Source organism: Neovison vison, chromosome 12 (genome assembly GCF_020171115.1).
Source record: "Neovison vison isolate M4711 chromosome 12, ASM_NN_V1, whole genome shotgun sequence".
Taxonomy (NCBI): Eukaryota; Metazoa; Chordata; class Mammalia; order Carnivora; family Mustelidae; genus Neogale; species Neogale vison.
In genome coordinates, this window is record NC_058102.1 from 96,333,642 (window position 1) to 96,384,470 (window position 50,829).

Here is a 50,829-nt window from a genome sequence, read left to right on the forward strand (position 1 = left end):
TGCCTGCACGCAGGGATCAGGGCCTGTCTGGACCACTTGGACTGTTCATGTCCTCCAGCCTGCCCCCGCCTGCTCAGCGACCTCCCATGCTATGATAAGCAGTGACCACCGGGTGGCAGTGTGTTCTCGAGCCTGGGACCAGACAAGTTGTCCGGAGCCAAGGATCATGGGGGTGGGGAGGAGGTAAGTGGGAACCTCAGCCAGCTGCCCAGAAAGGTTGCAAGACCTGATCCCCTGGAGGACGTGACATAGCAGGGCTCCTCCGTGTGTGTGTGTGTGTGTGTGCGCGCGCGCGCGCGTGCACGCACGCGCGTGCACTGCAGCAAAAGGGCCAAGGACAATGTGAAATGGAGCCAAGTGTGGGATGGGGTGGGCCAGGGGAAATACAAAGGAAACCAGGGCAGCTAGCATAATACAAGCGAAGGACACAGAAGAGAGCTTTAGAGGTAAGGGGTGAGGGCTTTTTCGGAGCTTCAGAAAAACGACTACCAGGAGAAAGAGAGAGAGAGCAAGAGAAAGACCAAGGCAGAAAGAATCACGAAGAGGCCAGGAACAGAAAAGAGGAAGATAAGAGAGATTGGCTGGGGAAAGTAGGTCGGAAGGCTGAGGTGGGAGAAGGGAGCCCCCAGAGGCTGGGCAGAGACAAGAACCTTCCCTGGACAAGAAGGAGTCAGACTTGGGCTTGCTGCTGATGGGGAGTTTATTTGGACCTAGATGTGCAGATCTGTGGGCTTCCAGGTCAGAGTTTCTCTGGCTCCAGCTCCAACTCCGGTTCCAGCTCCGGCTCCGGCTCCAGCTCAGGCTCTGGCTCCAGCTCCAGTTCCAGCTCCGGCTCTTGCTCCAGCTCCCCTAGCTTGCTCTGAGCCTGAGGTGGGTGAGTCCCATGCTCCAAGGCAGAGAATCTTCTCTGAAGCCACTGTGGGAATCCGTGCAGGGCCGGTCGGGAGAAGGATGAGGGGAAAGAGAATAAGGAGGATGCCAAGTGTGTCTGTTCTTTCCCAGCCTCCTGCCCTTTCCTATCCCGTCCCAGGCCTTTTCTCAGTCCCTTCAAGCCTCCCCTGGGTCCTCCAGGCACAAGGAGTCCCTGGAGAGGCTTAGGAAGGGGGGGGGGTGCTCTGAAGGCAGGATGAGGAGTCCACCTTGATCATCTTCCCTGAGGAAGGGGTGCCACTCAGAAAACTGAAGAGAGGGGAGGCCAGTGGCTGGCGGGGCCTGAGGGGTGTCCCCAGCTCACCTGTCTTCTCCAAAGGTGAAAGCCAAAGGCTCCAGTCATCAAAAGCAGAGAGAGAATACCAAGGATGAGAAAGAGAGGGAGATGGCTTGTTTTGGGGGCACCTGGGGCCCTCCCAGAGCGCCGGGCACCTAGAGAAGAAGTACATTAGGCACAGGGTCAAAGGATATCTTGCCACCCCTCTTATGTTACAGAGGCAGACATCAAGGCCCAGAGTTTGGGGATTTATCCAGGATCATGAACTAATGAATGGCAGAAGGGGGTTGGGGCCTGAACAAGAGCTGGAGGTTAGAAAGAAAAGATCTGGAATGCGGGTGGGCAGGGAGGGGTCTGGAAAGTGGGATCAAGAGGACTGGCCTGGAGCAGGTGCCGCGGCATTGTGGGGTCTCAGACCTGGGCTAGCCGGCTCAGAGAGGTACACCGCTGTCCCGAGAAGCCTCTCCCCCTGGTACACCTGGCACTTCCAGGGTTGGGAAAGGAGTCTGGCTTCCTGTATCTCCAGCCAGGGTCCCGAGGAACCTCTCCAAGACTGCTTATCTGGGGGGCTCCATACAAAGCGCTCTCGTCCGGAAGCCGGGGTCACCTCACAAAGCAGTTTTCTCAGCTTGCCAGATAACCCGAAGGATTTGGGAGTCACTGAGAAAATCAGAGGGAAGAGATCTTTGGGGGCCCGACCCCCTTACTTGAAACCATAGACTCAACTTCCCAGTCCCTATCGCCTGGCTCTCACCTGGGCTCTGATTGGGTGAGGTTGAGGGGAGGAGATCGGGGGTCAGGGCCAAATTAATCTTATCAAGACAAAGCTCTGGGCAGATCACTCTGCAGTTCAAAAGCTGTCCAGGCTCTTTACTGCCTTCGGGGACTATTCAAACTCAAGCTGGCCCGGAAGGATCACATAACAAATACCATCTTGGATTCTCTTACACAACTTTCTACTCAAATGCTCAGAAACCTCAAGATCCGTCAGGTGTGTTGCCCCCCCCCCCCGCCGCGCACACACACCTTACACTTTTTTTTTTTTTTTTTTTTTGCTTTCATGACTGGGCTCACATCGGTGCCCCCTGAATGAACTGTGCCCTCTTTTCTGAATGTTCAGAGAACAGTGAACTGACCCGCACATCTACACACAGAGCATCTCAAAGCTGTAGAGTAAGAAGAGAGAGGGCAGGGAGGGGGACACCAGTGGTGAAGGGTCTTGAGCTGAGCATAGTGGTGGAGGCACCCGAGGGTTTGGTGACACAGAAACCAGACCTTAGGCCCCAAGGCTGGCACTTGCTGGCCGTGTGACTTAAGCAAAATCCCTTCTCTATAAAACACGGGCAACAATCTCTTCCGGTGAGCTGTGGTGCAGAGAAGCTGGACAAGTAACACAAAACAGCTGACCCTCAAGAAGACCTTGGATGGAGAAAATTGGGAGGATTTGTGGGCTGATTGGATGTGGAGGAAACAGGAGGCCAGTTTCAGGGGGAGTGGGATGCAGTTACTGAGAGAAAGGCTAAGTCAGCAAGAGGACACATGATGTGAGGAAAGGATGGGGCTTAGAGTGAGGCTAGGCTGTGGGTATGCCATATAAGCAGAGCTCTCCTGGAAAGTCAGCATTGGCCCTAAGGAGATGTAAGAGCTATTAGCATATTCACTGATTTGCTGAACCAATGTACCTTTTTTTTTTTTTTTAAAAAAAGATTTTATTTATTTGACAGAGTGGGACATAGCGAGAGAGGGAACACAAGCAGAGGGAGTAGGAGAGGGAGAAGCAGGGAGCCAAGCAGAGAGCCCGATGTCGGGCTCCATCCTAGGACCCTGGATCATGACCTGAGGCCCTCAGACACCCCTAATGTACATTACTGAGCACCTACTATGAGATGTTACGGTTCAGTGACCACAGGTGAACACAACATACAGCCCAGCTGTCGTGGCTCATAGTTACTAATCCATCAACACATACTTTCTAAGTTTTTGGGTTTTGTTGTGTTTTTTTTTTTTTTCCCTGTGTTTACGTTATACTCTCTTAAAAAAAAAAAAGAAAGAAAGAAAAAAAAAGCCCTTGCTCTGTAAATATTTGCTGACCAAGGGACTGATTTATTAACTCCTCCCAAATCCAAACCACTTCCTGCAACTTGAACCAAAGCACTGGTCCCCAAGTAGAGGAGGATTCTAGAGATCGAGTCCCCCTCTTTTGAACCATTCAAACTTTTGCCACCTCTCCTTCTAACTTCTCAGACCCTCCTCCCAATTCACAGCAGGGGAGTCCCTTAGAGGAGAGTGGAATGTTCACCTAGTGACTCAGGGGAGATTTTCAGTTTCAGTTCTTTATGTGGGGGCGAGAAAGGAGGAGGCCACCAGGGTTGCCTCTGCGACTTGTGCCCACTGGCCTAGCATCAGGAAGCGGATCTGCCCCGTCTTGGCCCAGCCAAGGCCTGGCCTTCCTGTCCCAGCTCTCCTGTGATGGGAGTTCCTTTCCCACTTGGGACTGACCTGTGATGACTGCCAGAGTGACCGTAGCACTGAGCTGCTGTCCCTGCAGATGGATGTGGCAGGTGTAGGCCCCCGCCTGGGCCTGGCTCACAGCCTCCAGTTGGAGGGTAAAGTTGCCATTGTCTCCAGCCACCAGGAGGTCAGGGCCTCCCCCTGGAGGGCTCCACTTGGCAGTGAGAGAAGACTGGGTCCCCACACCAGGGGGCAGGCGGCAGGGTAGGTCCACCCTGGAACCAGCTCCAGCGTATACGGTCAGAGGCCCTGAGGGCTCCAGACCTGGGAAAGAAGGAGAAGCTAAAGTTGAGGCAGAGAGGGGAGGTACAGAGAGGCTGGAGCAGGGAAGCAAGGCAGAAGAGCAAAGGAAGGGGTCTGGCTCTGAAGAGCCCAAGGGAGCAGAGTAATGTGGGGGTGAACTGAGGATGCTCAGAGGCCCCCACGTGGGCCAACAGGAGACCAAAGGCTGCCAGTGAGGCTGGATGGCCCAGGGAAAAGTCGGGAGTGGGGAAGACAGCTGAAATGTTGCAACGCGAAGTAAAAGTGAGGCCCAGAGCATTCACGGTGGGCGCTAGCTAGCTGCTGGAAACCTGGTCTGCGGACCCAGAAGTCAGGGTGAGGTGATGGCGGGCAGGGAGGGGTTGTGGCCAAGGGTGAAGGCAGCCCGAAGAAGTTACCCAGAACCGTGAGGTTGTGCGTGAGGGAGACATTGAAGCCATCTCTGTAGGTGAGGATGCAGCCCCATAGCCCAGAGTCTGAGGGGCTGACTTGGGGCAGGAAGAGGAAACTTCCAGCTAAGTGGTGATGGGGGGACTCCCGAACAGGGACTCTGCCCCGGAACCAGTGCACAGAGGCTGGCAGGTCAGGGCGGCTGAAGGAGCAGTTCAAAATGACCCAGTCGGAGATCCTGAGGGACCCTGGGGGGCTGGCAGTCACTGTTCAGGGATAAAGGAAGTTTGATTAGCCCTACCGCAAACACCTGTCTTCTCCTAGAAGACAAAAGGCAACCCTCCTCCCACCACCATCCTGCAAAGCCGCCTTCCCCGTCCCCCCACCCCACTTCAGTCCAGTGCCTGGTACCTGGAGATACTTAAAATGGATGCTCTGGGACCTCCTGCCGCCTTCCCCTCCCCCCTACACCCCTGCCCCCCCTTCCCTTTCTGCAGACTGCCTGAGGATCCCCACTAAGCCCACCCCCTGAGCTACAGATGTCTGAAATGAGTCACTCCAGCCCTGCACTCTACCCCCAACCCAGGGGTGCCTCCCCTCCTCCACCCGGCACTCCCAGTGTGGGTGGGGGAGGGGAGCTCCAGGGTGAGACAGTCTCTCCGTAGGGTCCTCTCCCCACATACGTGCTCCCCTGGGGGGACCCCCTTCCACTCTGCTCCTCACCCCCTCCCGCTCCCCTACTGGGGGCTCTCGGCCGGGGCCCCAGGCACCTCCTGGGAAGCACAGCCCCTACCCCCGGCCCTTCCTGCCTCCGGGGCGACGGGAACGGCGGCGCCCGGCCTCAGCCCCGCCAGCCCCACTCCCCACGGCCCGCCCCCACCTACTGGAGGCCTGGCCCACGCGCAGACGGAGGCTGCAAGCGAGGGAGCGGTCCCGGAGGTGCACCGCCGCGCGGTAGTCCCCGGCGTCGGCGCGTCGGGCCGGGCGCAGCCACAGCGAGAAGTCCCCGCGCTGGAGGCCGCGCTCTTCCAGCCGCACGCGGGGCTGCAGGGGGGGCCTCCCGCTGCGCAGGCCTCCGGGCGCCAGCATCAGCACCACGTAGCGGCGCGGCCCGGAGCCCCGGGCGGAGGGCGCGGCGGGGCGCAGGCTGGGCGCGGGAGCTGGAGGGCTGCTGGGCGGGAGAGAGGGACGGGGCTGAGAAATTCGAGGGCGAAGAAGCCTGCGCCACTTCGAGGAGGAGGAAAGCCACCCAAAAGGAGATCTCTTGCCCGCTAACCGTCCCCGTGCCCGTCTCCCCTCGGGTTGGGCCAGAGCCACCCACTCTCTGGAGAGGCAGGTGTGGAAGGGATGTAGGTGTGAGGGGAGCAGTCTTTCCCAGGAAAGGCAGCGGGGCGGGCGGGGTCGGGGGGGAGCTGAGCCACTGGCTTCAGAGAGACTGACGACTCAGAGGAGACCGATGGCTAGACTGGGCCTGGGGTTATGAGTAGGGATGCCAATGCTGTTGGATTTGGGGGATCCTGTTGCCTGAGTTAGGGATGCATACCTGTCTGGTAGATGGTGCCAAGTGACCCCTGCTGTTCGCAGAAGGCTGACATCCTGGGGAGGGATTGTGGGCCTGCAGGGGAGCTGAGCGGGAGCTCCCTCCTGGGCCCACACCACCACTGGGACCTCTGTCCTAGACCCTGGAGCCTCCACTGGGGAGGAAAAAAGAGGCCAAGGGGAGGGGCCATGAGCCAAAAGACTTAGGAGTAGAGAAGGAGCCTCAGTTACCTGAAGGAGACACAGGGCTGAGGAAGACGTTGGGTTTCTGTCCCTTCCCCACCCAATGGGAAGACTAAAGAGAGGCTTTGGGGGCAGAAGGACTGCCCCAAGCAAGGCATTAGAAGAATCCACCCAAGCTAAGGACCTTGGCATCTCTGAGGTCCAGACATCCCTGCTGACCACCCCCTCCCCACCGTGGGTCTGAAGGGCAGCCCTCCCAGAGGGTCAGCCCCATCTTACCTGGAGCCACCCACAGCAGTTGCAGAAGCAGCAGAACCAGGAGCTGAGCCTCCCACATCTCCCCTTGGGCCTGGGCCACGCTGAGCCCCCAAAGGGAAGAGGTCAGAAAGAAAGGAGGGACAGATGGACAAAAGAGAGTTCTGCAAAGATTTGGGGTGGAGGAAGGAAATCTAGAAGAGGGACAAGGACAGAGACCTAGAGATAGAGGGAAAAGCCAATGACTGGAGGCTGGAATCTAGAGGCAAGCTGGCCAGATCAGGCAGCAGGAGTTGGGGTGGGGGGAGGGGAGGTTCCCTGCAAATGGGCAGGGCAGTGGCAGAGAGTAGAGCGGAGACAGGTGGCTGTCTTGAGCTGGGAGGCAGTTCTGTTGCTCCAGGGCCCTTGCCCCTGTCCTTCTGCCTTCCCTCCACCTTCCCCACTTCCCCTCCCCGTCGCCCCCCCCACACACACCCCAAGGCTCACAGTTTCGCTTCGCAGTGGAAAGTCTGAGGGGGTTGATTCCCAGCAGCATTACCCTCCACTTCTGTGGTGGCGCTCCCCTTGTTTATTTCCTCAGTCCTGGGTGTCCCTGCCGAACCCTCCCCCTCCCCCACCCATCTGACTATTCTTCCTACCCTGGGCCTTCTGTGTTCTCTCCAAGCCATTTCTTCCTGGACTACCTGCTTGCCCAACTCTAAGCTGCTACTCCAGTCCCAACATTAACTTTCTTCTTGGCAAGCCCTTTTCTTGGTACTCCTCTTCTCCCTCATTCCCTTAACCTTCCAGGACTTTCACTCAGCCTCCCCACCCATCCCATGTCTCTTTGGGAATAAAGCAGACCTAAAAGATGGCAGGTGTGGGAAGGGGCACCCCAAGTCCCCGGGAAAGAAAATCTACATTATAATGAGCCTTCACTATATACTAGTAAAGATATGGGGTGGAGAGACTGGTATTGTATACTTTACAAAGAGTAACTCATGAAATGTATCCCCCATTGTACAGATGAAGAAACTGAGGCAGGCTCAAAGATTAATTGACCAAGGTCAGTTAGAGAGTATGAAACCAAAAGGTGTCTGTAGTCCAGATTCTGGGTGAGTTATGCGTGTCCTCTTGAAGAATGGTGGGGTCAATGTGTGTCACACCCACACACACTCCTCCAGTTCAAGACCCCTGTGTGCTCAGCAGCTTTTCCCGATCCATAGGTTTTAACTAACAAGGCAAGGGAGACAGGGAGAAATTCTCGAACAGAGACCAAACTCAAGAAAAACGGAGACAGAACTAGAGAAGGAAGTCTGACTGACAGAGGGGAACTCTTGCTCCCCACCCCACCCAGCCGGAGGAGCCTGGCCCAGAGAGCTGGATCGTGAGTGGGAAGACCTTGTACCACACCTGGGAACCACAGGAGGCCCTGGACTTCTCCCCTGCCCAACCGAGTGCTCACTTCCTCCCTGCCTGGTGGAGGACAGGTTTGATGCCAGACAACTCTCTCTCCAGGTCCAAGGAGGCTGAGACCCAGTCCTCTCATCCCTCTCCCACTTCAGGGGCGGGACTTCCTGTTTCTGAGGCTGCTTCTTTGCCTGGTTCAGCACAACAGAGCTGGTAGCTTTCCACTGGGCTCAGCAGTGTCTAGACCCGGTGTGGGCTAGCAGGGAAGTGTGTATGCTCTGCTGGGGAGGAGCATCCCCAAGAATCCAAAACCAAGAAAGAAGTTAGTTCTCAAAGAAGCTGCGGGCTCCGCATCCAACCCTGAACACTGATCTTGTCTTGAGTGGTTGCTGGTAGCAGGGCTTGGATGCTTTTTTATAGAAGGCAAGGGTCCTGATGGAATGTGCCATCTGCCACCCCCCTCCCTGTCCCGGGAAAGCAGGAGACAGGTTAAAAACAGAAGCGCGACCGTTTCTTTATTAAATTATACAAAAAGGGGAGGGGAGGGGAGGGGGGCAGCTGTGGGGCTTGGCCCCAACCCTGGCCCCACCCCGGCCTGGCGCTGTCTGAGAGAAGGGGATCTGAGGGAGACCCAGGGATCAGGCAGGGTAGGGATGGACAGGACATGAGGCTGGGATGCAGAGGTGAGGAAGGAGAGGCTACCGGAGGAGGGGTGGGGGAAGGGAGGAAGAGAGCAAGGACAGGAAGAAGAGCAATTGGGACCAGCTGGGGAGCTCAGATGGAGCAGGTCAAGAGGTGGAACAATGGCAGAGTGAGGATAGAAGGGGCAGTGTCTGGAGAGGCGGACATGAGAAAGGCTGGGGACAAAGAGGGTGGCAGCTCTGGTGCAGGGTCCAGAGCCAGGAGCCAGGTGGAGAGTGGCTGCACTCGTCTGTTCCCACCCCCACCTCCAGGCCCTGAGGGGCCTCCCACCCCCAGCCCATTGGCAGGGGGCTCAGGCCGACGCCCCATTTTCTGTCTTCTGCCGCTTGGGATCCGCTTCATCCTGTGGAAGGAGAGTTGGGGTAGCTGCAAAATGGGAGCGGGACCTCCCCCAGTCCCTGCCCTGCTCCAGCCCCACCCCACGCACCACAGGGATCCAGGTCCAAGTCCAAAGGGCTCCCAGCCCCTGCTGCATCCCTGACAGCCCCTCAGGCCCCACAACCCAGCCCAAACCTCCTCTTCAGCAGCTCTCTTCAGCGCGGGCCCTTCGTCGTCATCTTCTTCTTCTTCCTCATCTGAGGAGCCAGAAATGGGTCATTGGGGAAGGGCAGGAAGCTCCGGCACAGACCCCCTGTGGTTGCCCTCAGCCCTGCTTCAGGTCTTCAAACCCACCCTGACTCAGTTCCTTTGAGCCCAGCCTCCCCTGCCCCTCCCCACCTTCTTCTTCCCCTTCATCCTCCTCCTCTCCGTCCTCAGCAGTTTCTTCTTCTTCCTCCTCGGCTCCGTTCTCCTCCTCCTGTGAGGACAGAGAGAGGGGAGAGGGAGCAGCGTCAGGCTGCCGGGTGCCTCCACCACCACCAAGGGCAGGGGCGTCTGGAGGGGCCAAGGGTGGGGCAGAAAGGGTTGGGAGGGGCCATAGCCAAGGCAGGACCCAGGGTCCCTCAACCCCAGGGAAGTGGAGGGGAGCCCCAAGTCTCTTCCCCCAACCCCTCCGACCCCTCCGTCCCCTCCAACCCCTCGGCACCTCCACCACTTCTTTCTTTCGCTCTTTTCGGCTGGCTTTCTCCTCCACCTTCTCTTTCTTCTCCTTCAGGTCCTGCAAGAGAGAAAGAGGTCACCTTCCTCTACCACAAATGAGCTGCAGCCGGTCCCTCTCGCCCCGTTCTCCTGCTGCAGTGAGCTTAGAGGACTGGGAGAATGAAGAAGTTAGTTACAGTAGCTTAGAGGCAAAGCAGAGGTCCCAGGGTCCTCAAGGCCACAAGGGGGCTGGGACCAGACACCTGCCCCAAGACTCAAGGGAGGAGGGAGAGTGATGAAAACAGAGGAATGGATGGCCAACGTAACTGCTCTTCACTCCCATCAAGTTCTCCAAAATCTCACCGGTTGAAGAGTTCAGCTCAGCAAAGCAAATCCCCTCCATCTGCTCTCGGCCCTGAGGCCCCACCCCCTCTTGAGGGCCCTCCGCCTTCCTGGCCTGCCCGCTCCCGCTGCCTGCCCTGCTCTGCCTTTTGTCTAACTCTGGGGCCTTTTCCTGAGTCCTCTCTCCTGGGCATCCCTCCCAGCTTCCCCCTCAGCCTCCTTGAATGCCTTTGTTTCTCTGTCCATGTGTCCCCCTATTCCTCAGGCTCCTCCGTGGCCAAACACCACGGGAACAGGGAGAGCACCCCAGCAAGACGCACACCTACTTCAAACCAGTTTGAGTAGTTTCTTCCTCCCTACACCTGGCAGGTGGTGTGGGATGCTGTGCCCCTGACGCCGGCACTGGTGTGGTGAAGGGGTAGAAGTGACCATTTCCAGGGGTAATGTCGATAAAGGAAACGTGGAAGGGAGAGGGTACTGGACATGGTAGATGAAGAGAGACAAGGTCTGTGTCTGGGCTGGGCTGAGAGGAGACTGAAGATGGAGAAGATACCTGTCTGGGATACCCTCCCTCCTTCATCCCCCCAGGAGCCCAGCAGGCGCACATTTAATTATTATGCTGTGACAGATGGAGATGCTCCTGAGTCCCTTCTCTCTGGATACCACCCAGTGTCTTCCAGTTTAGATTCCAGTCCTCTTCCCCCCCAACCCTCCCCAACTGCCCATGACAGGCACTGATCAGCTGTGGGTGTCCCTCTGTGATCTGATCTGGTGTTGGCCTACAACTCTATGTATCTGATTCCCTGTGGATGGAAGTTTTCTGTGCGAGTAGATCACCCTGGAGGGTGTGTCCTTTCTGGACCAGGATCAGGGACAGCAGTAGGGGTTGGTGCAGAACGGCTGACCTGGAGGGACACTCAATTTCCTTCTCCCTCTAAGAGGAAAACAGGACACCAGACCCTCTCACTCCAGCTCGGTTTCTTCCTGCCACTTCCCCGTCCTCATTTATTTGCCCCATGGTTGACAGGGCATCTCTACCACCTGGTGGGCTTTCCCTCGCATCCTGCGTCTGTCCTGGGCCTGGAGAGGGGGCAGGGGGCTGGCTGGTTGGCTTCTCTCCAGGGGCCCCAGCACCGGGTCTGTCTATGTTCCCCTGGCCTGAGTTTCCCATCTGTGCTGCCTAGACAGAGGGAGGGAGGGAGAATTCTAGGAAGGGAGGGAGGGAGACTACGGGAGACCAAAGTCCAAGGGGCCGGGCCCTCTCCTCCCCTGTCCTGTCCTTCTGGTCACTGTCCTTCCATGATCCCTTTTCCAGGAGAGTATGTGACCTAGGTCTTGTGCTAAGCAGCTCTCTGGCCTCATTTACTCAACACAGGCACACACACTGACACAGGGTGACACCGATTCACACACGCAGCTACAAGAGGAGGGCCCATGAGATCCGGAGACACATGGCCTGGGTCTGGGCATTCTGGCACACACTCCTGAGACACACCAGAGCACAGGGGAGCCAATCGGCACTCACAAAGCAGCAACATGGCTCCAGCACATCCGCGTCTCCACATGCACACATGTAACTGACACGGGCAGTCCCACACACTCGCTGGATTTCAGACATACAAAGACACCTACTCAGCGGAGTCACATGCCACCGCACAGCCCACCGGAGGGCCCCACGGCACACCTTATCAGCTCTCACACATAGCCCCTCGCTGCCCCTGCCTTTAAACCCACTGGTGGCCCCCTTTCACTTCAAGGGCCTCTAGGAGCCCTCTGTGACCTCCTCAACAACCAACCCCATCCCCCCCAACCCCATACAAGTCGGGCTCCCAGCCCCCAAACGTTGGCCGAATTAATTTCCCAAAGCGACACTCAGCAGGTTCCCTAGGGAAATTAGAGGAAGGCTGGAAGCGAGGCAAGGGCAAAGGGATGGGGCCAGGAAAGGGAGCCGATGTGAACAAGGACGGCTGGAAGCAATGTCTTGCAACGCTGAGCTTCAGCTTTCTCGAAGGCTATTCCCGCCTCCCTTCATGATTTTTAGAAATCCAAGACTCTTTAAGTCTGTCTGTGTTGGGGGGGAGGGGGAGAGGCTGGAGGGGGCTATGGAGAGAAAAGAGAGCTGAAGGCCAGTAGGGGGAAGAAATGGATACAGACGGAAGAAAAGGAGAGGAGAAGACAGAGAGACTAGCCGTCCGCGGAGAGAAGCAAGAGGCAGTCGGGCCTCGAGGGGAGGGGCCCGAGAGCAGCAGCCTCCCGGGAGAGTCCTGTTTACTCTGGAGGATCTCAAACCGCTTAGGTGAGGTCAGACTGGAAGGAGAGACGGGGAAAGGGGGCGCGGAGAGAGGCGGCGGGGGAGGGGCACGGTAAAGTGAGCCGCGGCGCGCTCCGACGGGAAGCGGACGGGGTAGAGACGCGCGAGCCGGAGCCGGAGAGGGGTGGGGACGGCGGCGGGGGCCGGGCGCCGGCCGAGCGGCGAGGCCGGAGCGCCGGCGTGCAGCGCTCAGGAAGCTAGAGGGCGCTGGCGGGAGCCGCGCGAAGAGGGGTAGGCAGCGCCGGGCAGGGGAGCGGGGGGGGGGGGGGGAGGGCGGAGAGGGGTCCACCGGGACCCGGCGCCGGGGCAGCGTGGGGCCGTCGGGGGCGGCGTGGGGAACAAGACCGCGCGGAGCCCGGGGGTCGCGCGGGGTCCGGGCCGCCGCCGTCCCCGCCGTACCTTGGCGCTCAACTCGGCCGCTGCCTCCACGCTCTTCTCCGACATGGTGCCGGGGCCGGGGCCGGGGCTGGCGGGGAGCCGGGGTCCCGGGGCCGGGACGGAGGAGCCCTGGACGGCGGAGGGTGGCCGCGGCCGGAACCTGGCGCGGTGACGGCGGCGGCGGCGACAGCGGCAGCGGCGGCCGCTCAGCAAGCTGGGTCTCTGGAAGAGGCGGCAGAGGCGCGCGGGGTGGGGCGGGGGTGGGTCTGGAACGGAGACCCGCAGGGCTGCGGCCGTCCGGAGGGCGGGCGGAAGGGCGGTGCGGGCGGTGGCCGGCGCGCTCCGGCAGCTATCGCTCGGTCCTCGGCTCGCCGCCCCCGCACCAGCAGAGCTGCCGCCGACCAGCCGCTGCCGCCCCCGGGCAGGGAACCCGCTTATAAAGGCGGCGCTGCCCGACGGGAGGGGCTTCCCAGGGGTGGGGCTGGCGGGAGCTGGGAGGAGAGGAGAGGGGAGGGGGATGAAAGCGGAGGTTGGCGAGGTGGGGATAGGAGGATGAAAGCGAGGGGAGGGAGCGCGCGAGAGGCGGGAGGGAGGACAGGACCAGAAGGGGGAAATGGAGAGACTGACGGTCTCGGAGAAAGGAGTGGGGCGAGGAGGTGGGAAGGGGTGGGGTTCCTGCGGGGAGGGACCTCTCCGAATCCCGACCTACTGCCTGCGAAAGTGGAGTCTGTCTTTTGGGGGCGGACTAGAGGGATGGCCAGAATCCTTCTGACCCTCAAGATCAAAGCCTTGCGGTTAGACACTACCCCACTCTCCACCCAGTGGTAGCCCTGTAGACTACAGTATCCACTCCCGTGACTATGAGTCATAGGGTCGGGAGGCTCCAGGATGCTGACCACCGCTCTGGAAACAGGAGATGCCAAGTCTCATTACAGGCTGGCCTCGCAATAATCTCTCGCAATAATCGTCCCATAGGAGATCGGACTCGTTTCCCCCGTAAAGTGAAGTCTAGACCGGCCGGCAGTCAGCCTCGTGCTCCGCCCCCTACATTCACGCGGGGAACACCATAGAGTTCTCCCTCCCAAATGGCTATATAGCCCTCGTTGGGATCATAAAGATTTCCGGTGTTGAGGGGAAGCCCGGGTAACCCTCCTCTCTCCTCATTGGTCGCTCTTGGCTTCTAGTCTAGATTCGAGTTAAACAAAGAGGCGGGGTTTGGTGACGAGCTTCCGCCCGGTTGCGTAGCAGCGGTGGGCGGGGCAAGGGACCCAACTCACAGGACTGCGAGTGGTTGGAACCTACCCTATCCTTCCCCTTCCCCTCCCAGGATAGGCTGGGACCCGGCACCGGAGCTATCCTGTGGCCGCTGCGGCCTCAGCTCCAGTCGGGCCGGGGTGCGGAGAGTCCAGGCCGCTTCCAGGGCGGTGCGTACTGCGCCGGCGCGGGCTTCCACCTAAAAGAGGGTGTGGGGCGGGAGGGGGCTATGTCCCACGGGGGTTGGGGCGGGGGGGGTTTCAAGGTATTGGAGGTCAGGAGAAGGGATAGGAGTAAAGATGAAAAATGGAGGAAGAGAGCAGGAATAGGGAGGAGTCCGGAGGTGAGAAAGGGGCGCTGGAGGGTGGGTTGTTGGGAAGGTGCATTGGAGTAGGGGAGTCCTAAGTGCGGGAGGGGGTCTACGCTGACTGGAGGACAGGGAGGAGGGGACTGGGGTTACAACGTGGTGTTTAAATGGGCATGACGACGGGCAGGGAGGGGAGGGAGGGAACATTCTGGGGGCTAGCCTGGGCAGGGGCGGCGGAATCTGAACCCCCGCCCTCGAAGCGCCATAGCTTGGCTCCTCTCCCGTGCCTTGTCTTTGGCAGCCTTGTCTTCCTCCTCCATTCCTTTTCCCCCTCCCCCTCTCACCCCTCCTTGAAGGAATCTCACATTCCTTACATCCCTTCCCTGGCTTTGCAGAGCCAGGCCCTTTCGCAGGCTTCACACACCGAAAGCCTTCCCCAACCCAGAACTCTGCGGAATTGGGAATGGGGAGGAGGGGGCTGGAGAAGGAGCAGAAAGCTGAGAGGTCAGAGTGTTTTGCCCAAGTGGCTCACAGACATCTTCCCCATTCAGAAACTGAGTTCATTCTCCCTAATAGCATCCGTGGCTGTTGAAGGAGCCACACTGTTCATGGGGCCTGGGCTGTGATAGTGATAGTTTGGCCACTTCCTAAACAGGTGGTTTTAGAGTCTGTTAATAGGGCAAGAAGCTGGTAGTGTTGCTGGTTGTTAGTTTTCCCCCAGGTGGGAATGGGGTAGACTAGTGGTAGGGAATCTGAGTGATGTGATCGTGTTACTACTCTGTGTGTCCAGCTGACTGTGTCTGGGCCTGGTTCCCTGTAATTGAAAAGGAACAAGCCTCTTTCCAAGCATTTCCTCACTAGCCTTCAGTATTATAAATTTATTTTACATTTTTTACTACAATATCTTACCTGAAACATAGCTGTATTCAGTATGTTTTCACATTTATTATGTCTTTGATTTTCCAGAAAAACATATAAGGTAGATAAAGGCAGGTACCTTCCCTACTTGTCAGGTGAAGACATTGAAGCTATGGAAGAGATATATGGCTTGTTTAAAGTCCTACAGTTGGCAGGCCTGGGACCAAAACCCAAGTCTCCTGACTCCTGGTCCTCTTCTCAGTTGAAAAAATCCTGGTTTCTTCTGGCTAAGGGACATCCCAGCATGGGCAAGATTTTGAGTCTGGAGCTTGTCATTAGAAGACTGAGCATAACCAGTAACAGTGGTTCCTGGAAGCATTTCTTGAGGTACAGGTACCTGTGCCAGGTTGTTGGGAAATAGGGTGTGTCAAAATGCAAACAGCATTATACTCTGCTTTGTGATAATGGATGAGGGAGAAACAGCTTCCTCACTACCCCCAAAAGAGAAAGTGTGTCTGACATTGCACCTTTATCTCTCTGGTTCATTTAAAAATATTACACTAAACGTGTTGTGTCTGATGAGCATTGTAAACCAGTGAGCGTGTGTACTGGACTCAAGATGAAATGGTCTCAGTTTTATGTGTAAAAATTATCACCGTCCTATTGCTTTGTAACACAGCCCTTAATCTGTTGATAGCCATGTGATGGGGAGGAAAGGAGTTTGAATATTTACTTTTTTCCTGTGTAGTAGTGAGTAGATCTCACAGCACCCTTCATCTGAAGCCTTGTCCCCCTTTACTTCGTCCCATTCTTAGTCAGTCTAATCATACCTCTGATTCTCCCGGTTGTCCACTTGGGAGTAATTGCTGCTGCTGCTTTTTTAAAGGCTAATCCCCTCAGGAATATTTTCTGATTTGGGAAGTAGAATCACACCTGCAGAGATTCTTGAGTATCTTCTCTTTATGAAATACTATTTTCCAGTTGGAGGGGGGATTAGAATTATTTTTACATGACTTCAGTAATTTCTGTGAAAGCCTTTGGGAAACATGAAAGCATCGTACTGTGCATGTAAGCTGTCACTGATCTCTGCATCCTATAGCCACAGATATGGAAGCGTTGACATTACTCGTGGTTGTGTGCACTGAATAAGAGAATCTTTATCTGTCTCAAAGAGCTCTTCTTTATCTTTTTTCTTGTTCCTTCCTCTGCTTCTCTCAGCTATGTTTGACTCTCCTGGACTGTGTATGTGATTCCTTAGGCAGTGCTCTCCATCTTTAGAAGGCAGTCCTGTGTCCCCAGCCCTGCAACCTGTTGCTCTTAATGGAATCATCTCATCCTCCTCAGCCAACTGCCAGATCCAAATCTGCCTAGTTTCACTGCCAGGTGGAGGTAGTTCCCCTGACTCACCTTTTTCTTCCTTGTTCCTATTAATAGAGTGCTCCTGAATGTGACATCACATCCATCCCCTTGGCGATGGAGCTTGTTACTAGGAAGGAAGACTCAGTCGGACAATAGCCAACAAGATGGGTCACTGGGAGCGTCTCCTGAGTGGCACTGAGTGGAGGCCTCAGGGGGTTGGAGCCTTGTGAACAGGGAACCTACCCCCCAACACTTGGAAGGTAAAGAGCCTTGATTCAGAATCCCATTCCAGGCTTCAGGTCTCTTCTCAGCCTGTCTGGATTCCCTCTGCTTTTGAAAACCTGGTTCTTAAAGATTCTTCTGCATAAAGCTTTCTGTGATTAACCCACATCAGTGTGTTCTTTGCATATTTATGTCTGACAGTAACTATTAACTTTTACTTTTTGGTGAATTGTTCAGTCAATTTTATGTCTTTTTATGTGTTTTATATCTTGTATGTTCATTGGGCTCAAGCCTACACCTTTGTTTGAGGACAGTGATTGTGTTTTCTTTATCTTTTACATGTCTCTACTGGCAAAGTGACTGTGCGTAGATGATGAAGTTGAGGTTTGGGGCAACCACACAAATAGTCCTTGGAGTTGGTGACTAAGTAGGAGGTCCTTGCTGGCCTTCAGGCCTGGTAGGGCTCACTTCATGTGTTAAATAAATTCTTGAGGTATTGTGTGCCCTCTGGATTCTTTGAAAATTGAACCACCTAGGGCGCCTGGGTGGCTCAGTGGGTTAAGCCGCTGCCTTCGGCTCAGGTCATGATCTCAGGGTCCTGGGATTGAGGCCCGCATCGGGCTCTCTGCTCAGCAGGAAGCCTGCTTCTCCCCCTCTACCTGCCTCTCCCCCTCTACCTGCCTCTCCATCTACTTGTGATTTCTCTCTGTCAAATAAATAAATAAAATCTTAAAAAAAAAAAAAAAGAAAAGAAAATTGAACCACTTAAAACATACTAAGGGATTTAATTTCATTTGAAAAAATATTTATTTATCTATTTAATGAGAGAGAGCGCATGAGCCAGGGAGGAGGGGCAGAGGGGAAAAGAGAGAGAATCCTAAGCAGGCTCTGTGTTCAGCTCAGTATAGAGCCAGATGCGGGGCTCGATCCCCTGACCATGAGATCATGACCTGAGTTGAAACCAAGAGTCAAGACACTTAACCAACTGAGCCACCAACTGAGTGTCCCCTAAAGAATTTTAATTTTAAAATCCGCTGTGGTGGGGCACATGACCAGCTCAGTCGATGGACCATGCGACTCTTGATTTCAGAGGACTCTTGATCTTAGGGTCATGAGTTCAAGCCCCACATTGGGTGTAGAGCTCACTTTAGTCAATCAATCATTCAGTCCTCTATGGTAAATCCAGTATGGATCATAGCATTCTAGAATTAAACAATCTTTGGGGCAATGTAGCTCACCCCTTCATCTCATAAGTGAGGAAGCAGAATTCCTCAGAAGTAATTTCTCTAAGAGAAGGAGTAACTTCAGTCTAAGAACTCTACTGCTTAAATAAAGAGACCACTTTGTTTCTTTTAAGATTTTATTTATTTATTTAGCAGAGAGAGAGAGCGAGAATGTATGCACAAGCACAAGCAGGGAGAGCAGCAGAGGGAGAGGGAAAGAAGGCTCCTGGCTAAGCAGGGAGCCAAGGCAGGGCTTGATCCCAGGCACAGACCCGAGTTGAAGGCAGACGCTTAACCAACTGAGCAACCCACCCAGGTGTCCTAGGACCACTTCCTTTCACTTAAAAAGTCAAGAGAGTTGCCTAAAGAGAGCAAAGTCAGTTCGGTTAGTGGTAAAGCCAGGGCACCTTCCTTAACTTAATTATACCCTAATTTAGCCATTTCTGTTTTATATGTTGAATCTTAGAGCTCTGCAACTTGTAGAGTACCTCAGAATGCATGTAGTCCAAGATGCTTCATTTCTTGTGTGGTAAGGGAACTGGGGCTCAGCTCAGTTAGGTAACTTGCCCAAGGTCACAAATCTGGTCAGTAATAGAGCTGGAACTGGGTATCAAGTTTCTGGATTCCCAACTATGTTTTCTTATTTTCCATACCTATTCCTTCATTGGGAGATTTGTAATAAAATGTGAGACCCTTTAACCAGTTAATTTCTTCACTATGATGAAATTCCTAGAAGTCACCTGTTTCCTTACATTGGAGCAGGTTATAGTATTGAACCATGCATCAGGCTCCCTGCTCAGTGGGGAGTCTTGTCACCCAACCCCTGCCCACCCAACCCCTGCCCCCAGCTCATACTCTCTCACTCTATCTCTCTCAAATGAATAAATAAAATCTCGGGGCGCCTGGGTGGCTCAGTGGGTTAAAGCCTCTGCCTTGGGCTCAGGTCATGATCCCAGGCCCCGCATCAGGCTCTCTGCTGAGCAGAGAGCCTGCTTCCTCCTCTCTCTCTCTGTCCGGCTCTCTGCTTACTTGTTTATCAAATAAATAAATAAAATCTTAAAAAAACGAATAAATAAAATCTTAAAAATTAAAAAATTTTTTAAAAAAGATTTTATTTATTTATTTGACAGAGAGAGATCACAAGTAGGCATAGAGGCAGGCAGAGCGGGAGCAGGTTACCTGCTGAGCAGAGAGCCCAATGCGGGGCTCCATCCCAGGACCCTGAGATTATGACCTGAGCTGAAGGCAGAGGCTTAACCCACTGAGCCACCCAAGTGCCCCTAAAATTAAAAAATTTTTTTTAAAAAAGACAAGGTGGGGACGTCTGGGTGGCTCAGTTGGTTAAGCGGCTGCCTTCGGCTCAGGTCATGATCCCAGCGTCCTGGGATCGAGTCCCACATCGGGCTCGTTGCTTGGCAGGGAGCCTGCTTCTCCCTCTGCCTCTGCCTGCCACTCTGTCTGCCTGAGCTTACTCTCGCTTCTCTATGACAAATAAATAAATAAAATCTTTAAAAAAAAAAAAAAAGACAAGGTGCATGGTTTGCACATACGTACACAGGTTTTAAGAAACTGTGAATAAGGGAGGATAAATGTTCAGGTTCCTTTAGCAACAATCTGTTTTGAATTTCTGGCTCTCTTTAGGGGTAGACCAGAGAAAGCAACTTCAACAGCAAGTTAAAAGGGTATATATAAAGGGATCTGAGAAAGCCCTTGCATTTTATGGTAATAGTGACAAGGATTATATAGAGAGACCCCAGTGTGACAGTAAGGAAATAAAATAATGTAATTACCTTGTTGAATTCCGGGCCTATAGAAAAGAAGGCTGGAAATGCAGTCTTCAGGTTGGGTTTGGGATGTTCAAATCAGGGAGGCTGGCAGAACAGCCCGAAGGGACACCTCAGTGCTCCTTAGTTCAGGTGAAACCTTCGGAAGGCCTTTTCTTCTATTCTACAGCTCAAGGAGAATATCCAGGAAACTGTTTCCAGTGGTTATGGTCATTGCCTATGACTATTGAGGTCCCTAAAGTGTTAGTGGTTTTTTTTTTTTTTTTTAAGATTTTATTCATTTTTTTTGACAGACAGAGATCACAAGTAAGCAGAGAGGCAGGCAGAGAGAGAGAGAGAGAGAGAGAGAGAGAGGAGGAAGCAGGCTCCCGGCTGAGCAGAGAGCCCGATGTGGGGCTCGATCCCAGCACCCTGAGATCATGACCTGAGCCGAAAGCAGAGGCTTTAACCCACTGAGCCACCCAGGTGACCCATAAAGTGTTAGTTTTATTAAAGCTTCCACCCCCGGGGCAGTGAGCAGTTGAGTTCTTGTGATGCCTCCCCCCTTGGAATGATAACTTGCTCCTCTGAAGGCCCCATGGCAGTGTTGAGAGTCCCAGAGAATGGAAGGAATCATCAAGGAGCCTAGCCCATCAGGTTGACTCTCTGCCTGGGGGCAGGGCAAGGCAGGGCAGATAGCTGGCTTCCAAGGTTGTTTAAGACTTTTGTTTCCCATAGATGACAAATAGGGAATACCCTAATCAGATTATAAATCTAAATTTCCCCTTAATTCTTGAGACGGCACTCCTGAAAGAGTGCAATTGTGTAAGAGTAGATAAAACAGGAGGACCTCTACTGATAAAGGGGGTTTTGATTTAGAACAATGCCAGGGTGCCTGGCTGGCTCAGGTGGAAGAGCATGTGACTCTTGATTTCTGGGTTGTAAGTTTGATCCCCCTCACTGGGTGTAGCGATTACTACAAATAAAACTAGAAAGAACAATGCCTAGCATGTCTGTAGTTTTGTAAATGCTGACTTTATGGTGGGAACCTTCCAGCTCTTAACACTGACTAGTGGCTTCCCTCCCCCTCTGGCCATCCTTTTGCCGGGAGAGACAAATTCTCTGCTATTTATTTTGGGAAATGGGATCTCCTGAGACCCCATTAAGGTAAGTTTCAGAATCTGTATTCCTCCTTAAGAAAATACTGTTAGGGGCGCCTGGGTGGCTCAGTGGGTTAAAGCCTCTGCTTTCGGCTCAGGTCATGATCCCAGGGTTCTGGGATCGAGGCCCGCATCGGGCTCTCTGCTCTGCAGGGAGCCTGTTTCCTCCTCTCTCTCTGCCTGCCTCTCTGCTACTTGTGATCTCTGTCTGTCAAATAAATAAATAAAAATCTTTAAAAAAAAAAAAAAAAGAAAATACTGTTAGCTTTGGTATATTGAAAGTGCAGGGGCGCCTGTATGGCTCACTTGGTTGTGTCTGACTCTTGATTGCAGCTCATGTCTTGATCTTGGGGTCATGAATTCAAGCCCAATGATGGGCTCCATGGAGTCTACTGTAAAAGAAATGAATAAGGAGTGCAAATAAATAAATTAATTAATTAAAAAAGTAAAGTACAGGGGCGTCTCACAGGCTCAGTCTGTAGATGATCTTGGGGTCATCTGCCTGCCACTCCCCCTGCTTGTGCTCTCCCAAATAAATAAAAAATAAATAAAGTAAAGTAAAATAAAATAAAATGAAGGAAAGTGCAAGGCCTGCTTTTTTTTGTTTTTTTAAATATTTTATTTATTTATTTGGCAGACAGAGATCAGAAGTAGGCAGAGAGGCAGGCAGAGAGAGAGGAGGAGGCAGATTCCCTGCCGAGCAGAGCCTGATTCGATGCTGGGCTTGATCCCAGGACCCTGGGATTATGACCTGAGGTGAGGGCAGAGGCTTTAACCCACTGAGCCACCCAGGCGCCCCTCTAGGCCTGCTTTCTATATTGCCCCATAGCAACAAGGGAGAAAAGGGAAAAGTTATTTTAATTTTTGCCCTTTGCTCTAAGGATAACTGATTTTTTTTTTTTTTTTTTAAATTAAATCTTGCAGGGGCGCCTGGGTGGCTCAGTGGGTTAAAGCCTCTGCCTTCGGCTCGGGTCATGATCCCGGCGTCCTGGGATCGAGCCCCGCATTGGGCTCTCTGCTCAGCGGGGAGCCTGCTTCCCTTCCTCTCTCTCTCTGCCTGCTTCTCTGCCTACTTGTGATCCCTGACTGTCAAATAAATAAATAAAATTTAAAAAAAAAAATAAATCTTGCAGAAATAAATAACCTGATCAAAAGTAAAATCTTGGTGGGGCACCTCGCTGGCTCAGCTGGTAGAGCATGGAACTCTTAAACTCATGGTCATGAGTTCAAGCCCCATGCTGGGTGTGGAGCCTATTAAAAAATAAAATAAAATAAAATTTTAAAAAACCAAGTAAAATTTTAGCGTCTAGATTTTTAAAAAGTTTATTTATTTGCAATAGAGAGCACAAGGGAGAGAGAGACCACACCAGCAGGGGGTAGGGCAGAGGGAGAGGGAGAAGCAGGCTCCCTGGAAGCAGGTTCCGTGCTGAACAGGGAGTCTGGCACTGGGCTCCATCCCAGGATCCTGGGATCATGACCTGAGCCGAGGGCAGACGCTTAATGACTGAGCCACCCAGGCGTCCCTATTTATTTCTTTTAAAGATTTTCTTTTTTCTTTTTTTTAAAGATTTTATTTATTTAACAGAGACAAATTGAGAGAGGGAACACAAGCAGGGTGAGGGAAGATGGAGAAGCAGGCACCCTGCTGAGCAGGGAGCGGGACATGGGGCTTGATCCCAGGACCTGGAGATCATGACCTTAGCCAAAGGCAGTTGCTCAACCAAGTGAGCCACTCAGGCGCCCCTAAAGATTTTATTTTATTTTATTTTATTTTATTTTTATTTTTCTAAAGACTTTATTTATTTATTTGACAGATAGAGATCACAAGTAGGCAGAGAGGCAGGCAGACAGAGAGGAGGAAGCAGGCTCCCTACTGAGCAGAGAACCCGATGTGGGGCTCCATCCCAGGACCCCGGGATCATGACCTGAGCCAAAGGCAGAGGCTATAACCCACTGAGGCACCCAGGCTTCCCTAAAGATTTTATTTTTAAGTTATCTCTGAGCCAGGCACTCCTAATTTTTTTTAAGATTTTATTTAAAATTTTATTTATTTGAGAAAACAAGAGATTGAACAGAGGGAGGAACAGAGAGAGGGGACAAACAGATACTGCACTAAGTGCAGAACCTAATGTGGGGCTCAGCATCATGACCCAGAGATGACCTGAGCCATAATCAGGAGTTGGATGCCTAACCAACTGAGTCACCTAGGCACCCCCAGGCACCTGTAATTTTTATTATTTATTTATTTATTTATTTAATTTTTTTTTAAGATTTTATTTATTTATTTGACAGAGCGAGATCACAAGCAGGCATAGAGGCAGGCAGAGAGAGGGGAGGAAGCAGGCTCCCTGCTGAGCAGAGAGCCTGATGCGGGCCTCGATCCCAGGACCCTGAGATCATGACCTGAGCCTAAGGCAGCGGCTTAACCCACTGAGCCACCCAGGCGCCCTATTTTTTAAATTGTTCTTGTAAAACTGGGACCATACTATTCATACAACATGCCTTTTGCAGCTTGCATTTTTTTGAATTGAGAGGGGATTTAGCATGGTGGTTAAAAGCTTGGGCTCTGGACCCAGTCTGCCTGGGTTTGAATCAGTCTCCACCAGTTGTGAGCTGTATGATTTTAGGCAAGCTCTTTAACCTTTGTGCATCTGTTACTCATCTGTAAAATGTGGGTAATGACAGTCCCAACCTCAGAGAGTAACTAACAGAGTAGTAAAAATTAGATGAGTTAATATACAAGAAATGCTTAGAATAGTGCTTAGCGTAGAGAAATGCTGTATAAATGTTGACTTCATTATTATTATTTTTATTTCATTATTATTAGGTAATTAAAATATGATCATTATAGAAGAAGTAGGAAAAAAATAAGCAAAACTGAGTGAGGGGCGCTTGGGCAGCTCAATTGCTTAAGTGCCTGCCTTCGGCTCGGGTCATGATCCTGGGGTCCTGGGATCGAGCCCTGCATTGGGCTCCCTGCTTGATGGTGAGCCTGCTTCTCCTTCCCCCTCTGCCTGCCTCTCTGCCTGCTTGTGCTCTCTCTCTCTTTCTCTGTCAAATAAAGGAATAAAATATTTAAAAACGAAACAAAAAACACTGAGTGAATTAAAAGTACCAAAAGCAGGGGCGCCTGGGTGGCTCAGTGGGTTAAGGCCTCTGCCTTTGGCTCAGGTCATGATCCCAGGGTTCTGGGATCGAGCCCCACATAGGACTCTCTGCTCAGCAGGGAGCCTTCTCCCCCCCCCATCTCTACCTGCCTCTGCCTACTTGTGATCTCTCTCTCTGTGTCAAATAAATAAATAAAATATTAAAAAAAAAAAAAAAGTACCAAAAGCAGGGCACCTGGTGGCTCAGTCATTAAGTGTCTGCCTTCAGCTCAGGTCATGATCTGAGGCAGGGAGCCTGCTTCTCCCTCTGCTCCTCAACCTGCTTGTGTCCCCTCTCTCTGTCTAATAAATAAATTAAATAAATAAATAAAATCTTTTAAAATAAATTAATTAATTAAATAAAATCTTAAAAAAAAAAAGGTACCAAAAGCAGGAGCTCTTGGCAGGCTCATTTGGTGGAGCTTGCAAGTGTTTTTTTTTGTTTTGTTTTTTAAGATTTTTAATTGTTTATTCGACAGACAGAGATTGCAAACAGGCAGAGAGGCAGGCAGAGAGAGAGGAAGGGAAGCAGGCCCCCTGCTGAGCAGAGAGCCCAGTGCGGGGCTCAATCCCAGGACCCTGGGATCATGACCTGAGCTGAAGGCAGAGGCTTTAACCCACTGAGCCACCCAGGCGCCCCGGAAAGGTATCCATATTGGTCAGTCCGCATGTGGAGCTCTGGGTACCCTGTTTTAGAGGGACATAGACATTCTAGAATGCTATGAGAGAAATGAGTCTGGGCTAGATAAATATTTCTCATCTGTGCTCTTGCCACACCCTTGACCTTTCCCAGGAGTGTCTAAGCATGGAGTGACTGACTCTTGGGTGCTGTGGAGAAGATTCCTGCCCTGGGTGTTAAACCACATGGTCTCTCAAAGTCCATTCTAACTCTAAAGGCAAACATAAGACTTAACCCGGTCCATGGGAGACGATTCCCAGTATGACCAAATTCTGTCCTCTTTTATTACTGTACTTCAAAAGTAAGAACATTCTGTATTTTTTATTCTCAAGTAATTTCTAAATTTAAAAAGTATATGTTTTTTTTTTCATAATGTGGAAGACTGTTTAAAGTTGAATTATGACTTTTAAAAAAATGTATACCTACTAAAGTTTTTGGTAACTAAAAGTAGAAAAAAAAAATCCTTATCCTACACCCAAATAAAATCACTGGTAACATTTTGGTCATTCCTTCTGGTCTCTTTATGTATGGATTATTTATAAATATATGGTGTTCTTAAACAGCTCGGTATTCAATTTTGTGTCCTTCTATATTTACCTTTCATGATTCTGTTGCGTATTCCTCATAAGGAATGTATCCATTTAAAATAGATACATTATTCCATCAAATGGGCTCGCATTACCATAATCACTCAACTATACACTTTCTGGTCATGTAAGTGAATAAGGGATCATCTGATTTCTTTAAGGTTTACTGACATGATTTTGGAAAACCTATGTGGACTGTTTTTAGTACCATTCTTCTTTCCTGCTTCAGAGGTGTCCCTCTTCCTGTTGAACCTCATTCCAGGTCTCCTGCCTACCACTGCCTCAATGACAGGATTCTCTCCTGTCTTTGCCTTTCCCGCTTCACTAGCACTCTCCTCACTTTATATCAGCATCTTGGGGCCTTTCTCATTGGAAGGAAACGACCCCCTCACAACCCACTTCCTCAAGCTCTTGTCATCCTTAGGGTAGTACTCTTTCCCTTCCTTTGAAATCAAGCCTTGGGCAGAGTTCTCTGCATCCCTGCCTCTCTGTCTTCCGTCTTACTCCCTTGGGACCACCTCTGTGAGCCACTACAGCAGCTCCTCATGGCGCCTCCCAGCTGCAGGCAGCCATGCTCTGCCCTGGTATCCGGTCCCACATCCTGGCCATTTTTTTTTTTTTTTTTTTTAAATCAGACTTGACTGCAGCTTTTGACAGTTCCCTTCCCTCCTCCAAGCACTCCACTTCCTTGACTTTTTTATTGTGGTAAAAAAACACATAACGGGGCGCCTGGGTGGCTCAGTGGGTTAAAGCCTCTGCCTTCAGCTCAGGTCACGATTCCAGAGTCCTGGGAATCAAGCCCCGCATCGGGCTCTCTGCTCAGCGGCAAGCCTGTTTCCCCTCTCTCTCTCTCTGCCTGCCTCTCTGCCTACTTGTGATCTCTGTCAAATAAATAAAATCCTTTTTTTAAAAAAAGTAACATAAAATTAACCATCTTAACCATTTTTGAGTGTGTATTTCAGAATATTAAGTATGTTCACATGGTTGTGAAACATCTCCAGAACTTTTTTATCTTGCAGAATTGAAACTCTATAACCATTAAACAAAAAGTCCCCTTATTCCAACTTCCTTGACTTTTACGAGGCTCTTCTCTCCAGGATTTTCTGTCATCTAATCAATCTTTCTCAGGTTTTTGTTTTGTTTTGTTTTGTTTTTTTAAGACTCTACCCATTTATTTATCTGAGAGAGAGAGCAAGTGCCTGTGAGCAGAGGTGGGGGTGGGATGGGGGGAGTCGGAGAGACAAGCAGACTCCCTGCTGAGCAGAGTTGAAGCCAGCTTGATTCCAGGACCTGGAGATCACGACCTGAGCCCAAGTCAGGTGCTTAATCCACTGAGCCATTCAGGCCCCTCTCAGTCTTTTTTTTTTTTTTTTTTTTAATATTTTATTTATTTGCTTGACAGACAGAAATCACAAGCAGGCAGAGAGGCAGGCAGAGAGAGAGGAGGAAGCAGGCTCCCTGCTGAGCAGAGAGCCTGATGCCGATGCGGGGGCTTGATCCCAGGACCCTGGGATCATGACCTGAGCCGAAGGCAGAGGCTTTAACCCACTGAGCCACCCAGGTGCCCCCAACTCTCAGTCTTTTTTTGAGGTGTGGTGGGGGCAGGCTCTTTTTTTAGTTTTTTAAATATTATCATTAAAGTATTCTCAGGCGGGGCGCCTGGGTGACTCAGTGGGTTAAAGCCTCTGCCTTCAGCTCAGGTCATGATCCCAGGGTCCTGGGATCGAGTCCCACATTGGGCTCTCTGCTCAGCGGGGAGCCTGCTTCCCTTCCTCTCTCTTTCTGCCTGCCTCTCTGCCTACTTGTGATCTCTTTCTGTCAAATAAATAAATAAAATCTTAAAAAAAAAAAAAAGTATTCTCAGGCACCCTTGGTGGTGTCTAAATTGCGAAGGGCTTTCCAGAAGATTATATAGCTAGAAAAATAAATAGTAGGCACACTATTCAACCAACCCAGCTGTTCCTCCTCCAGGTATCTGTCCTAGGAGAGAGATTTGATCTTGTGTTCCAACAAAATCATGTTACCAGGATGTTAATTGCAACATGATTTGTTTCCAGGGGAAAAATGGCAACAAGGCAACTGAAGTCCTGGGGCGAATGGCAGAATATATTGTAATCAAGGTTTAGACTATAAATTGGGGGAAAAAAATTAAGATTTATTTATTTACTTTCAGAGCATGAGTGAGAGGAGCAGAGGAAGAGGTAGAGAGAATCTCAAGCAGACTCTGCTGGCTGCAGAGCCTGACATGGGTCTCCATTATAGGACCCTCAGATTAGGACATGAGTCCAAACCAAGAGTTGGACACTTAACTGACTGTGCTATGCAGGTGCCCCTAGAAATTGTTATCACTGGAACATAAAACTACATGAGAGCAGGGATTTTGTCTGTCTTGTCCATACAAGAATCTGTGTATGACAGAGAAGGCACATTGAAAGAACGAGTGTACACCCAGCAATGGATGGGGGAGAGGAAAGTGGGAAGAAAGGCTAATAATTATATTCTCTGAGTCGTTTATTTTTTATTTTTTGAAGATTTTATTTATTTATTTGACAGAGATCACAAGTAGGCAGAGAGGCAGGCAGAGAGAGAGGAAGGGAAGCAGGCTCCCTGATGAGCAGAGAGCCCAAAGCAGGGCTTAATCCAGGACCCTGGGACCCTGGGACCATGACCTGAGCCAGAGGCAGAGGCTTTAACCCACTGAGCCACCCAGGCGCCCCTCTCTGAGTCTTTTAAAATGGGAATGTAGTCCTATATTACTTGTGGAAAAAAGAAGGCTAAAAAACAAAGCAGAGTGGAGCACCTGGGTGGCTCAGTCGGTTAAATAGCTGCCTTCAACTCAGATCATGATCCCTGGAGTCCTGGAATCGAGTCTCTTGTGAAGCCCCTTGTCAGGTGCCTTGCTCAGCAGGAAGTCTGATTCTCCCTCTGCCCCTCTCCCTACTTGTGCTCTCTTGCTCTGTTTATCAAATAAATAAATAAAATCTTTTAAAAATATAAAAATAAATTGGGACGCCTGGGTGGCTCAGTTGGTTAAGCAGCTGCCTTCGGCTCAGGTCATGATCCCAGGGTCCTGGGATCGAGTCCCACATGCGGCTCCTTGCTCGGCGGGGAGCCTGCTTCTCCCTCTGCCTCTGCCTGCCTCTCTGTCTGCCTGTGCTCGCTCGCTCTCTCTCCCTCTGTCTCTGACAAATAAATAAATAAAATCTTTAAAAAAATAAAAGTAAAAATATAAAAATAAATTTTAAAAAATAAAGAATCAGTGCTGTCCAGCGTTCTGTATTCTTCAGACCCACTCTCATTTTCTTTCTTCTTTTTTTTTTTTTTTTTTAGATTTTATTTATTTGTTTGAGAGAGAGAGAAAAAACAAATGGAAGAGAAGGAGAGATGACATGGGTCTCTATCCCAGGACCCTGGGATCATGAACTGAGTCAAACGCAGACGTCCAACCCACTGAGCCATCTAGGCACTGCCCCTACCCTGAACACTCATTTTTCTGCTTTTATTCTGTGTAATTTCCCTGTGTGGCCTTTCAGAATTCCTAATGTCTGCTACCCCCTTCAGAATTTGTACTTGGTACCCTAAACTCTACATGTCCAAAATTAGTATAATTATCTTTCCTCCCTAATCCTGATCTTTTTCTTTTTTTTTTTTAAAGATTTTATTTATTTATTTGACAGAGAGAAAGATCACAAGTAGGCAGAGAGGCAGGCAGAGAGAGGGGGAAGCAGGCTCCCCACTAAGCAGAGAGCCGGACGTGGGACTCGATCCCAGGACCCTGAGATCATGACCTGAGCCGAAGGCAGCGACTTAACCCACTGAGCCACCCAGGCGCCCCTGATCTTTTTCTTGAAATTCTTATTGTGGTAAATAATTACTTCCTAAACCAATATAGATTGTTTCTCTTAAATGCCTTGGTTTGAAGCTTTATACTTTTTTTGATCTGAATTTTTATAACCTCCTAAAGAGGTCTCGTTTTCCTTTATCTTCCCTACCCCCTACTTTTTCTACACAGTTGCTAGAATTATCTGAATGAAACAGAAAACCGATCACATCAGTTTCTCTCTTTTTTAAATCATGTCAGTTTCTTAACCCTCAGGATTCAAAGAATCTCCTCAAAAGATTTCTTATTAATTTCAAAGGAGTGAAATAGTAACTCGACGGTAGAGAACCTTGCCAGCAACACTTAACCAGAGTTAGTTTTCCTGGGAAAGGTGCAAATCATCATGTTCTCCTGATACGTTAAGATTACAGTCTGACTTTTGTGGCATTTTTGCCCAAATTGAAACCTGAATTTAATCATGAGGAAACATCAGACAAACCCACACTGAAAGATCTTCTCATTATACTGGCTGTATTCTTAAAAAATTCAGGGTGGGGCACCTGGGTGGCTCACTGGGTGGAGCCTCTGCTTTTGACTCAGGTCGTGATCCCAGGGTCATGGGATTAAGCCCTGTGTTGGGCTCCACGGGTAGCCCGCTTCTCCCTCTTCCTCTGCCTGCTGCTCCCCCTGCTTGAGCACTCTCTCTGTCAAATAGATAAATCTTTAAAACATCAATTTTTTTAAAAAAATCAAGGTCATGAAAGACCCAAAAGTGTTAATAGTTTTTTCAGATTAAAAGAAATTTTTTAAAAAAGATTTTATTTATTTATTTGACAGAGAGATCACAAGCAGACAGAGAGGGAGAGAGGGAAGCAGGCTCCCTGCTGAGCAGAGAGCCCAATGTGGGACTCGATCCCAGGACCCCGAGATCATGACCTGAGCCGAGCCGAAGGCAGCGGCTTAACCCACTGAGCCACCCAGGCGCCCTCAGATTAAAAGAATTTAAAGGGGCACCTGGGTTAAGCCTCTCCCTCAGCTCAGGTCAAGATCTCAGGGGTCCTGAGATCCTGGCTACTTGTGACCTCTCTTTCAGTCAAATAAATAAATAAATAAATTTTTAAAAAGATTTTATTTATTTATTGGACAGAGATTACAAGTAGGCAGAGAGGCAGGCAGAGAGAGAGAGGGGGAAGTAGGCTCGAGCCAAGCAGAGAGCGCGATATGGGGGCTCGATCACAGGGCACTGGAATTGTGACCTGAGCTGAAGGCAGAGGCTTTAACCCACTGAGCCACCCAGGTGCCCCTAAATTTAAAAAAAAAAACAAAAAAAATAGGGGCGCCTGGGTGGCTCAGTGGGTTAAAGCCTCTGCCTTCAGCTCAGGTCATGATCTCAGGGTCCTAGGATGGAGCCCCTCATGGGCGGGGGGGGGGGGGAGGCTCTGCTCAGTGGGGAGCCTGGTTCCCCACTCTCTCTCTCTACTTGCCTCTCTGCCCACTTATGATCTCTGTCTGTCAAATAAATAAAATCTTTAAATAAATAAATAAATAAAGGGGCTCCTGGGTGGCTCAGTCAGTTGAGTGTCTGACTCTTGATTTCATCTCAGGTCATGATTTCTGGGTCAGGGTCATGAGATTGAGCCCTGCATAAGAGTCCATGCTCAGTGGGGAGTCCGGTTGATATTCTCTCCCTCTGCCCCTCTCCCCTGTTTTCCACATGTGCTCTCTCAAGTAAATAAAATCTTAAAATAAGTTGAAAGAAGCTTGGCAACTCAGTGCAATACATAGTCTTGAATGTTCTTTTGCTGAAAGAGATTATTGTGACAAGTGGCAAAATTGGAAGAGGTTTTGTAAATAACAGTATCCTGTCAATGTTAATATCCTGATTTCTCTAATTTTACTATCATATAAGAGAATTTTGTTGTTGTGGGTTTTTTTGTTTTTGTTTTTTTAAAGATCTTACTTATTTGACAGAGAGGGCAGAGGGAGAGAGCAAGCACAAGCAGGGGGAGCGGCAGGCAGAGGGAGAGAAGCAGGCTCCCCATTGAGCAAGGAGCTCAATGTGGGACTCAGTCCTAGGACTCTGAGATCATGACCCAAGGTGAAGGCAGACAGATGCTTAACCGACTGAGCCATCCAGGCACCCCAGAGAGTGTTCTTTTTAGGAAATACACAGTAAAAAAGTTCAGGGATAAAGGCGCCTGGGTGGCTCAGTGGGGGCGCAGGTCGTGATCCCAGGGTCATGGGATTAAGGGGGCGCCAGGGTGGCTCAGTGGGTTAGGCCTCTGCCTTCGGCTCAGGTCATGATCCCGGGGTCCTGGGATCGATCCCCTCATCGGGCTCTCTGCTCAGCGGGTAGCCTGTTTCCTTTCCTCTCTGCCTACTTGTGATCTCTGTCAAATAAATAAAATCTTTTTTTAAAAAAAAAAGGCATCCAGGATATAATTTACTCTCAAGCAGCTCAGAAAATTTTTTATCTATTCATGTATATCAAGAGGGATTATAAAAGATGCGGTAAAATGTTAACATTTACGGAATCTAGATGAAAGGTATATGGGTTCTTTTTACTATTTGTGGAACTTTTCAGAAAGTCTGAAATTGTCAAAATAAAAGTTGGGTGTTTTTTATGTATTTTTTTTTTTTAAAGATTGTGGTTTTTTGAGAGTGAGCAAGAATGAGGGAGAGCACAAGCAGGGCAGAGGGCTGGTGGGAGAGAGAGAAGCAGACTCTCCGCTGAGCAGAGAGCTCCACAAGGGACTCAATCCCAGGTCCCTGGGATCATGACCTGAGCCGAAGGCAGATGCTTAACCAACTGAGCCACCCAGGCACCAAAAAGAAAAGATTGAAACATATAAATATATGTCAACAAAGAAAATCCTTCAGGTACCTCCCATAGCTTTCAGGTTAATTCTAAGTCTGGTGAAATGTCCCAGGGCCTTCAGTGCTTGGCTCCTGCCCGCCTCTCTGTGCACTTCTTTCAGCATATCTCTGTACAAACCGTTAGCGATTTCTTGCTTCATGCTGTTTTATCTACCTAGAAGACCCATGCCCTGCTCCATGATGCTAGCTCATTTTTTAAACCAGTGGTTCTCAATCACGGGTGATTTAGTTCCCCAGAGGATATATGCCAATGTCTAGAGACATTTTGGGTGTCGTGATTCGAGGATTACTACCGGCTTCAAGAGGGTGGAGTCCAGGGATGCTGCTAAACATTGTTCAGTGCACAGGCCAGCCCCCTACAACAAGGAACTTTCTAGCCCAAATGCCTCTAGTGCTATAGTTGTGAACCCTTGTTCTAGACATATTTTGAGAGACATTTCTGGGAAGTCTTTCTGACCATCCCTAGTCTGATCTCCATCTCCCTCTTTTTTTTTTTTTTTTTTTTTTTAAAAATTCAATTTAGTTAACATATAGTGTAGAATTGGTTTCAGGAGTAGAATTTGGTGATGATCACTTACATATAACACCCAGTGCTCCTCATATCATGTGCCCTCCTTAATGCCATCACCCAGTTATCCCATCTCCTGCCCACCTCCCAGCAACCCTCAGCTTGTTTTCTGTAGTTAAGAGTCACGTATGGTTTGCCTTTCCCCTCTTTTTTATATCTTTATTTTTCCTTCCCTTCCCCTATGCTCATCTGCTTGGTTTCTTAAATTCCACATGTGAGTGAAATCATGAGATATTTGTCTTTCTCTGACTGACTTATTTTGCTTAGCATGATACACTCTAGTTTGATCCACATCATTGCAGATGGCAAATTTTCATTCTTTTCGATGGTAGAACTCCCTCTTTGTTCCTCTAGTATCTTGTGCTTTCTCCTCCTCTTCACTTACCTCACAGCGACTAGGTTTTATTAGGCTTATTGATGTATAGATAGTACTCAGTAAATGTCTATTAACTGAATACTATGTAGATTGTTTTACAGTATGGTTTTTGGCTAAACAGGTTTAAGATTAAAGAAAAACATTGCTCTTAATTTATTCTTCCCTGTCCGACTTCTGATATTAATATGCTATTTCTTTGCTATTGTAGAAGCCAGGATTCTTCTGGTTGTAAGGTAGAGAAACCCAATTCAAAGTAGCATAAACAAGAAGAGGATACTACGATGTTTCACAGAAACCAAAGACAGGAAGGCCTTGGGAACAAACTAGGTACTTGAAGCCTCGGGACTCTTTCCAGCTCTTATCTGAGCCTTTCTCACGGTTTCTGTTCCAAGCTTTTCTTTCCATCTGTAGATTTTTGTCTTTCTCAGTCCATATGACAACCAGAGAAAGACTAACTTAATTTTCTTAGAGTTCAGTTCAAATAAATTCTCAGGGATAGGCTCCATTGGCCCCACTTGGATAGGGTAACCCTTTGTCCAATCAGCTGTAGCTTGGGGGGGAGTGCTGCGTAGCACTAAGGCTCCACCAGAGCCAGACAGGTGAGAGAGGAGCGCAAGCCCTGGAGTGTGGCTGCAGGGGCACCAGTGCCATGGGGCCCACTGCAGCTCCTAGTAATTGCAGTACACAGAACAAAGACACCGTGGGCTACCCTTGTTCTCTTACCTCCATCCTCGTTCAGTTCAGTGAGGTGCGACAAGGAGACTCACAGGGACTTTGGTTCTGGGTTTTACATTTTATTGTGTTAGGTCTTCAGTATCACTATTTATGTACTCATCCTGATCCATCATTGTAGATTCAAGAGAATTACATCCTTTGCTTCCATTTTTTTCCCTATTATGTTGGTATTGGAACAGATCAGAGGTCTGAGGGGAGACACGTACATGGTAGGTACCCTCTCCCCACCCCATTTTATATGTGATATAGTCTGGCCAAGGTGGTAGACAGTGACAGTTTCAGAGGGGTTGTTTATAAGCTTTAGGCCCTAAAAAAGGAGGAACAAGTGTATAGAGAAATGGCAGTGATAGAGGTCAGTATAAATGAAGCAGTGTCATGGGGTGTCATTGTTCCTGTATAAAATGGATAGAGGGATTTCTTGTACCCGTTAGCCTTGTTAGCCGTTACTGAATTTTTTTTGTTTTGTTGGATTTGGCTTGGGGTTTTTTTTGTTCGGTTGTTTTTTGTTTTTTAAGTAATTTCACACCCACTGTGGGGCTCATACTCAACAACCCAGAGATCAGCAGTCGCATACTCTACCAACTGAACTGGCCAGGCATCCCCAGCATTTTTCTCAGTTGAAAGAGATAAAAACCTAGCTCAAACTAGCCTACACAGAATAGGGAATTTGTTGGCTCATGTAACTGTGTTCAAAAGGTGATTGTGGCTTCAGGCATGGAGGAATGCAGGACCTCAAATGATATCTGAATTCTCTCAGTTCTCCTTGCTTGCTTGCTTGCTTGCTTTTCTTAAGATTTTATTTTTATTTGACAGAGAGAGGGAGAGGACAAGCAGGAGAAGTGGGAGAGGGAGAAGCAGGCTCCCCACTGAGCAGGGAGCCCCACGTGGGGCCCAATCCAAGGACACTGGGATCATGACCTGAGCTGAAGACAGACACTTAACTGACTGAACCTCCCAGGCGCCGCTCAGCTCTGCTTTCTTCGTTATTGCCTTCATTCTATAAACAGACCCTCCTCATTAATGGCATAAATGATCTCTGACCACTCTGGGTTATACATTCTACCAGCTATGCAATCCTTGGGGAAAGACACCCTTGAGAGCTCCATAGAAGTGCCAGGCATCACTCTCATTGTCCTGGGTTGGGTCCACAAGGAGGCAGGCTGTGATTCCTAAATGAAAACCGGTTCTATTTACAGAAAATGGGATGTTAGGTGAAATAGGAGATTATATGCTCTTACTGCTGGAAGCTCCTACTGAAAGCAGCATATGAATGCACCAAACATTTTAGTGACATGTAAGAACTCTGCTTGGTGCTACATTGGACGTAGAACCTAAGTTTCGGCTCTTAAGGAATTTTTATTTTTAGTTACTTGTTTGTTTGTTTTTAAGTTTTAATTTTATTCATTTTAAGTAATCTCTACACCCAACGTGGGAATCAGACTCATGACCCTGAGAGCAAGAGTCACGTGCTCTGAGGCAGCCAGGCACCCCTGCTCTTAAGGAATTTTTAATCAAGTAGTAGAAATTAAACATGCATATAAATAGTGATTACTATTGTATGTTGAGTGTCTGCTATGGGCCAGTAGGCACTTTGCTAAATGTGTTTGTTTTGTTAAGATTTATTTATATATTTTAGAGAGAGCATGTGCTACTGGGGGTTGGGGCAAAGGGAAAGAAGGAAGAAGAGAAGCAGATTTCCTCCTGAGCTTAGAGGCCACCGCAAGGCTTGATCTCATGACCCGAGACAATGACCTGAACTGAAATCATGAGTTGGGCCCTCACATGACTGAGCCAGCCAAGTGGCCCTAAATGTTTTATATACATCATCTCTTTGTGGATAACTCTATGAAAGTCACTTCTGTTATTATTTATACCCATTTTATCTATTTAAAAAAATAAATAGACTTAGGGAGTTCATATAGCCTGCCCAAGGTCACATGCCTAGTGAATAGCAGCTGATTAATCCAGTCACTTGACTCAATCCAGTGCTGTACTTCAGCTTGCACTGACCTCGTGAGGTCTTTCTGCATCCCGTTCTTTTTGCCCTTTTAAGTCAGACACTGTGATTCTAAATTGCCGAGAACCCTCTTACTTATTTCGTCTTTTCTAGGACATCACAACTGATGGCTGGTCTGTGGTGTGGCTGTCCTTGTATTAGGTGCTCATCCTCAATCCAGCTAGCCCACCAGTTGGAAATCCACAGTAGGGTTTCAGTCACTGTTCAGTGACTTCTTTGGGTTTAACCCTTAGAAAGCCTGAAGAAGAGGCACGGCAGCCTCCCTGCTCTTTGAATCCTTGCTGTCCTGAACCTCCCTTCTTTATCTTCATCACCACCACCTAACTTGAGACTATCTCTGTCTCTCTCCTGCCTACACGTTCTTCCTGTTTCCAGTCTCACCCGTGTTGACAGAGTGAAGAGTACTTTCATTGCATCATTCCTTTGAAGTCTTTCAGTGGTTTCCCATAGCCTTCAGGATAAAGCCCAAACTCCTGACGTAAGACTTCTCGTGGCGTGACCCTTGCTTGCCTCTCTAGCCTTGTATCTAGACACTCCCTCCTTTGGATCCTTCAGATCAGCCATTTTCTGAATGCTGTTTTCTGAACCACTCAGAGTTCCCTGAATCCATCATATGTCCTCTTGCTTCTGGGCTTTGGAATGTGCAATTTCATGTTCTTACAGCCTTAATGCTAATGCCCTTACCTGCCCCCATCCCCAACACCTAGCTTCTCTTGCTTGTCCTTTGATGACACCTGCTCCCATAAAACTTCCCAAAATCACCCTCTCCTTCCAGCCTGGGTTAGGTATCCACGTTTTTTGCCCTCATAATGCCCTGTCAAGGCATTTGTCATTTCATATTTTAAATGTATGCTTATTTATTATCTTCTCCCATTAGATTAAGTTTCTTGAGTCAGATATCACCCCCCCAAATGACTGGCACATAGTAGGTGCTCAGTAAATAATTGTTGAACAAATGAATGGATCTTGACAGTAAGTGCAAATTGGCACACGTTTCTGGCTTTCTTTTGAACTGGCTTCCCCCCCCCTTGTTCCTTCCAGGTCCTGGGTTTCAGTGATGAGACATGGGGTATGATGTAACCCGTTTCCAGGGGGATGTTGACGAAGACCTTATCTGTCCTATTTGCAGTGGGGTCTTGGAGGAGCCAGTCCAGGTGAGTTGGTCTGATGGCAGTTTTGGTGGGGGCCATAGACAGTGGCGCTAATAGAAAATATAGGCGATGGGACCAATGGGGAAAGCACTGTGTTCTGGCTTCCCTCCCCCGACCCCCTTGACAGCCACACAGACAGAGACCAGAGGTTTGGTACAGAGGAGCAGTGACGGCTATGAAAGGAACAGGACCTTCCAGAGCCTGTCTAGAGGCGGATGCCACAGAAGTCCAGTGCTCCAGATTTTTCCGAGGCCGGGCTGAGATTTTTCCACTTGTACATTGGTCAGAAATTTTTTTCTGACAGTAGCTCAGGAACTTCCTTTCCTCTGACGGGGCTCTGACTAGGTTCCATCTTCCTCTCTATGAGTGAACTTCTGGATTTTCCCAATAAGTTCTCTCTCAAGATAATGTCATGTTTCACTTAATCAGCCGGTTTGCCTGCAGGCCTTTTCAGCCTACTTAAACTAACAGGGAGTGGGAACTGTATGTATTGTCCTATTTTCTTCCTGGGATTTATTAGAAAAACCAATTTTTGATGCAGCCTTGTATTCTGCATTTTTTTTTTTAAAGATTTTATTTATTTATTTGACAGACAGAGATCACAAGTAGGCAGAGAGAGAGAGAGAGAGAGAGAGGGAAGCAGGCTCCCCGCCGAGCAGAGAGCCCGATGCAGGACTCGATCCCAGGACCCTGAGATCATGACCCGAGCCGAAGGCAGTGGCTTAACGCACTGAGCCACCCAGGCACCCAGTACTCTGCATTTTGATATGAAAGCTGCCCCCTTCACTAGGTCATTTCTCTACAAGCCTTGCCAGACCAGAGTCTGTCTTCCTGGGGCAAGTATGAGGAGAAACTCCTGATTAACAGGCAAGTATAATGAGGGAGATGAATCCTTAGCAGTAGTATTCATGGATGTCATCCTGCATGGTTCTTATTGGCCGCCCTCTGTAAATACCAATTAATCCTCTGCCACTCCTGGCTAGCTAGACCTAATCCCATTCTCCAAACCAGGACACTAGGCAGTGAGGTCTCATGGCCCTTCCCCCACTCACTGCTTATACAGCTCCCAGGGGCTCCACTTGATCCTTTGGGTTTATTCTTACTCCAGTTTTCAACCACCCAAAGGAGCGCAGATGCCCAAGTTGACTGAAAATCAGACTGCATTCCAGCGGCCGCAAGCCCTGGACCTATTCACTGCCTAGGTCTTTGCAGCCTACTGCCATTAGAAGCAGATTGGTTGGATATGTAGCAAGCTCTCCTGGTGGTGTCAAGAGGTCATGGGCTGTGTCAGTTTCTTCCCTCCCCTGGCACTGTCAGTTGAGGTGCGTCACGTGGGGAGAAGTCAGTGTTGGTTCGTGACATTCTAAGTCAAGAGCCACACCCACTCCCCCACCCCTTCCTTCTGAGGAGCAGGTCAGGTAGACCTCAGGATGCCGGGTCAGCAGCCACATACCAAGGGTAGAAGGCACGTGCTAGGAATGCTGATTTCCCTACATCTTTTTTTTTTTAAGTAATTTCTACCACCAATATGGGGCTGAAACTCACAACCCTGAGATCAAGAGTTGTACTCTCCTCTGAGCCAGGCAGTTCCCCCACCCCCAACATATTTATTTAATTTTTGAATAGGCAGTAAATTCAAACGGTTCAGAAATCAAAACAGTATAAAAAGGCATACACTCCCCGTCCTTGTCCCAGCCCATGTAATCCCTACTACCCTGACAGTTAACTCTTTGTATTAGTTTATTTGTCCAACTTTTCTTACACAGAACATAGCACATTCTGTATATTTTTGTAGGTGTGGCAGGATTCGATGGGCTGGTCATGAGGGACGTGACAGTTGGGATGAGATCTGAATAATAAGGGGACATTCATGCTGAAATTTAGAGGAAGAGCATTTCAGGCAACAAAAGTGAAGATCCTGGGGCAGGAGTGATCTGGATGTAAACAAAGCATAGAAAGGAGGCCAGAATGGCCTGAACACAGTGCTGGGAGCGTGGTGTGAGGTGAGAAAAGGTCAGAGGCACAGGGCCAGATCCAGCAGAATTTTATAGGTCCTGAGTGGGAGTTTGGATTTATTTTAAGCACAATGAGAAACCATTGTAAAGTTTTAAGCAGGAGAGTGATAAGATCTAGTTTTCATTTTGAGGTGATCACTCTGACTGATGAAGGTAGCCTGAATTACAAAGCGGTGAGGTAGAAGTAGGGAGGCCAACCAGAAGACATACTTAATAATGAAGGTGAGAGATGATAGCTTAGTGGCAGGACAGATGGGGGAAAGTGGACAAATTTAGGGGTTTTTTTTTGAGATAGGGTCTGTAAAGATTTTGAAAAGACTCAGATATGTCTTTGAAAAATAAAAATCTACTGACAGTTGGATTAGTGACATTGAGAATGAGTTCTCCACCCCCCCCAAGATGTTATTTTGACAGAGGGGGAGAGAGAGAGCACACAAGGCAAGGGGTGGGGGCAGCAGGCAGAAGGAGAGGGAGAAGCAGGTTCCCCGCTAAGTGGAGAGTCCTATATGGGCCTTGATCCCAGGACCTGGGGATCATGACCTGAGCCAAAAGCAGACACTTTTTTTTTTTTTTTAACAATTTTATTTATTTATTTGACAGACAGAGATCACAAGTAGGCAGAGAGGCAGGCAGAGAGGAGGAAGCAGGCTCCCCACTGAGCAGAGAGCCCGATGCAGGGCTCGATCCCAGGATCCTGGGAACATGACCTGAGCTAAAGGCAGAGGCTCCAACCCATTGAGCCACCCAGGTGCCCCCAAAAGCAGACACTTAACTGACTGAGCCACCCAGGTGCCCTGAGAATGACTTCTTCCAAGGTCTTTCTACGTTTCCAGTCTTTGGTGTCTGTGAGCATCTTGAAGGCAAAACCTGTCTTTTGTATCTTAAGCACCTAGCAGAGTATTTGGGACATGGCATGCCATTTATTCATCAACTACTAAGTGCCTGCTGTGTTTGTCCCATGCAGATGGTGTCTCCACAGAAGCCTGGGAATCCTCTAACTTTGAGGGATTAATTTCAGAGTTTATCTGAGTTATCAAGAAAGTAAGCTGAAATACAATCTTTATGAGACTGAAAAGAATGTAATTCTGTGAGAAAATGACCCTATTTTGGAGGCTAGGCCTTCCCATTAGGATTCAGGGCAATGCCTCAGATCAACCCTCACAAGATAGGAACTTGGGCCCCTACAGAGAGGACTCGTAACCTCTCACCAGGAGTTCCAGTCTTTTGTTTTGTTTTGCTTTGCTTTCTTACATTGTATTTCTGCACTAAATCTCGTCCCTGTGTCCTCTCCACACATCCTTCCAGACCCATATCAAATTATGTCCTCTACCATAAATACCTGCCCTGACTGACCTAGCCTAGAAAGATCTCATCCTCCTCTGGACTTTGGCAGTTACTGTGTATGCAATCCAGTCGGCAATTAATAATCAACTGCCTCATGTCATCTTTCCTATTGTCCTGGAATATTATTTATACCTCTTATTGTTATATAACTTTGTACTTGTTTGTCTTATGTCACAATCCATTTGGAATCCGGAGCACAGGAAATCTGTCTGAAGCCTGTCCCTACACAGTGCCTTGACTACTATGGCGCATCTGTACTTTGCTGTGACCCCCAGGGACCCATGATCCTGGCAGCTGCTCAGGAGCTTGAGTGGCTTTGTGGACTTATCATACTCAGGCTCTTAGCTCCGGGTAATTCTCTTGTGCCCCTTTTGCCCTGCTCTTCCTTCTAGGCACCTCATTGTGAGCATGCCTTCTGCAATGCCTGCATCACCCAGTGGTTCTCTCAGCAGCAGACGTGTCCGGTGGACCGTAGCGTTGTGACGGTCGCCCACCTGCGCCCAGTACCTCGGATCATGCGGAACATGTTGTCAAAGCTGCAGATCGCCTGCGACAACGCTGTGTTTGGCTGTAGTGCTGTTGTCCGGCTTGACAACCTCATGTCTCACCTCAGTGACTGTGAGCACAACCCCAAACGGCCTGTGACCTGTGAGCAGGGCTGCGGGTGAGATTACTTCCCTTCCTCTGCCCCACACAGTTAAGGGCCTTCCGGTTTATGACCTCCCCCCACCCTGCCACCAACCACACTCCCCATCCCCACTCCGCCGTCTCCAGATCCCCTGCCCACCAGCTCAGGAGGTCTCCTCTGAATGTACACAATGAGTGTCCTTGGCTTCCCTGGCTCCCTGCCCCAAGATCTCACTTCCATGATGCTTTTCCAACTATGATCTTTGCGCTCTTGCTTTAATAAAGGGAAGGAGGCAACAATTCCCAGTCGGTGTGCTAATAATAAGGACTGATTTCTTTTATTCTTCCCTGTCAGCCCGGTACCCCCTTTCTCTTTTTCAGATTGACTGCTCTAATTTCTAGGCTTCTTGTATTTCCTCTTGCCCTGTTTTTGTTTTTGTTTTCCCTTTCTTTGGGGTGTGAAGTATTTGATTAAATGCTGCTAGCTGGGGCCGTGAATCTAGGGCTTCTCAGGAGGAATGAGTGTACAGGCAGAATCTGTAGGAAGATAGGAGAGCCATGTGGTAGATAAAACACTGCCTTAGAAAGGGAAAGAGGCCCAGAAGAAGTAGAGAGCAAAGGAGTACGGGGTGGGGATGGGGAGCAGAGCTGGGGAAAAGGAAGCGAAGGGAATGAGAGGGAGGCCTGCATATTCGAAATCTGGTCTAGGAGAAAGCCCTCTCATCAATTTCCTGCCTTTGTCTACATGTCCCATTGAATGCTCCCGTTCTGCTTTTCTCTGGGTGGCAGGCTGGAGATGCCCAAAGATGAGCTGCCAAATCACAACTGCATTAAGCACCTGCGCTCCGTGGTGCAGCAGCAGCAGACGCGCATCGCAGAGCTGGAGAAGACCTCAGCCGAGCACAAACACCAGCTGGCCGAGCAGGTGGGCATGAGCCTGTCCCTAATATGCAGATAAGTGCGTAAAACAGATATGTAACAGATATGTATGTGTTTGTGCGCGCACACACACGTATGCCATGCACATGTGTGGGTAACTGGGGGTGAGGAGCGCCCCTGTGAGCATGCAGGTCTGCACAGGTGTGTGTGCATCCAGGGAAGGGGATACTCTGCCTGTGGCCTGGGAGGGAATCAGCCTGGAGCTCTTCTCCCTTTCCTTCATCCCATCAGTGTCATTCATTCACCTAACATTTATTACATGCCTCCTCTAAGAAGGCACCCTGCTAAGCACTAGGGATAGAGCAGTGAATGAGACCGTCACATCTCCATCTTCATGAAGTTTCCAGGTCTTGGTGTTCTTCAGATCCCTCAGTCACCCTCCTTCTAAGACAGACTTCTGTCTTTCATTTGTTGTCTGCGCTAACCATCATCTCTGACTCTTCTTCGCTCCCACAGAAGCGAGATATCCAGCTGCTAAAGGCATACATGCGAGCTATCCGCAGCGTCAACCCCAACCTGCAGAACTTGGAGGAGACAATTGAATACAATGAGATCCTAGAGTGAGTGTCACTCAGGATGCGGAGTCACTTGCTCCATGTCCTTGCACCGAGCCCTGAATGAAGGAGGAGCAGGGGAGTGGCAGAAGTAGGGTAATAAGAGGGCTGGGTGGGGCCACCGCTTTTCAGACATTGGGATGAAGGACAGGAACAGAGAAGAGGATAACTTTCAGCCCACTAGAGAATCTCTCATATTTTTGGATGGATGGAAGGGAGAGCTTACCCAAGGATGCAATCCATCCAGATTTTAGTGAGTACCTGCAGGTACCAAGCCCTGCATTAAAGGCTGTGGAGGGCTGGGAGGGCCACGAAGAAAGAGATAGTGTCCCTGTCATCAGGTAGCTTACAATCCAAAGAGAGCGAATGCAAATCTAGGAGAGTGATCCAAAGCGCAGCATACACAAAGTCTAAAATCCCTTGCAGTGCTGGAGTCCTGTAAATTCTAGGTGTGAATCAATAAATGTCGTGCAAATAGTGCCAAGTGGGGCACAGGGATTGGGGCTTCAATCAGTACCCATTTGTTGAACACTTAGTTTGTGCCAGGCGCCATAGGTGCTAAGTATTGGGATTTTTAAGAAAAATGACAAACTCTTCAGTTGTAGAGTTTAATCTGGTGAGTGAGTGACAAGTAGTGACTCACATGGGACCAACCAGGGGAAGATGTAGAGTTTCTGAACCAGTGATGGAAAAAGGAAAATGGAAGATCAGGGTTAGGCCAAGTGCAGAGCAGGTGGTCCTTCCTATTAGGAGAGAAAGCCTAGTGCAGAGAAGGGGGATGAGCTGGCGTGACCGTCTCCCGCCCTGTCCACACAGGTGGGTGAACTCCCTGCAGCCGGCAAGAGTGACCCGCTGGGGAGGGATGATCTCGACCCCAGATGCTGTACTCCAGGCTGTAATCAAGCGCTCCCTGGTGGAGAGTGGCTGTCCCGCCTCTATCGTCAATGAGCTGATTGAAAATGCCCACGAACGGAGCTGGCCGCAGGGTCTGGCCACCCTAGAGACAAGACAGATGAACCGGCGCTACTATGAGAACTATGTGGCCAAGCGCATCCCTGGCAAGCAGGCTGTCGTCGTGATGGCCTGTGAGAACCAGCACATGGGTGACGACATGGTGCAGGAGCCGGGCCTTGTCATGATCTTTGCTCATGGCGTGGAAGAGATATAGGAGATCTCCACGGACTAGCAGGAAGAGATGGAGACCAGAAGACCCATCACTCCAGCAGCCGGCCCCTGAGTCCTCCCTCCTATCCACAGTATAGTGGCCTACGTGTGGGCCGCACCGTTTCCCTGTTCTTCTGGCACTGAAGGGCCCAGGGCATTCTGCTCAGCCTTTCAGGTGGGAAACCTAGATTCCTTCCTTTTGCTTAATTTCTTCCCCTAAGATGTCTGTAAATTTTTAGTCAGTTTGGGAAAAGTCCCCACCTCTATATCTCTTTTCCTGCCCAGGGTCCCTGGTTCTAGATATTTTTAGAAAGCACAAAGAATTCCTTTTCTCTAGAGGATCAGGGCGGAATGAGGACTACCTGATCATTCCCCCTCCTCCAAAACCAGGGAATCGGAGCGGGCAGGCCTGTTGACACTAAACAGCATGAGAGGGCAGCTCTGGGGAGCAGACATCCCGAAGAAATGGTAAGGGTGGAATTGAAACCCTAGAAATATGCAGTAAGGCCAGTAACCGGCCCTGAGACCAGGAACTGATGGCCCTTACGGGAAGACTGGACCTCTGTGCCAAGCAATACCCTGTCCAGCCCACCTGCTGGGTGCAGGCTCCTGCTGGTTCTGCAGGTGTGCAGGCTGGGATGCCGGAATTTTCCAGATGAGCTCTGCTTTCCTACATTTTCTCAATGTTAGGGAATGACAGGGTTGGGGGTAGGGGATTAGTCTGTTGGGGTGGATGTGCCCAGCAAGCAGCAGCTCTCTGGCTTTTGCTGAAATCAGGTAGGCACTGCCTACCTGATAATAGTTCCATTGGACCCCTCTCTAGCCCTGTGATTCTAACCAGTTATTTTGATAATTCCTTAGTTCGTATTTCCTTCCCTCCCTTTTATTTTTTTTAAAGAATGGCCTGGTTATGGCTACCCCACTTTTCCAGCCCAGCCACATTGTTGGCAATCTAATTTATTTACTTTTTTTTTTTTTAAGAAAGGAAAAAGAAAAAAAAATTAACAAAGCTTAAAACTTTCTTTTTGATGTTCCTATTTTGGGGATTCTGGATAGGGTGGGCCAGGGGTGGGGGATCTGTTTTATATTTTTCCTTTTCAGCACAACCTTTGGCTTTAATATAGGAAGGGCCAAGGGAGTCCTCGGCTGAACCTGTCTGCCCCAACCCGCCATAACCCCATCTGAGACAAGGCGCTTCCTCTATTCCAGTGATGGGTACGACAGTCCAGCATCGATGCCTGTGCCCTCTGGAGAACTTTGCTCCCAGCCCTTCCACGGGTCTCCTTGCTAAACTCTGTATTTATAGAGTATTAATTTTGAAGACATTTCTACCCCCCACCCCCGGTTTCCTTGGAGATCCAGAACTGGGTTCTAAGCTGCGCCAGGCAAGATGGGAAAGACGTGATGTCTCTTTGCCGCTGAGTACAGGCTGTGCTCTGGCCTCACCCATGCCCTCTAAGGACTTTAGCTCCATCTTTGGCTACCTGGACATTCCTTGATCCCTAGGGTGGCTGGTAGAGGAAGAGAAAGGAAGGGATAGAGGGTGTGATTATTTTAATAAGCAGGTGGGAGCGGGGGTTGAAGAGATAGGGCCATATAACAGCTTCTTCTTTCTCTGGAGTCTTATTCCAGGCCAGCTTGCTATGGGCCTGGGGAGTTGGGACATGGCTTCACTGGGAATGGGGTGGGGTGAGGGTTACAGCTTGAAGGGAGTAGGGAAGCTCCAGGACCTTGTGCTCAGGAATTTGAAATCGCTGCTATACTTATTCTGGTTACTACATTTCTTCCGCTCCCCTCTGCCCTCACCTGCCTTACCAAGGCCCATACCCTCCTGTTGTCACCCTCAGACGGAACCAGGAAGCTCAGTTAAGGCTTCCCTCCCCTTGCACTAGTGTCTCTGCGGGTTGCTGGTTGTGTTATATGTGCTGTTCCATGATGTTGACTGCACTAATAATAAACCTTTTACTCAACTCTCAATTCTTAATCCAACATCACTCCCTTTCTCATGAAGCTTTCTCCTCTGCTTTGGCCTTTCTCTCACCTTATTTCTTGCTTTATAACGTACCCTTGTCTTAGAACTAAGCTCTGTTTTAGCAGGATGTCTGTCTGGGAGTGGGCATCTCTTTTTTGCCCTTTGTGACCTCCTATCCCCCTCCCTCTTGTCTCCTGTTCTGTAGTAGTCAACGTGTTCTTCCCAGCATTTGCCTTTGCCCCAAATTCCATGTCTTCCCCTAAGTGCTCCTGGAATTTTAGGACAGTTTCTACAGAAGATATGCATACACCCTTCTCCCTTGTCCCACAAGCACCTTTGTTGTGGAATCTGGGATTCCATTACCCAGCGTCTCCAAAGCAAGAAAGGAAACAAGAGGCAGGGGGTGACTGTACTGTTCTGGTTGTCAAGTCTCGATGAAGCCTGACCCAGGCGTTTGCTGCCACCTGCTCCTCGGTCTTGAGAAAAAGGAAATCGTTCCCCCCAGTAGTATATTTTAAATTTGTTGATCGTTTATGATGCACTTAATGTACATCCATTAGCTCTCTAGGTACTCTAGTGAGGCTAAAAAGCAAAAGGGTGCAAGGACATCCCTGAGCCCACGGCGTCTGTTACACTTGCGTGCACATGAGGTCTGATGCTTTATGGTGAACACATCACACGGTGGAGCGGCAAAGGCGACACTCGGGCTATCTAGTGGATATACCGTATCTAGAGAGATGAGGAGTGTTCTTGTTTTGCCTGATGCTCCTTCAGAATTACTTTCAGGACCTGCTGCTTGTTCTTTTTTTTTTTTAAAGATTTTATTTATTTATTTGACAGAGAGAGATTACAAGTAGGCAGAGAGGCAGGCAGAGAGAGAGAGGAGGAAGCAGGCTCCCTGCTGAGCAGAGAGACCGATGCGGGACTCGATCCCAGGACCCTGAGATCATGACCTGAGCCGAAGGCAGCGGCTTAACCCACTGAGCCACCCAGGCGTCCTGCTGCTTGTTCTTTTGAGTGTCACAAAGGGTGCTGGATCTTTCTTTTGGGGTAGATTTGGTTTGGGGGAGCAATACCCACTGGATATATCGTGCAAGGAACTCAGGTGGGGATGGGTGTCATGTAGCACAGTGGCACCTGCTTTGAAAGCACTTCCTCCACAAGGGAGATAAATATATGATAGAATAAGATGTAATCAATGTGGTAAGTAGATCTGCAAGCATTATGTGAACAGAGGGAACGGAAAGGCACTGACTCAGATGGGTACCAGGAAACACGTGTCCGAGACTTATCTGTTCTGGATCAGAGGTTGGCACACTAGAGCTTGCATCCTGCTCCCTGCTTTTGTAAAAATATTTTACTAGAACACAGCTATGCCCATTTGCTTATGTGTTATCTGGGACTACTTTTAGATCACAGCAGCAGAGCAGAGTAGTTCCACAGAACTATGGCCCACAAAGCCTAAAATACTTGCTGCTTGGCTGTGTAGAAACTTTGCCAATCTGTTCTAGGCTTTGAAGGCCAGAAGAATGGGCAGGAGTATGAAGGTTGGTTTCAGTTTTTTACCTCAGTATTTTAATTTGAAGAATCAACATTTTCTACATTACTACCATAACAGATTCTTAAAATTAATATGTACATTTCTCCAGTTGTCTCAAGAAACGTACTTTTATTTATTTAATTATTATAATTTAATTAATTAAATTAAATTTATTTATTTGAGAGAGCACACAAGCAGAGGGAGAGAGGAAGAAGCAGGGTTCCCACAGAGTAGGGAGCCTGATGTGGGACTCGATCCCAGGACCCTGAGATCATGACCTGAGCAGGCACTTAACTGACTGAGCCACCTAGGTACACAAGAAAAGTACTTTTAGAGCTAATTTTTGTCCAGCCCTGGATCCAACCCTGGAAGCATGCATTACACCAAGTTATGTGTCTTAACTATCTTTTATACCTTTATTTTTATTTTTTAAAGCGTTTATTTATTTATTAGCATGCATAAGCAGAGGGAGAAGCAGGCTTCCCACTGAGTGTGGAGCCTGATTCAGGGCTTGATCCCAGGACTCTGGGATCATGACCTGAGCCAAAGGCAGATGCTTAATGACCAAGGCACCCATATACTTTTTATTAAAGATTTTATTTAATTGAGAGAGCATAAGTGGGGAGGAGATGAAGCAGTCTCCCCACTGAGCAGAGAGCCGGATGTAGGACTAGATCCCAGGACTCTGGGACCATGACTGAACCAAAGGCAGACCCAACCAACTGAGCCACCCAGGCGCCCCACTCTTTGAAAAGAAGATTTTATTTATTGAGAGAGGGCATGTGTAAGTTGGGGGGGAAGAAGAGGAAGAGGGAGAATCCTAAGCAGATGCTGCACTGAGTGTGGAGCCAGACGTGAGGCTCCATCTCAGGATCTGGAGATCATGACCTGAGCCAAAATCAATAGTCTGATGCTCAGCCGACTGAGCCACCCAGGTACCCCATTTATACTCTTAATCTAGATTCCTGGAGCAACCTTTTTTGTAACAGTGATCTGTTGAAGAGATTGAGCAGGTTACCCTAGAAAGTGGTCTTTTGGATTTGATTGATTGCTACTTCACAGTGTCCCTTAACTTCCTCCCCCTATTTTTTACTCAACAGTTCTAGAGTCTGAGAGATTCGAGTTAAGCAGTTTTGGGGATAGAAGAGATCACGGGAGAGGTGGTCTTTATGTTATGTAACATCAGGAGATAGGTCTGGTTGTCCCACCATTAGCCTGATTTCTTCATTTACACTTGCATTGTTGAGAAGTTTTTTTTAAAAGCTGGCTAGGAGGGGCACCTGGGTGGCTCAGTGGGTTAAAGCCTCTGCCTTCAGCTCAGGTCATGATCTCAGGGTCCTGGGATCGAGTCCCACATCAGGCTCTCTGCTCAGTGGGGAGCCTGCTTCCCTCCTCTCTCTGCCTACTTGTGATTTCTCTCTGTCAAATAAATAAATTTTTTTTAAGATTTTATTTATTTGACAGAGATCACAGTAGGCAGAGAGGGGAAGGGAAGCAGGCCCCCTGCTGAGCAGAGCACCCGACGTGGGACTCCATCCCAGGACCCTGAAATAATGACCTGAGCCGAAGGCAGCGGCTTAACCCACTGAGCCACCCAGGCGCCCAAATAAATACTTTAAAAAAAAAAAAAAAAAAGCTGGCTAGGTGCCCTGAGAGAAGGGGATAGCTAGCAATGCACCTCAGGTAGTTTGTTGCCCCACAAGAATAGGGGCCCCACATTGCCAAATCTTATTTTTTAAAGAACCATTGGCCATCCTAGTGTTTATGCCCCAAATTGAGCCTGGTATTGGCTCAAATAAAAAATATACTTGTGGCCCCCCAAAAATCTGGGGTCCATCAATTTGCAACCTCTGCTTTAGGTTTAGATCATAGCATGAAAATAAGTGGAGGTGAAGGACATGTTGAAGAAGGAAGAGACTAGTGTCATCTGGACCATAGTGCTCGTCAAAGGAAATAACAGAAAATAAGACTAGAAAATTATTCTGGGGCCAATTCTTTGGAGGCTTTTGGACTTTAGTTTTACAGGTAAGTTTTTGACAAGAGTAACTTCCACCTCATGATTCTGGTGGCAATATTAAATAAGCTTTGCCATAATTCATGCAAGGGGTTTAGAGCTTGAAAGAGGACAAGACATCAGGGAAGAAAATTGACAGGCCTTAGTAACTGACTAGATTGACTCAGCCAACATTTATACCATACCTGGCCCGTGTCACGTGGTGTCAGGCATTTAGGATACACAAATAATTGAGAAACAGGTGGGGAATCTGTAGTTCAATAGGTGACATGAATTTGAACAAGGAATGGGAAATGAAGAATACATTGCTAATAAGGATTCAGTACAGTGGGACAAGGAGGAGGAAAGGGGTCAACTACCTACTACCAATGGTGAGATACTTCTCAGGAGAATCACTGAACTGAGTTCTAAACAGGTTCGGATACTGGCAGTGAGGAAGGGGGGGTTGAGCATTTACTGTGAGTCGGGCACTTTTTAAAGTATCAAACATCTTGACTTCTCAACCATTTTATTAAAAAGTGCTTTTGCCATCTCCAGTTTCTATATGGGGAAATAGGCAAAATTCACATGGGTAATGAACAGAACTGGGATTTGAACCTACAGTCATTTCAGAGCCCAGGCTCCTAACCACTGCACATAACGAGGCACATAACCAAAGATGAATCACAGATAAAGACAAACATTTCTTGTCTGTGAGAATGGAAGATAGGATCATTACTAACCCGAATAGAGATGAGAGGATGAGTAGGTTTCAGGCGTGAAATAATGAGCTCATTTAGAGAACTTGGGTTAAAATGCTTCCACATAAAGCTGTTTAGCCAGTAAATGGAACATGGATATGGAACTTAAGAGCAAGAAGTTAGGGTTAAAGATCTGGCTTTGAGAGTTTTCTACCCAACAGTGATGAAGAAATTTTAGGAATGAACGCAAACACTAAAAGAGAGGATAGGAGGAAGTCTAAGAATGGGACTTTGGGGAAATCCAGAAGTAATCCGTAACAAAATCTGAAAAATAGGGACGCCTGGGTCGCTTGGTTGGTTAAGCAACTGCCTTCGGCTCAGGTCATGATCCTGGACTCCCAGGATCAAGTCCCAGATCAGGCTCCCTGCTCGGCAGGGAGTCTGCTTCTCCCTCTGACCCTCCCACTTCTCAGGCTCATTCTCTTCACACTCTCTCTCTCAAATAAATAAATATTTTTTAAAAATCTGAAAAATAGAAGAAAAAGTTGGCAAATGCCTCCACTTTTTAAAAAAAAATTAATTTTGAAGGAATGATTTTTTGGGGTATGATAATAGAATTATGGTGTGTGTTTTGAGTACAGTTGACAAGTAATGAATCATTTAAATGTGGCCCATAAACTAGCCATGAAGGAGTTCCAGAAATGTTTTTGTGCAATGACCACATTCCTGAGATAAGTGTAGGTTGAGATAATGTCAGCGGAAGTCCTCTAATGATTACTGGATCAACTACAGAGCTCCAGACCTCTTAACATTTGGAACAAGTCAGCAACTTGGAAAGGGACAGTAAGTTCTTGTGTGTCAGATGTCTGCACATGAGCTTTCCAGTCACATAAAAGCAGTTTTGGTTAAGATCTAAGAATTTGTCATTGAAAAGATCAGTATAGGGTGACATTAGCTACTTGGCTATAAGGTGAAGGAGCTGCATGAGAGAAGGAATTAAGCTGTGGGGATGCTCAGCCTGAACAGATTGGGGATATCTTGCTGGAAAGGATTAAGGATTTATTTATTTATGTATTTTTAGATTTTTTAAAAACGATTTTATTTGACAGAGAGAGAGATCACAAGTAGGCAGAGCAGCAGGCAGAGGGGGCGGGGAACCAGGCTCCCTGCTGAGCAGAAAGCCCCTTGTCTTTCGGGGCTCCATCCCGGGGGCTCCATCCGAGGACCGGAGGTCATGAGGTCATGACCTGAGCTGAAGGCAGAGTCTTTTTTTTTTTTTTTAAATATTTTATTTATTTATTTGACAGACAAGAGATCACAAGTAGGCAGAGAGGCAGGCTCCCCACCGAGCAGAGAGCCCAATGTGGTGCTCAATCCCAGGACTCTGGGATCA

General features: G+C 49.0%; 3 protein-coding genes across 6 annotated transcripts; 1 reads left to right on the forward strand and 2 right to left on the reverse strand.

Moving 5' to 3' along the window:
* Positions 1 to 682: 682 nt before the first annotated feature.
* LAG3 (lymphocyte activating 3) lies at positions 683 to 6,596 on the reverse strand. 2 transcript variants are annotated; one of them, XM_044226987.1, is made up of 8 exons: positions 6,371 to 6,596; positions 5,913 to 6,063; positions 5,254 to 5,540; positions 4,378 to 4,635; positions 3,707 to 3,982; positions 1,625 to 1,867; positions 1,235 to 1,362; positions 683 to 916 (listed from the first exon to the last, which is right to left on the reverse strand). In XM_044226987.1, exons 1-8 carry the CDS (start codon positions 6,426 to 6,428, stop codon positions 740 to 742), a joined length of 1,578 nt encoding a protein of 525 aa, XP_044082922.1. In that variant the 5' UTR covers positions 6,429 to 6,596; the 3' UTR covers positions 683 to 739. The 2 variants fall into 2 exon arrangements, with proteins under 2 accessions (XP_044082922.1, XP_044082921.1); XM_044226986.1 differs by lacking the exon at positions 1,625 to 1,867 and having other exon boundaries at positions 6,371 to 6,508.
* Positions 6,597 to 8,224: 1,628 nt separating this feature from the next.
* On the reverse strand, positions 8,225 to 14,964 carry PTMS (parathymosin). Its single transcript, XM_044226395.1, has 8 exons — positions 14,956 to 14,964; positions 13,826 to 13,938; positions 13,292 to 13,388; positions 12,507 to 13,190; positions 9,462 to 9,533; positions 9,155 to 9,233; positions 8,951 to 9,012; positions 8,225 to 8,780 (listed from the first exon to the last, which is right to left on the reverse strand). The coding sequence occupies exons 1-8, from the start codon at positions 14,962 to 14,964 to the stop codon at positions 8,730 to 8,732; spliced, it is 1,167 nt and encodes a 388-aa protein (XP_044082330.1). The 3' UTR covers positions 8,225 to 8,729.
* RNF41 (ring finger protein 41) lies at positions 13,758 to 45,207 on the forward strand. Of its 3 annotated transcripts, none has more exons than XM_044226277.1 (7): positions 13,758 to 13,909; positions 16,339 to 16,523; positions 36,478 to 36,590; positions 40,339 to 40,610; positions 41,363 to 41,498; positions 41,969 to 42,072; positions 42,883 to 45,207. In XM_044226277.1, the coding sequence occupies exons 3-7, from the start codon at positions 36,501 to 36,503 to the stop codon at positions 43,232 to 43,234; spliced, it is 954 nt and encodes a 317-aa protein (XP_044082212.1). In that variant the 5' UTR covers positions 13,758 to 13,909; positions 16,339 to 16,523; positions 36,478 to 36,500; the 3' UTR covers positions 43,235 to 45,207. The 3 variants fall into 3 exon arrangements, with proteins under 3 accessions (XP_044082212.1, XP_044082213.1, XP_044082214.1); XM_044226278.1 differs by lacking the exon at positions 13,758 to 13,909 and adding an exon at positions 14,024 to 14,082; XM_044226279.1 differs by lacking the exons at positions 13,758 to 13,909; positions 16,339 to 16,523 and adding an exon at positions 32,910 to 33,011.
* The last annotated feature ends 5,622 nt before the right edge of the window (positions 45,208 to 50,829 follow it).

Coding starts and splice junctions, on each gene's coding strand:
- RNF41 (XM_044226277.1), top strand. CDS start 36,501: ATGGGGTATGATGTAACCCGTTTCCAGGGGGATGTTGACGAAGACCTT. Junction 36,591..40,338: donor TCTTGGAGGAGCCAGTCCAG/GTGAGTTGGTCT, acceptor TCTTCCTTCTAG/GCACCTCATTGTGAGCATGC. Junction 42,073..42,882: donor GAATACAATGAGATCCTAGA/GTGAGTGTCACT, acceptor CTGTCCACACAG/GTGGGTGAACTCCCTGCAGC.
- LAG3 (XM_044226987.1), bottom strand. CDS start 6,428: ATGTGGGAGGCTCAGCTCCTGGTTCTGCTGCTTCTGCAACTGCTGTGG. Junction 1,868..3,706: donor CACTCTGGCAGTCATCACAG/GTCAGTCCCAAG, acceptor TGATTTTCTCAG/TGACTCCCAAATCCTTCGGG. Junction 917..1,234: donor TTCACCTTTGGAGAAGACAG/GTGAGCTGGGGA, acceptor GGATTCCCACAG/TGGCTTCAGAGAAGATTCTC.
- PTMS (XM_044226395.1), bottom strand. Junction 9,234..9,461: donor GAAAGAAAGAAGTGGTGGAG/GTGCCGAGGGGT, acceptor CTGTCCTCACAG/GAGGAGGAGAACGGAGCCGA. Junction 9,013..9,154: donor GGATGAAGGGGAAGAAGAAG/GTGGGGAGGGGC, acceptor CTGGCTCCTCAG/ATGAGGAAGAAGAAGAAGAT.